At 43.6% G+C, this 72,089-nt stretch overlaps 7 non-coding genes across 7 annotated transcripts; all 7 read right to left on the reverse strand.

Annotated features, from left to right (window-relative positions):
• Positions 1-13,634: 13,634 nt before the first annotated feature.
• Positions 13,635-13,707, reverse strand: trnav-aac (transfer RNA valine (anticodon AAC)). The gene has a single exon. It is a non-coding gene; the product is annotated as a tRNA-Val (tRNA).
• A 907-nt stretch (positions 13,708-14,614) lies between these two features.
• trnav-cac (transfer RNA valine (anticodon CAC)) lies at positions 14,615-14,688 on the reverse strand. Its single transcript has one exon. It is a non-coding gene; the product is annotated as a tRNA-Val (tRNA).
• A 16,546-nt stretch (positions 14,689-31,234) lies between these two features.
• On the reverse strand, positions 31,235-31,307 carry trnav-aac (transfer RNA valine (anticodon AAC)). Its single transcript has one exon. It is a non-coding gene; the product is annotated as a tRNA-Val (tRNA).
• Positions 31,308-37,902: 6,595 nt separating this feature from the next.
• trnav-cac (transfer RNA valine (anticodon CAC)) lies at positions 37,903-37,975 on the reverse strand. Its single transcript has one exon. It is a non-coding gene; the product is annotated as a tRNA-Val (tRNA).
• Positions 37,976-41,323: 3,348 nt separating this feature from the next.
• Positions 41,324-41,396, reverse strand: trnav-aac (transfer RNA valine (anticodon AAC)). Its single transcript has one exon. It is a non-coding gene; the product is annotated as a tRNA-Val (tRNA).
• A 16,169-nt stretch (positions 41,397-57,565) lies between these two features.
• Positions 57,566-57,638, reverse strand: trnav-cac (transfer RNA valine (anticodon CAC)). Its single transcript has one exon. It is a non-coding gene; the product is annotated as a tRNA-Val (tRNA).
• A 13,551-nt stretch (positions 57,639-71,189) lies between these two features.
• On the reverse strand, positions 71,190-71,262 carry trnav-aac (transfer RNA valine (anticodon AAC)). The gene has a single exon. It is a non-coding gene; the product is annotated as a tRNA-Val (tRNA).
• Between the last annotated feature and the right edge of the window lie 827 nt (positions 71,263-72,089).

The following is a 72,089-nucleotide window of genomic DNA, read 5'->3' on the forward strand; positions in this document are numbered from 1 at the left end:
TCAACATCTGTATGACCTTTTACTGAGCATGTTTAATACACCTCTGTTTACTTTTAAAATAGGTCATATTGTTGTTTTATTTACATATGTAACTGAGGTGTGTGCCTACAAGATAAAGAAACAGGTATATTTGTTGATATAGATCAAGTAACCAATCATCTGATTTCTTTTTGTCTGGACCGTAGACAAAATTGTTGTGTATGTTATACTTTTCTCAAATGTCTAAAAAGGGGTATCTGCTCTCCTGAAGTTGAATAAAAAACCTTGTATAAAAACTTTGCGCATAGTGTGGGTCTGTGTGGTTATTTGACAGAATGACTCGGCAAGCTCCCCAAATGCAGGAACTATACTACAACCCAGCCAAGATTGGGGGTTTGGCGGGTAAGAAGGGTTTTCAAAGAGGACTCGCTGAGGCCGGAGTGAAGGTTAATGATGTGGTTGTTTCAGAATGGTTACGGGAACAAGACGCCTATACCTTACATAAACCTCTCAGGATTAACTTTAAAAGAAACCGCGTATATGCAACTGACATAGACTCACAATGGCAAATGGATCTAGTCGATATGTCAAATTTATCAAAACATAACAATGGTCACAAATTTATGTTGATGTGTATCGATGTGTTATCAAAATATGCCTGGGCTCGCATTCTACATAATAAAACAGGTCGGGCGGTGACAAGGGCCTTTGAGGATATATTGTCCCAGGGTCGATGTCCTAAAAAACTGCAGACTGATAAAGGAAAAGAGTTTCTCAACAGAGAATTTCAGAATCTACTGAAGAGACACAAAATACATCATTTCACCACCGGTAATGAGCTTAAGGCATCGGTAGTGGAGAGGTTTAACCGCACCATAAAGACAAAAATGTGGAGATATTTTACAGCGGTCAACACGTTCAAATATTTTGATAAAGTTCAGGATTTTATCGATACTTACAACCAAGGGTATCACACCAGTATTAAAATGAAGCCTATAGATGTGGATCAAAGTAATTCTTTTAAGGTCTATAAAAAATTATACGGACCATTTATTAAGAAGGGAAAATCTACTTATAAGTTCAACATCGGTGATGTGGTTCGCGTTTCAAAGCTAAGGAGTACTTTTGCCAAAGGTTATGAACAAACATTTTCTTACGAATATTTTACAGTTACCGAACAGTTGGCTAGAGACCCCCCCGTGTACCGGTTAAAAGACTATGACGGGGAGGATATAGAAGGAACGTTTTACGAAGCCGAGTTACAAAAAATTATTGTGGGTAAAGACAGTGTATACAGAGTTGAAAAGATATTTGCTGAAAAAACCCAGAACCGGAAAAAATATGTGTTGGTGAAATGGCTTGGATGGCCTGAAAAGTTCAATAGTTGGGTCCCGGAACAACAGGTTTGCGATATTCAATCCTTATAACAACATGCCCGCGGGTGTGTTGGGGGCATTACTTTCGATACTAAAGATCGAATCAGGAGGCTTCTACGTGACTCTACCCAGTAACGCCTCTCTCGATATATACCCTAAAAATGAAATATCCAGTTACACGGTACAATTTGGAAAATCTATAGATCTAAGGGGGTCGTGGGAAGTGGGGTTGGCGGAAATACAGTATCCTTACACTTGGGCTGTTTTACAAGATAAGGATGCCACCTTCGCCATTTTTGATGATGTTAAAAAGAGTCAATGGACATTCACGATACAAGGAGTTTATTATGACAATGTGGATAAAATATTAGATGAGATGTATAAACAGTTCTCAGAAGGCACCCCCAACATCAAGCTATATTACAACCCTATTAAAAACAGAGTGTACAAGGTGTCAAAACCAGGTATTAGCATTCAAACCAGGGGCCAACTGGGGCGTATATTAGGGTTCTATTCTGACACAGAGAGCAGGTTCTCAGAAGTGGTGTGGCGGCTTCTACACTCTTTATGTGTATACGGATATCATAACCCACCAGAGGGTTGGGGATAGTTATGTCCCCCTTTTGAGAAATGTACTTATTAAAGGTAAAAGCAATGACATGGTCACAATTACTTATGACAAACCACACTACGTACCAGTCTCAAAGACCCACTTTGACAACATCACGATCAAAGTAAAATCGGATCAGAATATCAACGTACCCTTCCGCATCGGTAAAGTTAATGTCAAACTACATTTTCGACCCCTGAAACAGTGTGTACATTATTAAAATGGCTACCTCGAGGGGTTATGTAGATCCTAGCGCCTATGTGGATTATTACAAGATGCAAGATGGAACGGCTTGCCCGGTTTTGTAGGAGCCCCCACAATGTATGGCGTCAGTCTAGGAGGACTCTTTCGTGGTCTCTTTAGAATGGCCGTACCCCTGCTTAAGAGAGGCTTTGCTATAGCCAGACCCCACTTGAAATCAGCGGCTAAAAATATTGTTAGTGACGTGTTCACCAATGTTATGAACCGGGCAGCTAGCCATGAGCATCAGGAGGGTTCGGGTCTCATGGTAATGGCGAGGAGGGGGGGTAAAAGAAGAAACAGCATGTGTCCACCAGGGCGACGAAGATCCGTGGCTAACAAAAAACGAGGAATCTCTCATTCTTCAACATATCGTGGAAACACTCGGAGAAGGAAGCAGCACAAGAAAAAACCTGCAAAAAGAAAGTCTCAAAGAAAGAAAAATAGAGCCTCAGGATACATCTTTTAAAAATGTCTTTTGTCCACAGTCTATCGGAAGAATGCGTCAAATCAGAACTGGATCTGTTTACAGTTCCATACACTCAAACGAGTATAGATAAGATCATATATGTAAAGATTCCCCCTCTTTCTGCAATTTCAGACACGGCCTCTCTGGAGTTTTTTAAAGCTGGCAATGGCGAGGATTATATTGATTTGAATAACACATTTATTTTAATGAACTGTAAAGTGACTGATTAGGATGGCGATGCAATCGAGAAGACGGCCAACGCTGGGGTCATCAATTACCCGGTGGCCACCATGTTTTCACAGGTGGATGTGACCCTGGGAGATCGGCTCATTAGTCAAAGCAGCAATACTTACCCCTATAGAGCCATGATGGAGTGTAAACTTAATTATAGTGAGGAGACCCTAAGCAAACAGTTCAGCCCCGGCCTTTTCTTCAAAGACATCCCGGAAGCTATGGACGACAAGGATCCAGAGGGACTCAATAAGGGTTTGCAAAAAAGAACGGCCTCTTCAACAGAAGGGAGGACCTTTGAGCTAATGGGGCATATCCATGCAGACATATTTTTCCAAGAAAAACTCATGCTCAACGGGGTAGACATAAAAATTAAAATGATCCGTAGTAAAAGTGCTTTTTGTCTGATGACCCCTGATACTGAAAAATATAAACTGAGCATATTATCGGCCTCGCTGTTTGTGAAAAAAGTGTCCGTCTCCCCGGCGGTTAAACTAGGACACGCGCAGGCGTTAAGTACCCGATCGAAAGAGTCTATATGAAAGTCCACAGTATCCCCGCAGGGACACGGGTGATGAACCAGGAAAATCTGTTTCTAGGACAGCTCCCAAAACAGGTTATTATAGGTCTCGTGGATAATGATGCATTTACCGGGGTTTACAACAAGAACCCCTTTAACTTTAAACATTATAACGTGGAATTTATAGTATTGTACGTCGATGGTGTGCAGGTTCCATCCAGACCTTTTCAACCTGACTTTGAAAACGGCAATGCGGTTCGTGAATATTACAGTCTAGTACTGGCTAAGGGTCGCCATCTCAAGGATCAAACTCTGCTGATCGATCGCCGGGAATACTGCAGCGGTTACACCCTGTACGGTTTCAACCTGACCCCTGACGAAGAGTGTGGACAACATTTTTCACTGATGAAGACGGGCAATATGCGTTTGGAGATGCGTTTCAAGCAGCCTCTACCACGCACTGTAAATATGGTCGTGTATGCTGTGTTTGACAACATTATTGAGGTGCATCAGAGGAGAAACGTTCTGTATGATTATTATTAAAATGAACACCAGAGAGCTCAACCACATCATGAATGCCCTGGCCGGCTCACGGAAACTGTTTCAAGGAGTCTACGCCTGCGATCAGCTGCCTAAATTTAAGATCAAGAATTTACCTGCAATGTACATAATCAACACACACCCAAAAATATGCCCGGAGAACATTGGCTGGTTATTTATCTAAGGGAGGACCAACGTGGTGAATTTTTTGATTCCTATGGAAACCCCCCAGATTTCAGACCTTTCCCTCGGAAGATCAATAACTTTCTGCTCAACAACTGTCAAGAAAGCATTTACAGCTGTCGTCAAGTACAAAGTCTTCAGACCTTCACTTGTGGTCAACACTGTGTGTTTTTCTTATATCATAGATCTAAAGGAAGGTCATACCCCGATATTATGGCCTTGTACAGTGAGGATTTAGGCCAAAATGATAAAAAAGTGGCAGAGTTTGTCAGGACACTGTGGACCCCCCCTTATAACACAATGACTTACGACCCTAGCCAGCCGTGTATACAGATGGGGTGTTCTTGTGAGGATTTTAATAGATGTCATGCGTGTTAAGGTGAAAAAATAATGAAAACAGCCTTTTAATCATTAGTTTTGTTTTTATTCAACACAATTCTTATACAAAGCAGGGGTTATGTTATAAATAAATGTACAACATTTGAAAATAAAAAAAATAAAATAAAAAATTGTTTGTCGGGTCATTATTTACAGGGGAGACAAATAAAAACATGAGATTAATAAGCTTCCCAACGATGGATAGATCCTGAGGATGGTCGCTCAGCACGGTCAGAGTAATGAGATATCGGAGTCAGATCAGGCTCCACCTCTTTACACAGACGGATTTTTTGTCGCGTTTCCTGGTTAGGAACTGTGGATTGGGGCATGTTCAGACAGGCCATCGCCTGTAGGAAAGCATTCCAGCCTACAGGTCGGCGACTATCGGGTACCTTATTAGTGCTAGTGACACTCTTCAACAAATCAAACATGTGTGAACCTTTGATCAGTTGTCCTTTAAAAACAAATTCACCCTGTTCATTCCAAGCCGTTACCCGCGGTTTCTGAACCATTTTGTGCAGGATATATTCTGCATGTCTTTTGCTTCTGGCCGGCATGTTTCTCAAAACATCCGTTACAACATCTCCCTCTGAACTCTCAACAGGTTCGGTCACCGCAACATCTTTATCAACCGTACCCCCCGCATCAGCCCCAGAACCATTTTCTTGAGAGGCCATGGTTAAAGTTAAAATGTTTTGATCTTTTTCACCCTGTCTAACCAGACGGAGGTAGCGCTGTAACGTGTTGGTATACAACTGGGCTTTGGAATACTGATTTAAATCGGCCCTGGCCTGTATAGCTTTCATTTCAGAGTCCAGGTTGTTTTCGGACGTTTGTCTAATGGGCTCTGGCCCGACAACATTTTCCTCAGTTTCTCAAGCTGCTCCTGAGGGATCAAAAACATTTTCTGAGCATATTCCATTATTAACCCACTCTGGAAGCTAGAAGACTGGTTAGGAAAGGCACGGCTATGCTCAACAGCGGTCCTATAAAACCCCCGGTTTGATTAATCTTCTTTCTTTTTCTTTTAATAGAATACTTCTTATTAGCGATGATCTTGATAACCGCTTTTTGTTTTTTGAGTTTAGAATGTTGAGAAGGGGTTAGGGGTATATTACCGCGTAAGATGTTAAAAGCTATTTCACACAGGGTCTCGATCAAATCCGAGGGGGCCCCTGCCAGCACAGCTTTCCTATGGCGCGGGCTCCCCTCAAATAACATTTGCAAAAGCGGCAGATTTCTTTTAATCCGAACAGACATTCTTATTTATTTCCTTTTCTTTAGCACATACACTGCCGGCCAATCGGGCGGGCACAAACCTGTTCTGAGGCGAAAGTCTTCTGGGGTTTGTGCTTTTAAGTCCGCAATCAAGTACCCGTAGGGTTTTTTGGTGGCATCCTCAAATGCCTCCAAAAAGAACTTGGTCTGGTTAGGGTACATTTGACGAGCCAAGACGGTGACCTGTAGTTTATCTCTGGGGTTTTTAAAAAGAATTATATAATTGGCATTTAAATTAATAGTGCGGCTTTTTTTACCTTGAAAAAATAGATTTTGAACTAAATAAATAATACTTAAATTCCTATGATGAGTGTACTTTGTGAAAGCTTTTTCCACTTCACTGTTGTCACCGGCCTGCTCCATCAGGTCATCAAGGATCACTAGATTAGTTTGACCGGGCGGGAACAAGTCATCGTCACACAACGAGGCGGGGAGACCTTGCACAAATTTCAGATTATTTTTTTTCGAAGCCAAATCATCGTAGAGAGGTTGCCAGCAAGAGTAACACCACACTATGTTGTCAAGAGCTTGGGACACGGTTGCGTCCACATCTTCTATGATGTTCTTTATAAGATAGCTCTTCCCCGAATTGGAGGGACCGGCTATAATACAGGAGAAAGGGTGTTGAAGTCTGTTATCAAAACCACCGCTAATATCCATAAGGCAGAGTGGTATAATCAGTCTTCAAGACTCTTTTATTGTACACCACCCTGAACCGTTTGTTTAGTGATCTATTTTCCAACGTGTACCCCTTTTTATTGCGATAGATCTGATTTCCGGCTGTAATAATCTCACGAGGAGGCGCGTCTTTCTCGGTTACAAAACTTTCTACCAGGGTCGTCAGAGACTTGATGTTAATGAGCTTGTTGTTACAATGTTTCAGAGTGAAACCCTTAACTTTCATACAGGTCTTACCCGCAGCCGTTCTGTATGCGTAAGTCTTAGGACCCCCTGAAACAAACTCCACTATGTGGTCCTGAGGATCTAGTTCGCTCGTTAACTCCCCAAGGTAGTCCCCGAGGGGAGGGACCCAATCCCCTGGCCTGGTGACAAAGATTACAGAGTCAGTATCATGATAGAGCGTGCGTTCCTGCAACTGATCCATTAAGTTGTACAGTTCAAGCCGGGCGTAAGCCGTGGTAAAAACCGCTATGAAAACATTAACGTTCCCCTGTTTGGTGGGGAAATCTTTAGGGGCCCTCCACTGGACCTGTGCCACGTGGTCATTTAAGAATTGAAAGTGTGATACTGCATGTTGTTTGGAAAACATAAATTCTATAAACTGTTCAGGGGTTTTAATCATGGTTGTGTTTAGACGGTAATTTCTTTCCCCAAACTTACCCCACAGACTGTTTAAAATCAGTTTGGACATTTGTCTCTTGGCGGGGTTTACAGTTATGTTCCCCGGCTCTAGACGGATCCCTTCCTTTTCAAAATATTGATGAACGTATCGCTCTTTGGCCGCGGAGTCAACACACCATGAGGGATAGCCCGATGCCTCCTGTTTCCCTTTCAGATGGGTCATAATGTAATCAGCAAAAAGAGTATCAGGTTTTTCAGAAAAATGCCAAACCTCATACACCTTACCGACTCTGTAACCTTTCTCCACCGCCTTGTCAAGCTCAATGCTACACCAGACACCCGTCAGCGCTCTCTCTTCATCACTGTGCAGACAAGAGGTAGTTTGATTTTCAGTTTCCACACACGTTCTACACAGAGGGAACATCAATTTTCCCGAACACCTGTAAGGCAACACGGGTAAGAACAGCTCACGAGGAGGGTACATGGTGACTTTGATCAAACCAAAGAAATGTCCGATTTTGAGAAAGTCACGATAAACAATGGTTGGACGCCCCACCGGGTACATTTTGGTCTTGTTGACATAAGGGTACAGACTGGTGAAATCATAGTAATCTACTCTCTCACCCTCCTTTACCTCATAATGTAAACAGAGGGCGTTGGTACGACCCCCAAATAACGCATCCCGGGGCTCTAGACGTTCAGGAAAGTCCAAGGTTTCCATAAACCATTGTACCCCCGCATCCTGTTGCTTCAGGGTCGTCCACTCGTGTTCCCAAATCACCAGCACGTTCAAACCATAGGTGTTTTTTAAAGTTTCAATTCGTTCCTGGAAATCATAGTACATATCACCGCAGAGTTTTTGTGTTACGGGGTTAAAGGTGTTTGGGTCGAAGCACTGAGGACAGCCATGGTAAATACAACCAGCAAACTCATAAGCGGTACGCCGCCCGGACACGTCGCTAAAACCGTCTAAGTAGTAAGGCCCCATTTTGACTTTCCCTTGATTTAAAGCATGTCTGATGAAGATGTTATCCCGGGCACTCAGGTATTCCAGCCACTGTATGGAGACAGTCGAAAAGTTCTTTTGTCTAGCACGATAGTTGTCAGAAGTGGTGACCGCTATAGTGTTTTTCTGCAAGAAATTGGACCGATACATTTTCATGCAGAGAGACGCTATGGTCACACTTTGCAAAGGGTCGAGACCCGATGTGTTGATAACCTCGGCGCAGAAACGCACACAGGCTTCTTTAAGGATCACCACATCATTTTTACAATAAGCGGCCATCTCTTCTCGGTATTGTACCATTTAAAGAATTCGTCCCTCTCATGAGACATCATAGTATCAACCCCATAATAAGAGGCGGGCGGGTAGGACCCTCGATAATTTTGAGTGTCCTTAGTATTAAAAAAATGGCAGAACCAACCTTTCTTCTGAGCCTCAAAACCCAGAGCCTTAGGCAAAGCGCTCAATTTAATGGGGAGGAAATTTAACGAGTCTATGTAACGTTAGTTGAAAGCTTCGTCGGTGAAACACATGATCTTGCTACCCTGAGCTATTATTTTTGGGGTCACCCCATTTTCCACCAGATACTTCATCAAAATGTAAGAATCATAACCCTTAGCATTGTGGGCAATAAATGTGTAATTGAGGTATTTTGGACCGCGATACCGCGTAATGATTTCCCTGACACAACTCTCACCGCTAGCTGACCACTCACGATCCAACATGTCAATACAGTGTATATAATTAGCAACGTGGACCCCGTTTTCTTGCCGGCATTCAAAAGCAAAAAAGACATACCGGTTGTGCGGCGGCTCCTTTTTAACCGGCTGAATAAAGCACTGGTGTTCGGACCCCGGGGTTAAATCAGCATTACAGATCCTGCATCTCGGCTCCAGACATTTGTGTGGTTTAACCTCATGAAAACGGTACTGGAGGCAACACTGCGGGCAATATTTAGTTTGATCACAATAACTCAGTTTTTTAACCCCCTCAGCAGCGGCCCTCTGTACCTTATGCTCGGAAAAACAGAACGCAGAGAGACAAATCCTTAAGCAATCTTTTCATCGGATGGTAGGGGCCAAACCCTTACAACATTGGGGATTGAATCAGACGTTACAGTAACCGTCACAGCGGTGCTTAAGCTTATCATTGAAGGCCTTATAACAACAATGACAAACATACGAACAACCCAAAAAAGCCGTCAAACTCTTTATTCCAAAGTAATGACTATCACTTAGGAAGAGAAACAGTGTCTGTGTATGGGTTTCAGGATGTGTCTGAAATTTCACAAATACTTCCTTTACCTCACAACGGTACCACACAACAATTTTTAAAGACAACAACTCCTCAAACTTGGTGATGTCTGAAAAGGCAACCATCTGTTGAGAGTTTAAGCCGGCCCTCTGATGAAGCATTAAAGCCTCTTGCAGAGCTTGGGGTTCAGGCATGTCGGGGGTGAGTAATTTTATTAAACTGTAAGCAAAACAGAGCTTATTGTCCCCACTGGAACTCACCACTAATTGCCTGAGCTTGGTCCTAATTATGTCGTTCTTCAAGCATTTCGACAGTCTTCTAAGCACCCCACCCTCAGGGTTACGAACCACATTCATTACCAGAGACAGACTTTCATCAGCTATGATGGCTGCGTTACTTTGCAATAACGCTTCGATTTTAGCCAGACGTCTAAATTATCTCCACTCAGCATTACAGATAGGTTGCTAAACAAATCATCCCCTCTGAGTTCTAACTGTACAACATCTCGAGGTCTGACCCTTTCAGCAACCTGTTCAAGCATTTTCTGCAAGGCCTCGTATATGTTGACAAATATTTCTGCATAATTGTCACAATTTAAAAGTTCTGCAAAATTAAAACGCTGAATCATTTCAAAATTGTTATAGGCCGGTCTATCTATAATCACGGGATCACTGGTACTCTTGGACACATCATCATTTTGAACAAAGCCTTCACCCCCTACATTCTCACAGAGCATGTCCTCCACAGCCTTATCAGTCTCAGAACCCTCCAAATTCCAAACACCCCCACTGCTGACATCTACAAAACCCCCTTTTTGAGGAGGCTCATTTAAAGCCTGTAAAAGTCCTTCAAAGATATCCAACCGGTTAATGTCAAGACCCTCCTCTATAGTGATGGCTGCTTCTGCCGCCATCCTGTGTGCTAATTGTTTCAAATCATTTATAATAGGGGCAGAATTTGGTCGGGGTAGCTCCTCCAAAGCCTCCACCATTTCAAACAAATCGGGGTGAACTAGGGGGTGAACCTCTATAAGCGCTACCGGTGGGAGGTGGTTATTTAGATCATTGACCATCTGTAACAGGTCGGGGTTCACCGGTAATTCTGTTAATTCACATTCTATCGGTGGTAATTGGGGGTTATTTAAATCATTTATCATTTGTAATAGTTCCAGGTTCATTGGGACATCAGAGGAGTTCACAACAGGGCCGGGGATGTTCTCTCGGGAAGGTCTTTTTGGGGCCCTAGCTTGTTCATAATCCTTTAGTTTGTGAGTTCTTTTACCAAGTCAGGACATTTTTTAATTTATTTTTTATTTTTCCAACAACCCACAATAGTAAGGCGTTTTGTGTCTATTAAAACATTAAATACGGTACAATTCGTTAGTAAGGGTATTAATAAGGGTGTTTTGGCTCTCTATCAGCAGGTTTTGCCCCACTAACACAAGTCTTTGATTTTGTAACAAAGTATGTAGCAACTCATGCCGACCTTCAGGAAGAAGCTCCGGGGGCTGGTGGCCTGGCTCAGCTTCAAAGGATGGTCGCTCCGGTAAATCTCGGTCGAAGGAGGCAAGGAGCGAGTGTATACTCATGGACGGAGACCAAGAAGGCCTTTGCGGTGACACCCTGGCCAAGCGCGGGGTACTGTTCCGCGTTTCTGTAGCCAAGAAACGGGTCTGGGGGGACGATGTTGAAACCAGGCCGTCGTTGGGTGGTGTGTCAGCCCTGACTGACGGCGACCCCTGAGGTTGTTGGATGCCTGTATTTGTTCCGCCCGACAATGCGGCGGGCTGAATCTGGGGTGTTGAATTACCCCCAGAAGGCTGTGGCCTGAGTAGATGTTGGGGGGTCTCCAAGACCACCGTGGGGGATCCTCTCGGTGATCTCACCGGGAAAGATGTTTGATCCCACTTAGACGGGGTAATTGTCATCAATAGCTCATTCACAGAATGACTATCCCAAGAGTCTTGGGAAGAATAAAAATATACATTACATTTACATCTTTAAACGGCGACAGAAATCAAACTTAAAACAACATGTCCAGGACATTCAAAACCTTTAGCTTTTTTAGACCTTTGAAAATAGCCTTAGACATTCACTACAACGCCTTATTATTTACAGACAATATATTTATTAGGACTTGATAATAAATGTAAAACAGAGAAGCCGCTGTAAATAAACTGTTTCTTAAATGTTTCTTTAAAAACTGTAATATTGTTAATAAAACACACACACACACAACAACATTTCATTTTTAAACGAACCTTCCAAGTGTAAACGCTTCCTGATCCCGGGACTTCCTGTTTCACAAACGTTTTCACGATCTGTTTAAATATTAAATACAATGAACACCTTCAAGCCTTTTCCTACAACCACTTTAAAACAGAAGTATAATAGCGGGAGATAAGCCAAACAACTTACTAAACCCTTTCGGACGGCTTTACTTCCTAACCAGACGGTACGGCAATCGGTCATTTCTAAACACGTTCCCCAGAAACAAGCCTAGACCTGTCCGGACTTCTAAAGATCTTTCCCAGAACCCCCCGCCCTACAGGAAACGGTCACCCATCGCTTAAATATTAGCCCTCAACGGGCAAACAAAGCCCTTTTAAAAACATTAAAGTTTGAAAGATCTTACTTACCTCCACAGAATAATCGTTTCTTATGTTTTTCGGCTGGTTTAGCTTTTTGCACCGCTGTGAAGGTAAGAGACATGTTTAACCTTTAACCACACCGCTTTATAAAAAGCTTTAACCTCTTACAGGCTGCAGATATATACTCACAGCTATCAGATACCGGGGCTGACGGCCTTTCAGATTCTTGAAAGGTTACGGTTCTCGAAGGTAAAACGAAACAAGCCCTCGATGTGGAAGGCCTTTCGTTGTCTCGAACCACATTTCTTAATACTGTTAGACAGGATAATTTTTTTAAATTAACAAAACTGGACTCAAACATCTTACAGAATCGTTATACAAACAAACAGGGGTTTAGTTCTTACCCGGTCGGCAGACAGCCTGTCTAGGGATAACCACTTCTCTTGGTCGATCCTCGGAGACATTAATCACAGGCCTTTCGATAGTTTCTGTGTAATTAAAGAGACCGGCATTAATATATATTAAAACGTTTTCATAACTCTAATGAGCCGCTTCAAAACCACACACACCCATGCATAAGAACCCATGAGCGCAAACACAAAATTCTTACCGTCGTTGTTCCAGATGATCTCCTCAGCGTTGGAAATGAACTCCTGTTGACTGGCTGAAAAATAATTTTACAGAACTTAAAACAGATGTTATAGCCTTATTTACAATACATGCACACAACACGCTCTGAGTCAATGAAAATAATCTGAAGACTTGCCTAAAAACTCGTTTAAATCGAATCGCTGATGTTGTTTCCGGACATTGTTGATCTTTAGTCTTAAATCGAAAGGTCAGTATGAGTCTGTCGAGCTGAAGACCAGACCTTCATACTTATACTGATGGCCACATGCCGGATCTGCTTGTAAGGCATTGTTCTGGTCTGGCCTTTGTGCCGCCCTGTTACCAATTAACATATCAAAACCAACCAATAAAATGACACTGCATCAAATTTCAAATAGAAACCAAGATGGAGACGATCTCTCTCCTCTCTACTCTAAACTTTTATTAGAACCTTTTGGTCTCTCAAAAAAACATTTTTAAGCATCAAGACCTATAGTCAACAACCACTAAGAATATTTCAGGCCTTTATAAGCACTAAAAAACAACCTGAGCCTAGAAAATAACTATAAAGATCTAAAATAACTAGCGCTTTTACAGTGATTTTTTTTTTTTTTAATAGCGATGCTTTGTTTGGTATTAAACAAGTCACAAACTACTCAGAACAGCGTTTATCCCCGCAAAAGAGATATTTGGGTTTATTTTACAAAGCTTTTAAATTATATAGGTTAAAAGTATTCTGAATGTTTTGATATCACACGCCATACCAACTGTTGTCTTCTACACCTTACGGTAGCAACAAATCTAACTACTGCTTTACTTTAACAATAATAATGACGGCGACCACGATGACAACAAGAACAACAACAACAAGAGCAACAACAACAACATCATCATCATCATCATCATCAGATTTTAATTAAAAGTGGCTACACCAGCGTTTACAATTTCAACCTGTCGACGGACGGACGCTCTGAGTGCATCGATTGCGGGCACTCCAATGAAGAAAAGACACCCACCGCCTCCGGGGAACCACGAGGGCAAGCATGACGAAAAGGGCCAGCCCACAGTAGGCTGTTTCCGCCCGGTTTCGAACCGGGGACCTTTCGCGCGTTAGGCGAACGTGATAACCGCTACACTACGGAAACTGACACCGCTGCCTCTTGCTTCAAATGGTTACCGTTAAAGCCTGCTGGTAAAACGGGCTCAGGTGTTTCAGGTCGGCTAGGCTGTGAGATGGCGTCTGAAGTGCGGCGAAAGGATGCCATTTTCACTGACCTGTTTGGCATTGCTAAAGGGCACATCAGGACACTTCGGAAACTCTTTTAAAGGCAGGACGCCCTGCGCTCTGACAGTGCCTGCACTTAACCCAACAAGGTGATGCTGAATGGCTTGTTCAAACGTCTGGTGGTCTTCCTTCACCACCAGACTATCAGAGCTATTGTGCCTTCTACACCTTACGGTAGCAACAAATCTAACTACTGCTTTACTTTAACATTAATAATGACGGCGACTACGACGACAACAAGAAAAACAAAAGAACAACAACAACAACAAGAACAAGAACAAGAACATCATCATCATCATCATCATATTTTAATTAAAAGTGGCTACACCAGCGTTTACAATTTCAACCTGTCGACGGACGGACGCTCTGAGTGCACCGATTTCGGGACACTTAGGATACTCTATCAAAGGCAGGTCGCCCTGCGCTCTGACAGTGCCTGCACTCAGCCCAACAAGGTGATGCTGAATGGCTTGTTCAAACGGTTGGAGGTCTTCCGTCACCACCAGACTATCAGAGCTATACTGCGCCTTCGACTACATAAGAGTAACAGCAATGTCGCTGATCCTGCTACGGTCGTATTGTAACAGCTACAACATGTATCGATTTTAAAAGTGTGAGTTCCAGCGCCTCGCAAAGCTACCCTTCTGCGATCGTTTGTTCTCAAGGTCAGGATTTCTTGCCACTCTGAGGAAGAGAAAACGACGGCCGGCCTTGGGGCAGAGAGATGGCGACGGGTAACATGGCACTGGCACGCGTGCACCGCGGGTTGTTTCCGCCCGGTTTCGAACCGGGGACCTTTCGCGTGTGAGGCGAACGTGATAGCCACTACACTACAGAAAACGACCCGTCCTGGCGTTTCGAATGGCTCCCATCGAAGCAGGCTGATAAAACGCGCACAGGCGTTTCCCGTGGGCCAGCCTGTGAGATAAAGGTTTCTATTTTCACTGACCTATTTTGCATTGCTAAAGGGCACATCAGGACACTTTGGAAACTCTTTCAAAGGCAGGACGCCCTGCGCTCTGACAGTGCCTGCACTTAGCCCAACAAGGTGATGCTGAATGGCTTGTTCAAACGTCTGGTGGTCTTCCTTCACCACCAGACTATCAGAGCTATTGTGCCTTCTACACCTTACGGTAGCAACAAATCTAACTACTGCTTTACTTTAACAATAATAATGACGGCGACTACGACGACAACAAGAACAACAAGAACAACAACAACAACATCATCATCATCATCATCATCAGATTTTAATTAAAAGTGGCTACACCAGCGTTTACAATTTCAACCTGTCGACGGACGGACGCTCTGAGAGCACCGATTTCGGGCACTCCAATGAAGAAAAGCCACCCACCGCCTGCGGGGAACCACAAGGGCAAGCAGGACGAAAAGGGCCGGCCCAAAGCAGGCTGTTTCCGCCCGGTTTCGAAAAGGGGACCTTTCGCGCGTTAGGCGAATTTGATAACCGCTACACTACGGAAACTGACAACGCCGCCTCTTGCTTCAAACGGTTACCGTTGGAGCCTGCTGGTAAAACGGGCTCAGGCGTTTCAGGTCGGCTAGACTGTGAGATGGCGTCTGAAGTGCCGCGAAAGGATGCCATTTTCACAGACCTGTTTGGCATTGCTAAAGGGCACATCAGGACACTTCGGAAACTCTTTCAAAGGCAGGACGCCCTGCGCTCTGACAGTGCCTGCACTTAACCCAACAAGGTGATGCTGAATGGCTTGTTCAAACGGCTGGTGGTCTTCCGTCACCACCAGACTATGAGAGCTATACTGCGCCTTCAACTACATAAGAGTAGATAGTAGGGTTTTTTGGGCGCGGCCTATTTTGTTATGACGTATGCCCTAAGCTTATTAATATTCCTACGTCATAATTGGGGGGCGTGATTTTAGGTAGAGTTATTTCCTTAATTATTCCTACGTCATATCCGTCAGAAAGTGTGCACCCATAAAACCCTGAACAACAAGGCCACCCATAAATACCCCCACCCCTCTGAAGGCAACGCCCCGAAACTCTCCTCTCTATTTAAGAACTCGCGCTTCTATTAGGCAATACCTCTTTAATTCTCAGCTTCTGAAACATCCCGCTTCTTCATCATGTCCAGCGACATCAACATGAAACCCCGCAAGAAACAATCCCGGGCAAGGGTTCCTGTACTCACCAATTTGAAGATTGAACGCTCCTGGGTGTTGTTCTGGGGGGCTCGACGGGGTTACCGCTTTAAAAGGGATCCCAGCTATGTTGGAGTGGAGCTTCTTGCTTTGGGAGAGAAGGAGGGTACGTTGGAACCTTTTGAGACGGTAATTGAATACTCTTATGAGGACTGGTTGAAGGTGATGGCCTGGAGAGATCTGGGGCTTGTGGATAAGACTCTAGAAGGCTTGCAAGAGGGTCCAAGAGAATGCGAAATGGAGTCTCCGACTCAGGGTTTTGAAAGGTGTGAATGGGAAAGCTTGCAGAACTACGACAGACGACGTGTGGGGTTATGGAGGGGGGTCTGACGGCTCAGGGGCTACTCTCTTCTAAGAGGGCGGTGTGTCGTGACGTAGTGAAGAGATAGGATAAAAGGTGCAACAATTCATTCATGGTTTAAAATTAAAGAGAATGTCTTACCCGAAAGCTGCGGACGTCGACAGGCTCTACAGGCCTCTTCAAACCCGGGATCACCCCTGGTTCTATTCCCCAGATTTTGTATACACTCTGGAACCCTTTGACTGTGGTTACTCTCCAAGACCTCAGACCCCGGTCCCTCAGGACGAAACAACATGCGGTGCGATGGATGTCCAAATGAGTCTCGGGGATCCCCAGCCTCTGGAGCTCATGGAGGGCCTCGATTTTGCCGAACTGTCTACCGTCTGTGCGTCTCAGGAGGGGGTCAGTCCAATGGATGGAGAAACACCCCACAAACCACCAGGCGACCCAATGAGCATCGGACTGTCCCGGGGGCGTGATGAAGACGCAGGATTTTTGCCCGGGGTATGTGACCAAGTAAGCAGAGTGGTTAAAAGCACCCTGGTGTATATTCTGAGTGCTCTCATCGACCGAGCTCTGAAAGAAGTCTGTCGGGGGTGTGAAGTGAATCACCCCAGTCAGTTGAGACACAGTTGTTTGTTTGAACCAGACCGTTACTATTTCCTGTTCTATTTCAACGTGTTTTACAGAAGACTGAACAAACCGTGGCTGAAACCGGCACTAATCAAGGCGCTCTCTTACTCCCACATACATGTCACTGTGGGACAAGTCCAGAAAATCATAGATGAGATTTTGCTGGAGCTGAAAAAGGAGCCGTTTATAATAGAGAAACTTGGGCAGCTGCTCAATGACCTGGATGAGCCGAGTAGAAAAACCGCTGGCAAGCTAAAAGCTTATTTCTTCCGTAAAGAAGTTAAAGCTGGGGGCAGCGACGAAGAATTCGACATCTACGCCACTGATTCAGACTCTGACCTGAACTAAGGGACTTTGAACATGGGGAATGTTCTGGACTGCTTCTGCAACTGGTTCTGTCATCAACACTCTGCAGCTAACCTGAGAGCGCTATTACACCATGTGCTTGACAGAAAAGTAGCCAACGCGAGCCTTTTCTCTACAGATTTAACCATCGATGAGGATCAACTTTCAAACCTGGAAAAGTTAATGGCTGCTGTAACAAAGACCGGGGGGTACGAACACTGGGATGAAGCGCTCAAGGGGGCCAAGAATGATATTAGGCCATTTCATCAACATCTGTATGACCTTTTACTGAGCATGTTTAATACACCTCTGTTTACTTTTAAAATAGGTCATATTGTTGTTTTATTTACATATGTAACTGAGGTGTGTGCCTACAAGATAAAGAAACAGGTATATTTGTTGATATAGATCAAGTAACCAATCATCTGATTTCTTTTTGTCTGGACCGTAGAAAAAATTGTTGTGTATGTTATACTTTTCTCAAATGTCTAAAAAGGGGTATCTGCTCTCCTGAAGTTGAATAAAAAACCTTGTATAAAAACTTTGCGCATAGTGTGGGTCTGTGTGGTTATTTGACAGAATGACTCGGCAAGCTCCCCAAATGCAGGAACTATACTACAACCCAGCCAAGATTGGGGGTTTGGCAGGTAAGAAGGGTTTTCAAAGAGGACTCGCTGAGGCCGGAGTGAAGGTTAATGATGTGGTTGTTTCAGAATGGTTACGGGAACAAGACGCCTATACCTTACATAAACCTCTCAGGATTAACTTTAAAAGAAACCGCGTATATGCAACTGACATAGATTCACAATGGCAAATGGATCTAGTCGATATGTCAAATTTATCAAAACATAACAATGGTCACAAATTGATGTTGATGTGTATCGATGTGTTATCAAAATATGCCTGGGCTCGCATTCTACATAATAAAACAGGTCGGGCGGTGACAAGGGCCTTTGAGGATATATTGTCCCAGGGTCGATGTCCTAAAAAACTGCAGACTGATAAAGGAAAAGAGTTTCTCAACAGAGAATTTCAGAATCTACTGAAGAGACACAAAATACATCATTTCACCACCGGTAATGAGCTTAGGGCATCGGTATTGGAGAGGTTTAACCGCACCATAAAGACCAAAATGTGGAGATATTTTACAGCGGTCAACACGTTCAAGTATTTTGATAAAGTTCAGGATTTTATCGATGCTTACAACCAAGGGTATCACACCAGTATTAAAATGAAGCCTTTAGATGTTGATCAAAGTAATTCTTTTAAGGTCTATAAAAAATTATACGGACCATTTATTAAGAAGGGAAAAACTACTTATTAGTTCAACATCGGTGATGTGGTTCGCGTTTCAAAGCTAAGGAGTACTTTTGCCAAAGGTTATGAAGAAACATTTTCTGACGAATATTTTACAATTACCGAACAGTTGGCTAGAGACCCCCCCGTGTACCGGTTAAAAGACTATGACAGGGAGGATATAGAAGGAACGTTTTACGAAGCCAAGTTACAAAAAATTATTGTGGGTAAAGACAGTGTATACAGAGTTGAAAAGATATTAGCTGAAAAAACCCAGAACCGGAAAAAATATGTGTTGATGAAATGGCTTGGATGGCCTGAAAAGTTCAATAGTTGGGTCCCGGAACAACAGGTTTGCGATATTCAATCCTTATAACAACATGCCCGCGGGTGTGTTGGGGGCATTACTTTCGATTCTCAAGATGGAATCAGGAGGCTTCTACGTGACTCTACCCAGTAATGCCTCTCTCGATATATATCCTAAAAATGAAATATCCAGTTACACGGTACAATTTGGAAAATCTATAGATCTAAGGGGGTCGTGGGAAGTGGGGTTGGCGGAAATACAGTATCCTTACACTTGGGCTGTTTTACAAGATACGGATGCCACCTTCGCCATTTTTGATGATGTTAAAAAGAGTCAATGGACATTCACGATACAAGGAGGTTATTATGACAATGTGGATAAAATATTAGATGAGATGCATAAACAGTTCTCAGAAGGCACCCCCAACATCAAGCTATATTACAACCCTATTAAAAACAGAGTGTACAAGGTGTCAAAACCAGGTATTAGCATTCAAACCAGCGGCCAACTGGGGCGTATATTTGGGTTCTATTCTGACACAGAGAGCAGGTTCTCAGAAGTGGTGGGGCGGCTTTTACACTCTTTATGTGTATACGGATATCATAACCCACCAGAGGGTCGGGGATAGTTATGTCCCCCTTTTGAGAAATGTACTTATTAAAGGTAAAAGCAATGACATGGTCACAATTACTTATGACAAACCACACTACGTACCAGTCTCAAAGACCCACTTTGACAACATCACGATCGAAGTATAATCGGATCAGAATATCAACGTACCCTTCCGCTTCGGTAAAGTTAATGTCAAACTACATTTTCGACCCCTGAAACAGTGTGTACATTATTAAAATGGCTACCTCGAGGGGTTATGTAGATCCTAGCGCCTATGTGGATTATTACAAGATGCAAGATGGAACGGCTTGCCCGGTATTGTAGGAGCCCCCACAATGTATGGCGCCGGTCGAGGAGGACTCTTTCGTGGTCTCTTTAGAATGGCCATACCCCTGCTTAAGAGAGGCTTTGCTATAGCCAGACCCCACTTGAAATCAGCGGCTAAAAATATTGTTAGTGACGTGTTCACCAATGTTATGAACCGGGCAGCTAGCCATGAGCATCAGGAGGGTTCGGGTCTCATGGTAATGGCGAGGAGGGGGGGTAAAAGAAGAAACAGCATGTGTCCACCAGGGGGCGACAAAGATCCGTGGCTAACAAAAAACGAAGAATCTCTCATTCTCCAACATATCGTGGAAACACTCGGAGAAGGAAGCAGCACAAGAAAAAACCTGCATAAAGAAAGTATCAAAGAAAGAAAAATAGAGCCTCAGGATACATCTTTTAAACATGTCTTTTGTCCACAGTCTATCGGAAGAATGCGTCAAATCAGAACTGGATCTGTTTACAGTTCCATACACTCAAACGAGTATAGATAAGAGCATATATGTAGAGATTCCCCCTCTTTCTGCAATTTCAGACACGGCCCCTCTGGAGTTTTTTATAGCTGGCAATGGCGAGGATTATATTGATTTGAATAACACATTTATTTTAATGAACTGTAAAGTGACTGATGAGGATGGCGATGCAATCGAGAAGACGACCAACGCTGGGGTCATCAATTACCCGGTGGCCACCATGTTTTCACAGGTGGATGTGACCCTGGGAGATCGGCTCATTAGTCAAAGCAGCAATACTTACCCCTATAGAGCCATGATGGAGTGTATACTTAATTATAGTGAGGAGACCCTAAGCAAACAGTTCAGCCCCGGCCTTTTCTTCAAAGACATTCCGGAAGCTATGGACGACAAGGATCCAGAGGGACTCAATAAGGGTTTGCAAAAAAGAACGGCCTTTTCAACAGAAGGGAGGACCTTTGAGCTAATGGGGCATATCCATGCAGACATATTTTTCCAAGAAAAACTCATGCTCAACGGGGTAGACATTAAAATTAAAATGATCCGTAGTAAAAGTGCTTTTTGTCTGATGACCCCTGATACTGAAAAATATAAACTGACCATATTATCGGCCTCGCTGTTTGTGAAAAAAGTGTCCGTCTCCCCGGCGGTTAAACTAGGACACGCGCAGGCGTTAATGACGGCAAACGCCAAGTACCCGATTGAAAGAGTCTATATGAAAGTCCACAGTATCCCCGCAGGGACACGGGTGATGAACCAGGAAAATCTGTTTCTAGGACAGCTCCCAAAACAGGTTATTATAGGTCTCGAAGATAATGATGCATTTACCGGGGTTTACAACAAGAACCCCTTTAACTTTAAACATTATAACGCGGAATTTATAGCGTTGTACGTCGATGGTGTGCAGGTTCCATCCAGACCTTTTCAACCTGACTTTGAAATCGGCAATGCGGTTCGTGAATATTACAGTCTAGTACTGGCTACGGGTCGCCATCTCAAGGATCAAACTCTGCTGATCGATCGCCGGGAATACTGCAGCGGTTACACCCTGTACGGTTTCAACCTGACCCCTGACGAAGAGTGTGGACAACATTTTTCACTGATGAAGACGGGCAATATGCGTTTGGAGATGCGTTTCAAGCAGCCTCTACCACGCACTGTAAATATGGTCGTGTATGCAGTGTTTGACAACATTATTGAGGTGAATCAGAGGAGAAACGTTATGTATGATTATTATTAAAATGAACACCAGAGAGCTCAACCACATCATGAATGCCCTGGCCGGCTCACGGAAACTGTTTCAAGGAGTCTACGCCTGCGATCAGCTGCCTAAATTTAAGATCAAGAATTTACCTGCAATGTACATAATCAACACACACCCTAAAAATATGCCCGGAGAACATTGGCTGGCTATTTATCTAAGGGAGGACCACCGTGGTGAATTTTTTGATTCCTATGCAAACCCCCCGGATTTCAGACCTTTCCCTCGGAAGATCAATAACTTTCTGCTCAACAACTGTCAAGAAACCATTTACAGCGGTCGTCAAGTACAAAGTCTTCAGACCTTCACTTGTGGTCAACACTGTGTGTTTTTCTTATATCATAGATCTAAAGGAAGGTCATACCCCGATATTATGGCCTTGTACAGTGAGGATTTAGGCCAAAATGATAAAAAAGTGGCAGAGTTTGTCAGGACACTGTGGACCCCCCCTTATAACACAATGACTTACGACCCTAGCCAGCCGTGTATACAGATGGGGTGTTCTTGTGAGGATTTTAAAAGATGTCATGCGTGTTAAGGTGAAAAAATAATGAAAACAGCCTTTGAATCATTAGTTTTGTTTTTATTCAACACAATTCTTATACAAAGCAGGGGTTATGGTATAAATAAATGTACAACATTTGAAAAATAAAAAATAAAAATAAAAAAATGTTTGTCGAGACATTATTTACAGGGGAGACAAATAAAAACATGAGATTAATAAGCTTCCCAACGATGGATAGATCCTGAGGATGGTCGCTCAGCACGGTCAGAGTAATGAGATATCGGAGTCAGATCAGGCTCCACCTCTTTACACAGACGGATTTTTTGTCGCGTTTCCTGGTTAGGAACTGTTGATTGGGGCATGTTCAGACAGGCCATCGCCTGTAGGAAAGCATTCCAGCCTACAGGTCGGCGACTATCGGGTACCTTATTAGTGCTAGTGACACTCTTCAACAAATCAAACATGTGTGAACCTTTGATCAGTTGTCCTTTAAAAACAAATTCACCCTGTTCATTCCAAGCCGTTACCCGCGGTTTCTGAACCATTTTGTGCAGGATATATTCTGCATGTCTTTTGCTTCTGGCCGGCATGTTTCTCAAAACATCCGTTACAACATCTCCCTCTGAACTCTCAACAGGTTCGGTCACCGCAACATCTTTATCAACCGTACCCCCCGCATCAGCCCCAGAACCATTTTCTTGAGAGGCCATGGTTAAAGTTAAAATGTTTTGATCTTTTTCACCCTGTCTAACCAGACGGAGGTAGCGCTGTAACGTGTTGGTATACAACTGGGCTTTGGAATACTGATTTAAATCGGCCCTGGCCTGTATAGCTTTCATTTCAGAGTCCAGGTTGTTTTCGGCCATTTGTCTAATGGGCTCTGGCCCGACAACATTTTTTCTCAGTTTCTCAAGCTGCTCCTGAGGGATCAAAAACATTTTCTGAGCATATTCCATTATTAACCCACTCTGGAAGCTAGAAGACTGGTTAGGAAAGGCACGGCTATGCTCAACAGCGGTCCTATAAAACCCCCGGTTTGATTAATCTTCTTTCTTTTTCTTTTAATAGAATACTTCTTATTAGCGATGATCTTGATAACCGCTTTTTGTTTTTTGAGTTTAGAATGTTGAGAAGGGGTTAGGGGTATATTACCGCGTAAGATGTTAAAAGCTATTTCACACAGGGTCTCGATCAAATCCGAGGGGGCCCCTGCCAGCACAGCTTTCCTATGGCGCGGGCTCCTCTCAAATAACATTTGCAAAAGCGGCAGATTTCTTTTAATCCGAACAGACATTCTTATTTATTTCCTTTTCTTTAGCACATACACTGCCGGCCAATCGGGCGGGCACAAACCTGTTCTGAGGCGAAAGTCTTCTGGGGTTTGTGCTTTTAAGTCCGCAATCAAGTACCCGTAGGGTTTTTTGGTGGCATCCTCAAATGCCTCCAAAGAGAACTTGGTCTGGTTAGGGTACATTTGACGAGCCAAGACGGTGACCTGTAGTTTATCTCTGGGGTTTTTAAAAATAATTATATCATTGGCATATAAATTAATAGTGCGGCTTTTTTTACCTTGAAAAAATAGATTTTGAACTAAATAAATAATACTTAAATTCCTATGATGAGTGTACTTTGTGAAAGCTTTTTCCACTTCACTGTTGTCACCGGCCTGCTCCATCAGGTCATCAAGGATCACTAGGTTAGTTTGACCGGGCTGGAACAAGTCATCACCACACAACGAGGCGGGGAGACCTTGCACAAATTTCAGATTATTTTTTTTCGAAGCCAAATCATCGTAGAGAGGTTGCCAGCAAGAGTAACACCACACTATGTTGTCAAGAGCTTGGGACACGGTTGCGTCCACATCTTCTATGATGTTCTTTATAAGATAGCTCTGCCCCGAATTGGAGGGACCGGCTATAATACAGGAGAAAGGGTGTTGAAGTCTGTTATCAAAACCACCGCTAATATCCATAAGGCAGAGTGGTATAATCAGTCTTCAACACTCTTTTATTGTACACCACTCTGAACCGTTTGTTTAGTGATCTATTTTCCAACGTGTACCCCTTTTTATTGCGATAGATCTGATTTCCGGCTGTAATAATCTCACGAGGAGGCGCGTCTTTCTCGTTACATAACTTTCTACCAGGGTCGTCAGAGACTTGATGTTAATGAGCTTGTTGTTACAATGGTTCAGAGTGAAACCCTTAACTTTCATACAGGTCTTACCCGCAGCCGTTCTGTATGCGTAAGTCTTAGGACCCCCTGAAACAAACTCCACTATGTGGTCCTGAGGATCTAGTTCGCTCGTTAACTCCCCAAGGTAGTCCCCGAGGGGAGGGACCCAATCCCCTGGCCTGGTGACAAAGATTACAGAGTCAGTATCATGATAGAGCGTGCGTTCCTGCAACTGATCCATTAAGTTGTACAGTTCAAGCCGGGCGTAAGCCGTGGTAAAAACCGCTATGAAAACATTAACGTTCCCCTGTTTGGTGGGGAAATCTTTAGGGGCCCTCCACTGGACCTGTGCCACGTGGTCATTTAAGAATTGAAAGTGTGATACTGCATGTTGTTTGGAAAACATAAATTCTATGAACAGTTCAGGGGTTTTAATCAAGGTTGTGTTTAGACGGTAATTTCTTTCCCCAAACTTACCCCACAGACTGTTTAAAATCAGTTTGGACATTTGTCTCTTGGCGGGGTTTACAGTTATGTTCCCCGGCTCTAGACGGATCCCTTCCTTTTCAAAATATTGCTGAACGTATCGCTCTTTGGCCGCGGAGTCAACACACCATGAGGGATAGCCCGATGCCTCCTGTTTCCCTTTCAGATGGATCATAATGTAATCAGCAAAAAGAGTATCAGTTTTTTCAGAAAAATGCCAAACCTCATACACCTTACCGACTCTGTAACCTTTCTCCACCGCCTTGTCAAGCTCAATGCTACACCAGACACCCGTCAGCGCTCTCTCTTCATCACTGTGCAGACAAGAGGTAGTTTGATTTTCAGTTTCCACACACGTTCTACACAGAGGGAACATCAATTTTCCCGAACACCTGTAAGGCAACACGGGTAAGAACAGCTCGCGAGGAGGGTACATGGTGACTTTGATCAAACTAAAGTAATGTCCGATTTCGAGAAAGTCACGATAAACAATGGTTGGACGCCCCACCGGGTACATTTTGGTCTTGTTGACATAAGGGTACAGACTGGTGAAATCATAGTAATCTACTCTCTCACCCTCCTTTACCTCATAATGTAAACAGAGGGCATTGGTACAACCCCCAAATAACGCATCCCGGGGCTCTAGACATTCAGGAAAGTCCAAGGTTTCCATAAACCGTTGTACCCCCGCATCCTGTTGCTTCAGGGTCGTCCACTCGTGTTCCCAAATCACCAGCACTTTCAAACCATAGGTGTTTTTTAAAGTTTCAATTCGTTCCTGGAAATCATAGTACATATCACCGCAGAGTTTTAGTGTTACGGGGTTAAAGGTGTTTGGGTCAAAGCACTGAGGACAGCCATGGTAAATACAACCGGCAAACTCATAAGCGGTACGCCGCCCGGACACGTCGCTAAAACCGTCTAAGTAGTAAGGCCCCATTTTTACTTCCCCTTGATTTAAAGCATGTCTGATGAAGATGTTATCCCGGCACTCAGGTATTCCACCCACTGTATGGAGACAGTCGAAAAGTTCTTTTGTCTAGCACGATAGTTGTCAGAAGTGGTGACCGCTATAGTGTTTTTCTGCAAGAAATTGGACCGATACATTTTCATGCAGAGAGACGCTATGGTCACACTTTGCAAAGGGTTGAGACCCGATGTGTTGATAACCTCGGCGCAGAAACGCACACAGGCTTCTTTAAGGATCACCACATCATTTTTACAATAAGCGGCCATCTCTTCTCGGAAATCAAAAACACCTCACTTAACCGTATTGTACCATTTAAAGAATTCCTCCCTCTCATGAGACATCATAGTATCAGCCCCATAATAAGAGGCGGGCGGGTAGGACCCTTGATAATTTTGAGTGTCCTTAGTATTAAAAAAATGGCAGAACCAACCTTTCTTCTGAGCCTCAAAACCCAGAGCCTTAGGCAAAGCGCTCAATTTCATGGGGAGGAAATTTAACAAGTCTATGTAACGTTAGTTGAAAGCTTCGTCGGTGAAACACATGATCTTGCTACCCTGAGCTATTATTCTTGGGGTCACCCCATTTTCCACCAGATACTTCATCAAAATGTAAGAATCATAACCCTTAGCATTGTGGGCAATAAATGTGTAATTGAGGTATTTTGGACCTCGATACCGCGTAAAGAAATCCCTGACACAACTCTCACCGCTAGCTGACCACTCACGATCCAACATGTCAATACAGTGTATATAATTAGCAACGTGGACCCCGTTTTCTTGCCGGCATTCAAAATCAAAAAAGACATACCAGTTGTGCGGCGGCTCCTTTTTAACCGGCTGAATAAAGCACTGGTGTTCGGACCCCGGGGTTAAATCAGCATTACAGATCCTGCATCTCGGCTCCAGACATTTGTGTGGTTTAACCTCATGAAAACGGTACTGGAGGCAACACTGCGGGCAACATTTAGTTTGATCACAATAACTCCATTTTTTAACCCCTCTCAGCAGCGGCCCTCTGTACCTTATGCTCGGAAAAACAGAACGCTGAGAGACAAATCCTTAAGCAATCTTTACATCGGATGGTAGGGGCCAAACCCTTACGACATTGCGGATTGAAACAGACGTTACAGTAACCGTCACAGCGGTGCTTAAGCTTATCATTGAAGGCCTTATAACACCAATGACAAACATACGAACAACCCAAAAAAGCCGTCAAACTCTTTATTCCAAAGTAATGACTATCACTTAGGAAGAGAAACAGTGTCTGTGTATGGGTTTCAGGATGTGTCTGAAATTTCACAAATACTTCCTTTACCTCACAACGGTACCACACAACAATTTTTAAAGACAACAACTCCTCAAACTTGGTGATGTCTGAAAAGGCAACCATCTGTTGAGAGTTTAAGCCGGCCCTCTGATGAAGCATTAAAGCCTCTTGCAGAGCTTGGGGTTCAGGCATGTCGGGGGTGAGTAGTTTTATTAAACTGTAAGCAAAACAGAGCTTATTGTCCCCACTGGAACTCACCACTAATTGCCTGAGCTTGGTCCTAATTATGTCGTTCTTCAAGCATTTCGACAGTCATCTAAGCGCCCCACCCTCAGGGTTACGAACCACATTCATTACCAGAGACAGACTTTCATCAGCTAAGATGGCTGCGTTACTTTGCAATAACGCTTCGATTTTAGCCAGACGTCTAAATTATCTCCACTCAGCATTACAGATAGGTTGCTAAACAAATCATCCCCTCTGAGTTCTAACTGTACAACATCTCGAGGTCTGACCCTTTCAGCAACCTGTTCAAGCATTTTCTGCAAGGCCTCGTGTATGTTGACAAATATTTCTGCATAATTGTCACAATTTAAAAGTTCTGCAAAATTAAAACGCTGAATCATTTCAAAATTGTTATAGGCCGGTCTATCTATAATCACGGGATCACTGGTACTCTTGGACACATCATCATTTTGAACAAAGCCTTCACCCCCTACATTCTCACAGAGCATGTCCTCCACAGCCTTATCAGTCTCAGAACCCTCCACATTCCGAACACCCCCACTGCTGACATCTACAAAACCCCCTTTTTGAGGAGGCTCATTTAAAGCCTGTAAAAGTCCTTCAAAGATATCCAACCGGTTAATGTCAAGACCCTCCTCTATAGTGATGGCTGCTTCTGCCGCCATCCTGTGTTCTAATTGTCTCAAATCATTTATAATAGGGGCAGAATTTGGTCGGGGTAGCTCCTCCAAAGCCTCCACCATTTCAAACAAATCGGGGTGAACTAGGGGGTGAACCTCTATAAGCGCTACCGGTGGGAGGTGGTTATTTAGATCATTGACCATCTGTAACAGGTCGGGGTTCACCGGTAAGTCTGTTAATTCACATTCTATCGGTGGTAATTGGGGGTTATTTAAATCATTTATCATTTGTAATAGTTCCAAGTTCATTGGGACATCAGAGGAGTTCACAACAGGGCCGGGGATGTTCTCTCGGGAAGGTCTTTTTGGGGCCCTAGCTTGTTCATAATCCTTTAGTTTGTGAGTTCTTTTACCAAGTCAGGACATTTTTTAATTTATTTTTTATTTTTCCAACAACCCACAATAGTAAGGCGTTTTGTGTCTATTAAAACATTAAATACGGTACAATTCGTTAGTAAGGGTATTAATAAGGGTGTTTTGGCTCTCTATCACCAGGTTTTGCCCCACTAACACAAGTCTTTGATTTTGTAACAAAGTATGTAGCAACTCATGCCGACCTTCAGGAAGTAGCTCCGGGGGCTGGTGGCCTGGCTCAGCTTCAAAGGATGGTCGCTCCGGTAAATCTCGGTCGAAGGAGGCAGGGAGCGAGCGTATACTCATGGACGGAGACCAAGAAGGCCTTTGCGGTGACACCCTGGCCAAGCGCGGGGTACTGTTCCGCGTTTCTGTAGCCAAGAAACGGGTCTGGGGGGACGATGTTGAAACCAGGCCGTCGTTGGGTGGTGTGTCAGCCCTGACTGACGGCGACCCCTGAGGTTGTTGGATGCCTGTATTTGTTCCGCCCGACAATGCGGCGGGCTGAATCTGGGGTGTTGAATTACCCCCAGAAGGCTGTGGCCTGAGTAGATGTTGGGGGGTCTCCAAGACCACCGTGGGGGATCCTATCGGTGATCTCACCGGGGAAGATGTTTGATCCCACTTAGACGGGGTAATTGTCCTCAATAGCTCATCCACAGAATGACTATCCCAAGAGTCTTGGGAAGAATAAAAATATACATTACATTTACATCTTTAAACGGTGACAGAAATCAAACTTAAAACAACATGTCCAGGACATTCAAAACCTTTAGCTTTTTTAAACCTTTGAAAATAGCCTTAGACATTCACTACAACGCCTTATTATTTACAGACAATATATTTATTAGGACTTGATAATAAATGTAAAACAGAGAAGCCGCTGTAAATAAACTGTTTCTTAAATGTTTCTTTAAAAACTGTAATATTGTTAATAAAACACACACACACACAACAACATTTCATTTTTAAACGAACCTTCCAAGTGTAAACGCTTCCTGATCCCGGGACTTCCTGTTTCACAAATGTTTTCACGATCTGTTTAAATATTAAATACAATGAACACCTTCAAGCCTTTTCCTACAACCACTTTAAAACAGAAGTATAATAGCGGGAGATAAGCCAAACAACTTACTAAACCCTTTCGGACGTCTTTACTTCCTAACCAGACGGTACGGCAATCGGTCATTTCTAAACACGTTCCCCAGAAACAAGCATAGACCTGTCCGGACTTCTAAAGATCTTTCCCAGAACCCCCCGCCCTACAGGAAACGGTCACCCATCGCTTAAATATTAGCCATCAACGGGCAAACAAAGCCCTTTTAAAAACATTAAAGTTTGAAAGATCTTACTTACCTCCACAGAATAATCGTTTCTTATGTTTTTCGGCTGGTTTAGCTTTTTGCACCGCTGTGAAGGTAAGAGACATGTTTAACCTTTAACCACACCGCTTTATAAAAAGCTTTAACCTCTTACAGGCTGCAGACATATACTCACAGCTATCAGATACCGGGGCTAACGGCCTTTCAGATTCTTGAAAGGTTACGGTTCTCGAAGGTAAAACGAAACAAGCCCTCGATGTGGAAGGCCTTTCGTTGTCTCGAACCACGTTTCTTAATACTGTTAGACAGGATAATTTTTTAAAATTAACAAAACTGGACTCAAACATCTTACAGAAACGTTATACAAACAAACAGGGGTTTAGTTCTTACCCGGTCGGCAGACAGCCTGTCTAGGGACAACCACTTCTCTTGGTCGATCCTCGGAGACATTAATCACAGGCCTTTCGATAGTTTCTGTGTAATTAAAGAGACCGGCATTAATATATATTAAAACGTTTTCATAACTCTAATGAGCCGCTTCAAAACCACACACACCCATGCATAAGAACCCATGAGCGCAAACACAAAAATCTTACCGTCGTTGTTCCAGATGATCTCCTCAGCGTTGGGAATTAACTCTTGTTGACTGGTTGAAAAATAATTTTACAGAACTTAAAACAGATGTTATAGCCTTATTTACAATACATGCACACAACACGCTCTGAGTCAATGAAAATAATCTGAAGACTTGCCTAAAAACTCGTTTAAATCGAATCGCTGATGTTGTTTCCGGACATTGTTGATCTTTAGTCTTAAATCGAAAGGTCAGTATGAGTCTGTCGAGCTGAAGACCAGACCTTCATACTTATACTGATGGCCACATGCCGGATCTGTTTGTAAGGCATTGTTCTGGTCTGGCCTTTGTGCCACCCTGTTACCAATTAACATATCAAAACCAACCAATAAAATGACACTGCATCAAATTTCAAATAGAAACCAAGATGGAGACGATCTCTCTCCTCTCTACTCTAAACTTTTATTAGAACCTTTTGGTCTCTCAAAAAAACATTTTTAAGCATCAAGACCTATAGTCAACAACCACTAAGAATATTTCAGGCCTTTATAAGCGCTAAAAAACAACCTGAGCCTAGAAAATAACTATAAAGATCAAAAATAACTAGCGCTTTTACAGTGATTTTTTTTTTTTTTTTTATAGCGATGCTTTGTTTGGTATTAAACAAGTCACAAACTACTCAGAACAGCGTTTATCCCCGCAAAAGAGATATTTGGGTTTATTTTACAAAGCTTATAAATTATATAGGTTAAAAGTATTCTGAATGTTTTGATATCACACGCCATACCAACTGTTGTCTTCTACACCTTACGGTAGCAACAAATCTAACTACTGCTTTACTTTAACAATAATAATGACGGCGACCACGATGACAACAAGAACAACAACAACAACATCATCATCATCATCATCATCAGATTTTAATTAAAAGTGGCTACACCAGCGTTTACAATTTCAACCTGTCGACGGACGGACGCTCTGAGTGCATCGATTGCGGGCACTCCAATGAAGAAAAGACACCCACCGCCTCCGGGGAACCACGAGGGCAAGCATGACGAAAAGGGCCAGCCCACAGTAGGCTGTTTCCGCCCGGTTTCGAACCGGGGACCTTTCGCGCGTTAGGCGAACGTGATAACCACTACACTACGGAAACTGACACCGCTGCCTCTTGCTTCAAATGGTTACCGTTAAAGCCTGCTGGTAAAACGGGCTCAGGTGTTTCAGGTCGGCTAGGCTGTGAGAAGTGCGGCGAAAGGATGCCATTTTCACAGACCTGTTTGGCATTGCTAAAGGGCACATCAGGACACTTCGGAAACTCTTTCAAAGGCAGGACGCCCTGCGCTCTGACAGTGCCTGCACTTAACCCAACAAGGTGATGCTGAATGGCTTGTTCAAACGGCTGGTGGTCTTCCGTCACCACCAGACTATGAGAGCTATACTGCGCCTTCAACTACATAAGAGTAGATAGTAGGGTTTTTTGGGCGCGGCCTATTTTGTTATGACGTATGCCCTAAGCTTATTAATATTCCTACGTCATAATTGGGGGGCGTGATTTTAGGTAGAGTTATTTCCTTAATTATTCCTACGTCATATCCGTCAGAAAGTGTGCACCCATAAAACCCTGAACAACAAGGCCACCCATAAATACCCCCACCCCTCTGAAGGCAACGCCCCGAAACTCTCCTCTCTATTTAAGAACCCGCGCTTCTTTTAGGCAATACCTCTTTAATTCTCAGCATCTGAAACATCCCGCTTCTTCAACATGTCCAGCGACATCAACATGAAACCCCGCAAGAAACAATCCCGGGCAAGGGTTCCTGTACTCACCAATTTGAAGATTGAACGCTCCTGGGTGTTGTTCTGGGGGGCTCGACGGGGTTACCGCTTTAAAAGGGATCCCAGCTATGTTGGAGTGGAGCTTTTTGCTTTGGGAGAGAAGGAGGGTACGTTGGAACCTTTTGAGACGGTAATTGAATACTCTTATGAGGACTGGTTGAAGGTGATGGCCTGGAGAGATCTGGGGCTTGTGGATAAGACTCTAGAAGGCTTGCAAGAGGGTCCAAGAGAATGCGAAATGGAGTCTCCGACTCAGGGTTTTGAAAGGTGTGAATGGGAAAGCTTGCAGAACTACGACAGACGACGTGTGGGGTTTTGGAGGGGGGTCTGACGGCTCAGGGGCTACTCTCTTCTAAGAGGGCGGTGTGTCGTGACGTAGTGAAGAGATAGGATAAAAGGTGCAACAATTCATTCATGGTTTAAAATTAAAGAGAATGTCTTACCCGAAAGCTGCGGACGTCGACAGGCTCTACAGGCCTCTTCAAACCCGGGATCACCCCTGGTTCTATTCCCCATATTTTGTATACACTCTGGAACCCTTTGACTGTGGTTACTCTCCAAGACCTCAGACCCCGGTCCCTCAGGACGAAACAACATGCGGTGCGATGGATGTCCAAATGAGTCTCGGGGATCCCCAGCCTCTGGAGCTCATGGAGGGCCTCGATTTTGCCGAACTGTCTACCGTCTGTGCGTCTCAGGAGGGGGTCAGTCCAATGGATGGAGAAACACCCCACAAACCACCAGGCGACCCAATGAGCATCGGACTGTCCCGGGGGCGTGATGAAGACGCAGGATTTATGCCCGGGGTATGTGACCAAGTAAGCAGAGTGGTTAAAAGCACCCTGGTGTATATTCTGAGTGCTCTCATCGACCGAGCTCTGAAAGAAGTCTGTCGGGGGTGTGAAGTGAATCACCCCAGTCAGTTGAGACACAGTTGTTTGTTTGAACCAGACCGTTACTATTTCCTGTTCTATTTCAATGTGTTTTACAGAAGACTGAACAAACCGTGGCTGAAACCGGCACTAATCAAGGCGCTCTCTTACTCCCACATACATGTCACTGTGGGACAAGTCCAGAAAATCATAGATGAGATTTTGCTGGAGCTGAAAAAGGAGCCGTTTATAATAGAGAAACTTGGGCAGCTGCTCAATGACCTGGATGAGCCGAGTAGAAAAACCGCTGGCAAGCTAAAAGCTTATTTCTTCTGTAAAGAAGTTAAAGCTGGGGGCAGCGACGAAGAATTCGACATCTACGCCACTGATTCAGACTCTGACCTGAACTAAGGGACTTTGAACATGGGGAATGTTCTGGACTGCTTCTGCAACTGGTTCTGTCATCAACACTCTGCAGCTAACCTGAGAGCGCTATTACACCATGTGCTTGACAGAAAAGTAGCCAACGCGAGCCTTTTCTCTACAGATTTAACCATCGATGAGGATCAACTTTCAAACCTGGAAAAGTGAATGGCTGCTGTAACAAAGACCGGGGGGTACGAACACTGGGATGAAGGGCTCAAGGGGGCCAAGAATGATATTAGGCCATTTCATCAACATCTGTATGACCTTTTACTGAGCATGTTTAATACACCTCTGTTTAATTTTAAAATAGGTCATAATGTTGTTTTATTTACATATGTAACTGAGGTGTGTGCCTACAAGATAAAGAAACAGGTATATTTGTTGATATAGATCAAGTAACCAATCATCTGATTTCATTTTGTCTGGACCGTAGAAAAAATTGTTGTGTATGTTATACTTTTCTCAAATGTCTTAAAAGGGGTATCTGCTCTCCTGAAGTTGAATAAAAAACCTTGTATAAAAACTTTGCGCATAGTGTGGGTCTGTGTGGTTATTTGACAGAATGACTCGGCAAGCTCCCCAAATGCAGGAACTATACTACAACCCAGCCAAGATTGGGGGTTTGGCGGGTAAGAAGGGTTTTTAAAGAGGACTCGCTGAGGCCGGAGTGAAGGTTAATGATGTGGTTGTTTCAGAATGGTTACGGGAACAAGACGCCTATACCTAACATAAACCTCTCAGGATTAACTTTAAAAGAAACCGCGTATATGCAACTGACATAGACTCACAATGGCAAATGGATCTAGTCGATATGTCAAATTTATCAAAACATAACAATGGTCACAAATTGATGTTGATGTGTATCGATGTGTTATCAAAATATGCCTGGGCTCGCATTCTACATAATAAAACAGGTCGGGCGGTGACAAGGGCCTTTGAGGATATATTGTCCCAGGGTCGATGTCCTAAAAAACTGCAGACTGATAAAGGAAAAGAGTTTCTCAACAGAGAATTTCAGAATCTACTGAAGAGACACAAAATACATCATTTCACCACCGGTAATGAGCTTAGGGCATCGGTAGTGGAGAGGTTTAACCGCACCATAAAGACCAAAATGTGGAGATATTTTACAGCGGTCAACACGTTCAAGTATTTTGATAAAGTTCAGGATTTTATCGATGCTTACAACCAAGGGTATCACACCAGTATTAAAATGAAGCCTAAAGATGTTGATCAAAGTAATTCTTTTAAGGTCTATAAAAAATTATACGGACCATTTATTAAGAAGGGAAAAACTACTTATAAGTTCAACATCGGTGATGTGGTTCGCGTTTCAAAGCTAAGGAGTACTTTTGCCAAAGGTTATGAAGAAACATTTTCTGACGAATATTGTACAGTTACCGAACAGTTGGCTAGAGACCCACCCGTGTACCGGTTAAAAGACTATGACGGGGAGGATATAGAAGGAACGTTTTACGAAGCCGAGTTACAAAAAATTATTGTGGGTAAAGACAGTGTATACAGAGTTGAAAAGATATTAGCTGAAAAAACCCAGAACCGGAAAAAATATGTGTTGATGAAATGGCTTGGATGGCCTGAAAAGTTCAATAGTTGGGTCCCGGAACAACAGGTTTGCGATATTCAATCCTTATAACAACTTGCCCGCGGGTGTGTTGTGGGCATTACTTTCGATACTCAAGATGGAATCAGGAGGCTTCTACGTGACTCTACCCAGTAACGCCTCTCTCGATATATACCCTAAAAATGAAATATCCAGTTACACGGTACAATTTGGAAAATCTATAGATCTAAGGGGGTCGTGGGAAGTGGGGTTGGCGGAAATACAGTATCCTTACACTTGGGCTGTTTTACAAGATAAGGATGCCACCTTCGCCATTTTTGATGATGTTAAAAAGAGTCAATGGACATTCACGATACAAGGAGGTTATTATGACAATGTGGATAAAATATTAGATGAGATGCATAAACAGTTCTCAGAAGGCACCCCCAACATCAAGCTATATTACAACCCTATTAAAAACAGAGTGTACAAGGTGTCAAAACCAGGTATTAGCATTCAAACCAGCGGCCAACTGGGGCGTATATTTGGGATCTATTCTGACACAGAGAGCAGGTTCTCAGAAGTGGTGGGGCGGCTTTTACACTCTTTATGTGTATACGGATATCATAACCCACCAGAGGGTCGGGGATAGTTATGTCCCCCTTTTGAGAAATGTACTTATTAAAGGTAAAAGCAATGACATGGTCACAATTACTTATGACAAGCCACACTACGTACCAGTCTCAAAGACCCAATTTGACAACATCACGATCGAAGTAAAATCGGATCAGAATATCAACGTACCCTTCCGCTTCAGTAAAGTTATTGTCAAACTACATTTTCGACCCCTGAAACAGTTTGTACATTATTAAAATGGCTACCTCGAGGGGTTATGTAGATCCTAGCGCCTATGTGGATTATTACAAGATGCAAGCCGGGAACGGCTTGCCCGGTTTTGTAGGAGCCCCCACAATGTATGGCGCCGGTCTAGGAGGACTCTTTCATGGTCTCTTTAGAATGGCCGTACCCCTGCTTAAGAGAGGCTTTGCTATAGCCAGACCCCACTTGAAATCAGCGGCTAAAAATATTGTTAGTGACGTGTTCACCAATGTTATGAACCGGGCAGCTAGCCATGAGCATCAGGAGGGTTCGGGTCTCATGGTAATGGCGAGGAGGGGGGGTAAAAGAAGAAACAGCATGTGTCCACCAGGGCGAAGAAGATCCGTGGCTAACAAAAAACGAAGAATCTCTCATTCTCCAACATATCGTGGAAACACTCGGAGAAGGAAGCAGCACAAGAAAAAACCTGCAAAAAGAAAGTCTCAAAGAAAGAAAAATAGAGCCTCAGGATACATCTTTTAAACATGTCTTTTGTCAACAGTCTATCGGAAGAATGCGTCAAATCAGAACTGGATCTGTTTACAGTTCCATACACTCAAACGAGTATAGATAAGATCATATATGTAGAGATTCCCCCTCTTTCTGCAATTTCAGACACGGCCCCTCTGGAGTTTTTTATAGCTGGCAATGGCGAGGATTATATTGATTTGAATAACACATTTATTTTAATGAACTGTAAAGTGACTGATTAGGATGGCGATGCAATCGAGAAGACGGCCAACGCTGGGGTCATCAATTAATCAATTACCCGGTGGCCACCATGTTTTCACAGGTGGATGTGACCCTGGGAGATCGGCTCATTAGTCAAAGCAGCAATACTTACCCCTATAGAGTCATGATGGAGTGTATCCTTAATTATAGTGAGGAGACCCTAAGCAAACAGTTCAGCCCCGGCCTTCTCTTCAAAGACATCCCGGAAGCTATGGACGACAAGGATCCAGAGGGACTCAATAAGGGTTTGCAAAAAAGATCGGCCTCTTCAACAGAAGGGAGGACCTTTGAGCTAATGGGGCATATCCATGCAGACATATTTTTCCAAGAAAAACTCATGCTCAACGGGGTAGACATTAAAATTAAAATGATCCGTAGTAAAAGTGCTTTTTGTCTGATGACCCCTGATACGGAAAAATATAAACTGACCATATTATCGGCCTCGCTGTTTGTGAAATAAGTGTCCGTCTCCCCGGCGGTTAAACTAGGACACGCGCTGGCGTTAGTGACGGCAAACGCCAAGTACCCGATCGAAAGAGTCTATATGAAAGTCCACAGTATCCCCGCAGGGACACGGGTGATGAACCAGGAAAATCTGTTTCTAGGACAGCTCCCAAAACAGGTTATTATAGGTCTCGTGGATAATGATGCATTTACCGGGGTTTACAACAAGAACACCTTTAACTTTAAACATTATAACGCGGAATTTATAGCATTGTACGTCGATGGTGTGCAGGTTCCATCCAGACCTTTTCAACCTGACTTTGAAAACGGCAATGCGGTTCGTGAATATTACAGTCTAGTACTGGCTACGGGTCGCCATCTCAAGGATCAAACTCTGCTGATCGATTGCCGGGAATACTGCAGCGGTTACACCCTGTATGGTTTCAACCTGACCCCTGACGAAGAGTGTGGACAACATATTTCACTGATGAAGACGGGCAATATGCGTTTGGAGATGCGTTTCAAGCAGCCTCTACCACACACTGTAAATATGGTCGTGTATGCTGTGTTTGACAACATTATTGAGGTGAATCAGAGGAGAAACGTTCCGTATGATTATTATTAAAATGAACACCAGAGAGCTCAACCACATCATGAATGCCCTGGCCGGCTCACGGAAACTGTTTCAAGGAGTCTACGCCTGCGATCAGCTGCCTAAATTTAAGATCAAGAATTTACCTGCAATGTACATAATCAACACACACCCTAAAAATATGCCCGGAGAACATTGGCTGGCTATTTATCTAAGGGAGGACCACCGTGGTGAATTTTTTGATTCCTATGCAAACCCCCCGGATTTCAGACCTTTCCCTCGGAAGATCAATAACTTTCTGCTCAACAACTGTCAAGAAACCATTTACAGCGGTCGTCAAGTACAAAGTCTTCAGACCTTCACTTGTGGTCAGCACTGTGTGCACTAGCACGCATGCACCGCGGGTTGTTTCCGCCCGGTTTCGAACCAGGGACCTTTCGCGTGTGAGGCGAACGTGATAGCCACTACACTACGGAAACCGACCTGCCCTGGTGTTTCGAATGGCTCCCATCGAAGCCGGCTGGTAAAACGCGCACAGGCGTTTCCCGTGGGCCAGCCTGTGAGATAAAGGTTTCTACACTCACCTAAAGGATTATTAGGAACACCTGTTCAATAACCAACCAATCATATGGCAGTTGCTTCAATGCATTTAGGGGTGTGGTCCTGGTCAAGACAATCTCCTGAACTCCAAACTGAAAGTCTGAATGGGAAAGAAAGGTGATTTAAGCAATTTTGAGCGTGGCATGGTTGTTGGTGCCAGACGGGCTGGTCTGAGTATTTCACAATCTGCTCAGTTACTGGGATTTTCACGCACAACCATTTCTAGGGTTTACAAAGAATGGTGTGAAAAGGGAAAAACATCCAGTATGCGGCAGTCCTGTGGGCGAAAATGCCTTGTTGATGCTAGAGGTCAGAGGAGAATGGGCCGACTGATTCAAGCTGATAGAAGAGCAACTTTGACTGAAATAACCACTCGTTACAACCGAGGTATGCAGCAAAGCATTTGTGAAGCCACAACACGTACAACCTTGAGGCGGATGGGCTACAACAGCAGAAGACCCCACCGGGTACCACTCATCTCCACTACAAATAGGAAAAAGAGGCTACAATTTGCACAAACTCACCAAAATTGGACAGTTGTTGCCTGGTCTGATGAGTCTCGATTTCTGTTGAGACATTCAGATGGTAGAGTCAGAATTTGATGTAAACAGAATGAGAACATGGATCCATCATGCCTTGTTACCACTGTGCAGGCTGGTGGTGGTGGTGTAATGGTGTGGGGGATGTTTTCTTGGCACACTTTAGGCTCCTTAGTGCCAATTGGGCATCGTTTAAATGCCACGGCCTACCTGAGCATTGTTTCTGACCATGTCCATCCCTTTATGACCACCATGTACCCATCCTCTGATGGCTACTTCCAGCAGGATAATGCACCATGTCACAAAGGTTGAATCATTTCAAATTGGTTTCTTGAACATGACAATGAGTTCACTGTACTAAACTGGCCCCCACAGTCACCAGATCTCAACCCAATAGAGCATCTTTGGGATGTGGTGGAACGGGAGCTTCGTGCCCTGGATGTGCATCCCACAAATCTCCATCAACTGCAAGATGCTATCCTATCAATATGGGCCAACATTTCTAAAGAATGCTTTCAGCACCTTGTTGAATCAATGCCACGTAGAATTAAGTCAGTTCTGAAGGCGAAAGGGTGTCAAACATAGTATTAGTATGGTGTTCCTAATAATCCTTTAGGTGAGTGTATTTTCACTGACCTATTTTGCATTGCTCAAGGACACATCAGGACACTTTGGAAACTCTTTCAAAGGAAGAACGCCCTGAGCTATGACAAGACTTACACTTACCCCAACAAGGTGATGCTCAATGGCTTGTTCAAACAGCTGCTGCTCGTCTTGTGCCACCATCAGACAATCACAGAGCTATTGTGCCTTCTACACCTTACGGTAGCTTTACTTTAACAATAATAATGACGGCGACCACGACGACAAAAAGAAAAACAAGAACAACAACAACAACAACAAGAACAATAACATCATCATCAGATTTTAATTAAAAGTGGCTACACCAGCGTTTACAATTTCAACCTGTCGACGGACGGACGCTCTGAGTCCAACAATTTCGGGAACTCCAATGAAGAAAAGCCACCTACCGCCTCTGGGGAACCACGAGGGCAAGCAGGACGAAAAGGGCCGGCCCACAGCAGGCTCTTTCCGCCCGGTTTCAAACCGGGGACCTTTCGTGCGTTAGGCGAACGTGATAGCCACTACACTACGGAAACCAACCCGTCCTGGTGTTTCGAATAACTCCTATCGAAGCCGGCTGGTAAAACGCACACAGGCGTTTCCCGTGGGCCAGCCTGTGAGATAAAGGTTTCTATTTTCACTGACCTATTTTGCATTGCTCAAGGGCACATCAGGACACTTTGGAAACTCTTTCAAAGGAAGAACGCCCTGAGCAATGACAAGACTTACACTTACCCCAACAAGGTGATGCTCAATGGCTTGTTCAAACAGCTGCTGCTCGTCTTGTGCCACCATCAGACAATCACAGAGCTATTGTGCCTTCTGCACCTTACGGTAGCAACAAATCTAACTACTGCTTTACTTTAACATTAATAATGACGGCGACTACGACGACAACAAGAACAACAACAACAACAACAACATCAACAAGAACAACAACAACATCATCATCATCATCATCAGATTTTAATTAAAAGTGGCTACACCAGCGTTTACAATTTCAACCTGTCGACGGACGGACGCTCTGAGTGCACCGATTTCGGGATACTTCGGAAACTCTTTCAAAGGCAGGACGCCCTGCGATCAGACAGTGCCTGCACTTAGCCCAACAAGGTGATGCTGAATGGCTTGTTCAAACGGCTGGTGGTCTTCCGTCACCACCAGACTATCAGAGCTATTTTGCGCCTTCAACTACATAAGAGTAACAGCAATGTCACCGATCCTGCTACGGTCGTATTGCAACAGCAACGACATGTATCGATTTTAAAAGTGTCAGTTCCAGCGCCTCGCAAAGCTACCCTTCTGCGATCATTTGTTCTCAAGGTCAGGATTTCTTGCCACTCCGAGGAAGAGAAAACGACGGCCGGCCATGGGGCAGAGAGATGAGGACGGGTAACACGGCACTGGCACGCGTGCACCGCGGGTTGTTTCCGCCCAGTTTCGAACCAGGGACTTCTCGCGTGTGAGGCGAACATGATAGCCACTACACTACAGAAACCAACCTGTCCTGGGGTTTCGATTGGCTCCCATCGAAGCAGGCTGGTAAAACGCGCACAGGCGTTTCCCGTGGGCCTGCCTGTGAGATAAAGGTTTCTATTTTCACTGACCTATATTGCATTGCTCAAGGGCACATCAGGACACTTTGGAAACTCTTTTAAAGGAAGAATGCCCTGAGCTATGACAAGACTTACACTTACCCCAACAAGGTGATGCTCAATGGCTTGTTCAAACAGCTGCTGCTCGTCTTGTGCCACCATCAGACAATCACAGAGCTATTGTGCCTTCTACACCTTACGGTAGCAACAAATCTAACTACTGCTTTACTTTAACAATAATAATGACGGCGACCACGATGACAACAAGAACAACAACAACAACATCATCATCATCATCATCATCAGATTTTAATTAAAAGTGGCTACACCAGCGTTTACAATTTCAACCTGTCGACGGACGGACGCTCTGAGAGCACCGATTTCGGGCACTCCAATGAAGAAAAGCTACCCACCGCCTCCGGGGAACCACGAGGGCAAACAGGACGAAAAGGGCCGGCCCACAGCAGGCTGTTTCCGCCCGGTTTCGAACCGGGGACCTTTCGCGTGTTAGGCGAACGTGATAACCGCTACACTACGGAAACTGACACCGCCACGTCTTGCTTCAAACGGTTACCGTTGAAGCCTGCTGGTAAAACGGGCTCAGGCATTTCAGGTCGGCTAGACTGTGAGATGGCGTCTGAAGTGCCGCGAAAGGATGCCATTTTCACAGACCTGTTTGGCATTGCTAAAGGGCACATCAGGACACTTCGGAAACTCTTTCAAAGGCAGGACGCCCTGCGCTCTGACAGTGCCTGCACTTAGCCCAACAAGGTGATGCTGAATGGCTTGTTCAAACGGCTGGTGGTCTTCCGTCACCACCAGACTATCAGAGCTATACTGCGCCTTCAACTACATAAGAGTAGATAGTAGGGTTTTTTGGGCGCGGCCTATTTTGTTATGACGTATGCCCTAAGCTTATTAATATTCCTACGTCATAATTGGGGGGCGTGATTTTAGGTAGAGTTATTTCCTTAATTATTCCTACGTCATATCCGTCAGAAAGTGTACACCCATAAAACCCTGAACATCAAGGCCACCCATAAATACCCCCACCCCTCTGAAGGCAACGCCCCGAAACTCTCCTCTCTATTTAAGAACCCGCGCTGCTTTTAGGCAATACCTCTTTAATTCTCAGCATCAGAAACATCCCGCTTCTTCAACATGTCCAGCGACATCAACATGAAACCCCGCAAGAAACAATCCCGGGCAAGGGTTCCTGTACTCACCAATTTGAAGATTGAACGCTCCTGGGTGTTGTTCTGGGGGGCTCGACGGGGTTACCGCTTTAAAAGGGATCCCAGCTATGTTGGAGTGGAGCTTTTTGCTTTGGGAGAGAAGGAGGGTACGTTGGAACCTTTTGAGACGGTAATTGAATACTCTTATGAGGACTGGTTGAAGGTGATGGCCTGGAGAGATCTGGGGCTTGTGGATAAGACTCTAGAAGGCTTGCAAGAGGGTCCAAGAGAATGCGAAATGGAGTCTCCGACTCAGGGTTTTGAAAGGTGTGAATGGGAAAGCTTGCAGAACTACGGTAGAGTGGTGAAGAGTCTATCTCTAACTACAGATCGTAAGGTTTTGTTTAGCAGTACCCTGATTACAAACCCTATTGAAGGGGGTGTGGAGGATCCAGAAAAACAGGTTACTGAAATTATGTTTGACGCCGTGGACTGGCCGTTCTTGAAAGAGGTCATAAACTGTATAAATGATGGTTTTGACATCTTGACCAAATGTTCGCAACTGGATTTGGTTAGAAGGAGAATATGCTGGATTATGGATTATATATCCCCCTTGAATGACGACGACGATGATAAAACAGACGACGTGTGGGGTTTTGGAGGGGGGTCTGACGGCTCAGGGGCTACTCTCTTCTAAGAGGGCGGTGTGTCGTGACGTAGTGAAGAGATAGGATAAAAGGCGCAACAATTCAATCATGGTTTAAAATTAAAGAGAATGTCTTACCTGAAAGCTGCGGACGTCGACAGGCTCTACAGGCCTCTTCAAACCCGGGATCACCCCTGGTTCTATTCCCCAGATTTTGTATACACTCTGGAACCCTTTGACTGCGGTTACTCTCCAAGACCTCAGACCCTGGACTGCTTCTGCAACTGGTTCTGTCATCAACACTCTGCAGCTAACCTGAGAGCGCTATTACACCATGTGCTTGACAGAAAAGTAGCCAACGCAAGCCTTTTCTCTACAGATTTAACCATCGATGAGGATCAACTTTCAAACCTGGAAAAGTTAATGGCTGCTGTAACAAAGACCGGGGGGTACGAACACTGGGATGAAGCGCTCAAGGGGGCCAAGAATGATATTAGGCCATTTCATCAACATCTGTATGACCTTTTACTGAGCATGTTTAATACACCTCTGTTTACTTTTAAAATAGGTCATATTGTTGTTTTATTTACATATGTAACTGAGGTGTGTGCCTACAAGATAAAGAAACAGGTATATTTGTTGATATAGATCAAGTAACCAATCATCTGATTTCTTTTTGTCTGGACCGTAGAAAAAATTGTTGTGTATGTTATACTTTTCTCAAATGTCTAAAAAGGGGTATCTGCTCTCCTGAAGTTGAATAAAAAACCTTGTATAAAAACTTTGCGCATAGTGTGGGTCTGTGTGGTTATTTGACAGAATGACTCGGCAAGCTCCCCAAATGCAGGAACTATACTACAACCCAGCCAAGATTGGGGGTTTGGCGGGTAAGAAGGGTTTTCAAAGAGGACTCGCTGAGGCCGGAGTGAAGGTTAATGATGTGGTTGTTTCAGAATGGTTACGGGAACAAGACGCCTATACCTTACATAAACCTCTCAGGATTAACTTTAAAAGAAACCGCGTATATGCAACTGACATAGACTCACAATGGCAAATGGATCTAGTCGATATGTCAAATTTATCAAAACATAACAATGGTCACAAATTGATGTTGATGTGTATCGATGTGTTATCAAAATATGCCTGGGCTCGCATTCTACATAATAAAACAGGTCGGGCGGTGACAAGGGCCTTTGAGGATATATTGTCCCAGGGTCGATGTCCTAAAAAACTGCAGACTGATAAAGGAAAAGAGTTTCTCAACAGAGAATTTCAGAATCTACTGAAGAGACACAAAATACATCATTTCACCACCGGTAATGAGCTTAAGGCATCGGTAGTGGAGAGGTTTAACCGCACCATAAAGACCAAAATGTGGAGATATTTTACAGCGGTCAACACGTTCAAGTATTTTGATAAAGTTCAGGATTTTATCGATACTTACAACCAAGGGTATCACACCAGTATTAAAATGAAGCCTATAGATGTGGATCAAAGTAATTCTTTTAAGGTCTATAAAAAATTATACGGACCATTTATTAAGAAGGGAAAAACTACTTATAAGTTCAACATCTGTGATGTGGTTCGCGTTTCAAAGCTAAGGAGTACTTTTACAGTTTCCAAACAGTTGGCTAGAGACCCCCCCGTGTACCGGTTAAAAGACTATGACGGGGAGAATATAGAAGGAACGTTTTACGAAGCCGAGTTACAAAAAATTATTGTGGGTAAAGACAGTGTATACAGAGTTGAAAAGATATTAGCTGAAAAAACCCAGAACCGGAAAAAATATGTGTTGATGAAATGGCTTGGATGGCCTGAAAAGTTCAATAGTTGGGTCCCGGAACAACAGGTTTGCGATATTCAATCCTTATAACAACATGCCCGCGGGTGTGTTGGGGGCATTACTTTCGATACTCAAGATCGAATCAGGAGGCTTCTACGTGACTCTACCCAGTAACGCCTCTCTCGATATATACCCTAAAAATGAAATATTTGGAATTTGGAAAATCTATAGATCTAAGGGGGTCGTGGGAAGTGGGGTTGGCGGAAATACAGTATCCTTACACTTGGGCTGTTTTACAAGATAAGGATGCCACTTTCGCCATTTTTGATGATGTAAAAAAGAGTCAATGGACATTCACGATACAAGGAGGTTATTATGACAATGTGGATAAAATATTAGATGAGATGCATAAACAGTTCTCAGAAGGCACCCCCAACATCAAGCTATATTACAACCCTATTAAAAACAGAGTGTACAAGGTGTCAAAACCAGGTATTAGCATTCAAACCAGCGGCCAACTGGGGCGTATATTAGGGTTCTATTCGGACACAGAGAGCAGGTTCTCAGAAGTGGTGTGGCGGCTTTTACACTCTTTATGTGTATACGGATATCATAACCCACCAGAGGGTCTGGGATAGTTATGTCCCCCTTTTGAGAAATGTACTTATTAAAGGTAAAAGCAATGACATGGTCACAATTACTTATGACAAACCACACTACGTACCAGTCTCAATGACCCACTGTGACAACATCACGATCGAAGTAAAATCGGATCAGAATATCAACGTACACTTCCGCTTCGGTAAAGTTAATGTCAAACTACATTTTCGACCCCTGAAACAGTGTGTACATTATTAAAATGGCTACCTCGAGGGGTTATGTAGATCCTAGCGCCTATGTGGATTATTACAAGATGCAAGATGGAACGGCTTGCCCGGTTTTGTAGGAGCCCCCACAATGTATGGCGCCGGTCTAGGAGGACTCTTTCGTGGTCTCTTTAGAATGGCCGTACCCCTGCTTAAGAGAGGCTTTGCTATAGCCAGACCCCACTTGAAATCAGCGGCTAAAAATATTGTTAGTGACGTGTTCACCAATGTTATGAACCGGGCAGCTAGCCATGAGCATCAGGAGGGTTCGGGTCTCATGGTAATGGCGAGGAGGGGGGGTAAAAGAAGAAACAGCATGTGTCCACCAGGGCGACGAAGATCCGTGGCTAACAAAAAACGAAGAATCTCTCATTCTCCAACATATCGTGGAAACACTCGGAGAAGGAAGCAGCACAAGAAAAAACCTGCAAAAAGAAAGTCTCAAAGAAAGAAAAATAGAGCCTCAGGATACATCTTTTAAACATGTCTTTTGTCAACAGTCTATCGGAAGAATGCGTCAAATCAGAACTGGATCTGTTTACAGTTCCATACACTCAAACGAGTATAGATAAGATCATATATGTAGAGATTCCCCCTCTTTCTGCAATTTCAGACACGGCCCCTCTGGAGTTTTTTATAGCTGGCAATGGCGAGGATTATATTGATTTGAATAACACATTTATTTTAATGAACTGTAAAGTGACTGATTAGGATGGCGATGCAATCGAGAATACGGCCATCGCTGGGGTCATCAATTACCCGGTGGCCACCATGTTTTCACAGGTGGATGTGACCCTGGGAGATCGGCTCATTAGTCAAAGCAGCAATACTTACCCCTATAGAGCCATGATGGAGTGTAAACTTAATTATAGTGAGGAGACCCTAAGCAAACAGTTCAGCCCCGGCCTTTTCTTCAAAGACATCTCGGAAGCTATGGACGACAAGGATCCAGAGGGACTCAATAAGGGTTTGCAAAAAAGAACGGCCTCTTCAACAGAAGGGAGGACCTTTGAGCTAATGGGGCATATCCATGCAGACATATTTTTCCAAGAAAAACTCATGCTCAACGGGGTAGACATTAAAATTAAAATGATCCGTAGTAAAAATGCTTTTTGTCTGATGACCCCTGATACGGAAAAATATAAACTGACCATATTATCGGCCTCGCTGTTTGTGAAAAAAGTGTCCGTCTCCCCGGCGGTTAAACTAGGACACGCGCAGGCGTTAATGACGGCAAACGCCGAGTACCCGATCGAAAGAGTCTATATGAAAGTCCACAGTATCCCCGCAGGGACACGGGTGATGAACCAGGAAAATCTGTTTCTAGGACAGCTCCCAAAACAGGTTATTATAGGTCTCGTGGATAATGATGCATTTACCGGGGTTTACAACAAGAACCCCTTTAACTTTAAACATAACGCGGAATTTATAGCGTTGTACGTCGATGGTGTGCAGGTTCCATCCAGACCTTTTCAACCTGACTTTGAAAACGGCAATGCGGTTCGTGAATATGACAGTCTAGTACTGGCTACGGGTCGCCATCTCAAGGATCAAACTCTGCTGATCGATCGCCGGGAATACTGCAGCGGTTACACCCTGTACGGTTTCAACCTGACCCCTGACGAAGAGTGTGGACAACATTTTTCACTGATGAAGACGGGCAATATGCGTTTGGAGATGCGTTTCAAGCAGCCTCTACCACGCACTGTAAATATGGTCGTGTATGCTGTGTTTGACAACATTATTGAGGTGAATCGGAGGAGAAACGTTCTGTATGATTATTATTAAAATGAACACCAGAGAGCTCAACCACAACATGAATGCCCTTGCCGGCTCACGGAAACTGTTTCAAGGAGTCTACGCCTGCGATCAGCTGCCTAAATTTAAGATCAAGAATTTACCTGCAATGTACATAATCAACACACACCCTAAAAATATGCCCGGAGAACATTGGCTGGCTATTTATCTAAGGGAGGACCACCGTGGAGAATTTTTTGATTCCTATGCAAACCCCCCGGATTTCAGACCTTTCCCTCGGAAGATCAATAACTTTCTGCTCAACAACTGTCAAGAAACCATTTACAGCGGTCGTCAAGTACAAAGTCTGCAGACCTTCACTTGTGGTCAACACTGTGTGTTTTTCTTATATCATAGATCTAAAGGAAGGTCATACCCCGATATTATGGCCTTGTACAGTGAGGATTTAGGCCAAAATGATAAAAAAGTGGCAGAGTTTGTCAGGACACTGTGGACCCCCCCTTATAACACAATGACTTACGACCCTAGCCAGCCATGTATACAGATGGGGTGTTCTTGTGAGGATTTTAAAAGATGTCATGCGTGTTAAGGTGAAAAAATAATGAAAACAGCCTTTGAATCATTAGTTTTGTTTTTATTCAACACAATTCTTATACAAAGCAGGGTTTATGGTATAAATAAATGAACAACATTTGAAAAAAAAAAAAATTGTTTGTCGGGTCATTATTTACAGGGGAGACAAATAAAAACATGAGATTAATAAGCTTCCCAACGATGGATAGATCCTGAGGATGGTCGCTCAGCACGGTCAGAGTAATGAGATATCGGAGTCAGATCAGGCTCCACCTCTTTACACAGACGGATTTTTTGTCGCGTTTCCTGGTTAGGAACTGTTGATTGGGGCATGTTCAGACAGGCCATCGCCTGTAGGAAAGCATTCCAGCCTACAGGTCGGCGACTATCGGGTACCTTATTAGTGTTAGTGACACTCTTCAACAAATCAAACATGTGTGAACCTTTGATCAGTTGTCCTTTAAAAACAAATTCACCCTGTTCATTCCAAGCCGTTACCCGCGGTTTCTGAACCATTTTGTGCAGGATATATTCTGCATGTCTTTTGCTTCTGGCCGGCATGTTTCTCAAAACATCCGTTACAACATCTCCCTCTGAACTCTCAACAGGTTCGGTCACCGCAACATCTTTATCAACCGTACCCCCCGCATCAGCCCCAGAACCATTTTCTTGAGAGGCCATGGTTAAAGTTAAAATGTTTTGATCTTTTTCACCCTGTCTAACCAGACGGAGGTAGCGCTGTAACGTGTTGGTATACAACTGAGCTTTGGAATACTGATTTAAATCGGCCCTGGCCTGTATAGCTTTCATTTCAGAGTCCAGGTTGTTTTCGGCCGTTTGTCTAATGGGCTCTGGCCCGACAACATTTTTTCTCAGTTTCTCAAGCTGCTCCTGAGGGATCAAAAACATTTTCTGAGCATATTCCATTATTAACCCACTCTGGAAGCTAGAAGACTGGTTAGGAAAGGCACGGCTATGCTCAACAGCGGTCCTATAAAACCCCCGGTTTGATTAATCTTCTTTCTTTTTCTTTTAATAGAATACTTCTTATTAGCGATGATCTTGATAACCGCTTTTTGTTTTTTGAGTTTAGAATGTTGAGAAGTGGTTAGGGGTATATTACCGCGTAAGATGTTAAAAGCTATTTCACACAGGGTCTCGATCAAATCCGAGGGGGCCCCTGCCAGCACAGCTTTCCTATGGCGCGGGCTCCCCTCAAATAACATTTGCAAAAGTGGCAGATTTCTTTTAATCCGAACAGACATTCTTATGTATTTCCTTTACTTTAGCACATACACTGCCGGCCAATCGGGCGGGCACAAACCTGTTCTGAGGCGAAAGTCTTCTGGGGTTTGTGCTTTTAAGTCCGCAATCAAGTCCCCATAGGGTTTTTTGGTGGCATCCTCAAATGCCTCCAAAAAGAACTTGGTCTGGTTAGGGTACATTTGACGAGCCAAGACGGTGACCTGTAGTTTATCTCTGGGGTTTTTAAAAATAATTATATAATTGGCATATAAATTAATAGTGCGGCTTTTTTTACCTTGAAAAAATAGATTTTGAACTAAATAAATAATACTTAAATTCCTATGATGAGTGTACTTTGTGAAAGCTTTTTCCACTTCACTGTTGTCACCGGCCTGCTCCATCAGGTCATCAAGGATCACTAGATTAGTTTGACCGGGCGGGAACAAGTCATCGTCACACAACGAGGCGGGGAGACCTTGCACAAATTTCAGATTATTTTTTTTCGAAGCCAAATCATCGTAGAGAGGTTGCCAGCAAGAGTAACACCACACTATGTTGTCAAGAGCTTGGGACACGGTTGTGTCCACATCTTCTATGATGTTCTTTATAAGATAGCTCTTCCCCGAATTGGAGGGACAGGCTATAATACAGGAGAAAGGGTGTTGAAGTCTGTTATCAAAACCACCGCTAATATCCATAAGGCAGAGTGGTATAATCAGTCTTCAACACTCTTTTATTGTACACCACCCTGAACCGTTTGTTTAGTGATCTATCTTCCAACGTGTACCCCTTTTTATTTCGATAGATCTGATTTCCGGCTGTAATAATCTCACGAGGAGGCGCGTCTTTCTTGTTACAAAACTTTCTACCAGGGTCGTCAGAGACTTGATGTTAATGAGCTTGTTGTTACAATGGTTCAGAGTGAAACCCTTAACTTTCATACAGGTCTTACCCGCAGCCGTTCTGTAGGCAAAAGTCTTAGGACCCCCTGAAACAAACTCCTGAGGATCTAGTTCGCTCGTTAACTCCCCAAGGTAGTCCCCGAGGGGAGGGACCCAATCCCCTGGCCTGGTGACAAAGATTACAGAGTCAGTATCATGATAGAGCGTGCGTTCCTGCAACTGATCCATTAAGTTGTACAGTTCAAGCCGGGCGTAAGCCGTGGTAAAAACCGCTATGAAAACATTAACGTTCCCCTGTTTGGTGGGGAAATCTTTAGGGGCCCTCCACTGGACCTGTGCCACGTGGTCATTTAAGAATTGAAAGTGTGATACTGCATGTTGTTTGGAAAACATAAATTCTATAAACTGTTCAGGGGTTTTAATCAAGGTTGTGTTTAGACGGTAATTTCTTTCCCCAAACTTACCCCACAGACTGTTTAAAATCAGTTTGGACATTTGTCTCTTGGCGGGGTTTACAGTTATGTTCCCCGGCTCTAGACGGATCCCTTCCTTTTCAAAATATTGCTGAATGTATCGCTCTTTGGCCGCGGAGTCAACACACCATGAGGGATAGCCCGATGCCTCCTGTTTCCCTTTCAGATGGGTCATAATGTAATCAGCAAAAAGAGTATCAGATTTTTCAGAAAAATGCCAAACCTCAAACACCTTACCGACTCTGTAACCTTTCTCCACCGCCTTGTCAAGCTCAATGCTACACCAGACACCCGTCATCTTCATCACTGTGCAGACAAGAGGTAGTTTGATTTTCAGTTTCCACACACGTTCTACACAGAGGGAACATCAATTTTCCCGAACACCTGTAAGGCAACACGGGTAAGAACAGCTCGCGAGGAGGGTACATGGTGACTTTGATCAATCCAAAGTAATGTCCGATTTCGAGAAAGTCACGATAAACAATGGTTGGACGCCCCACCGGGTACATTTTGGTCTTGTTGACATAAGGGTACAGACTGGTGAAATCATAGTAATCTACTCTCTCACCCTCCTTTACCTCATAATGTAAACAGAGGGCATTGGTACGACCCCCAAATAACGCATCCCGGGGCTCTAGACATTCAGGAAAGTCCAAGGTTTCCATAAACCTTTGTACCCCCGCATCCTGTTGCTTCAGGGTCGTCCACTCGTGTTCCCAAATCACCAGCACGTTCAAACCATAGGTGTTTTTTAAAGTTTCAATTCGTTCCTGGAAATCATAGTAGATATCACCGCAGAGTTTTTGTGTTTCGGGGTTAAAGGTGTTTGGGTCGAAGCACTGAGGACAGCCATGGTAAATACAACCAGCAAACTCATAAGCGGTACGCCGCCCGAACACGTCGCTAAAACCGTCTAAGTAGTAAGGCCCCATTTTGACTTCCCCTTGATTTAAAGCATGTCTGATGAATATGTTATCCCGGGCACTCAGGTATTCCAGCCACTGTATGGAGACAGTCGAAAAGTTCTTTTGTCTAGCACGATAGTTGTCAGAAGTGGTGACCGCTATAGTGTTTTTCTGCAAGAAATTGGACCGATACATTTTCATGCAGAGAGACACTATGGTCACACTTTGCAAAGGGTCGAGACCCGATGTGTTGATAACCTCGGCGCAGAAACGCACACAGGCTTCTTTAAGGATCACCACATCATTTTAACAATAAGCGGCCATCTCTTCACGGAAATCAAAAACACCTCACTTAACCGTATTGTACCATTTAAAGAATTCCTCCCTCTCATGAGACATCATAGTATCAACCCCATAATAAGAGGCGGGCGGGTAGGACCCTCGATAATTTTGAGTGTCCTTAGTATTAAAAAAATGGCAGAACCAACCTTTCTTCTGAGCCTCAAAACCCAGAGCCTTAGGCAAAGCGCTCAATTTCATGGGGAGGAAATTTAACGAGTCTATGTAACGTTAGTTGAAAGCTTCGTCGGTGAAACACATGATCTTGCTACCCTGAGCTACTTTTTTTGGGGTCACCCCATTTTCCACCAGATACTTCATCAAAATGTAAGAATCATAACCCTTAGCATTGTGGGCAATAAATGTGTAATTGAGGTATTTTGGACCGCGATACCGCGTAAAGAAATCCCTGACACAACTCTCACCGCTAGCTGACCACTCACGATCCAACATGTCAATACAGTGTATATAATTAGCAACGTGGACCCCGTTTTCTTGCCGGCATTCAAAAGCAAAAAAGACATACCGGTTGTGCGGCGGCTCCTTTTTAACCGGCTGAATAAAGCACTGGTGTTCGGACCCCGGGGTTAAATCAGCATTACAGATCCTGCATCTCGGCTCCAGACATTTGTGTGGTTTAACCTCATGAAAACGGTACTGGAGGCAACACTGCGGGCAATATTTAGTTTGATCACAATAACTCAGTTTTTTAACCCCCTCAGCAGCGGCCCTCTGTACCTTATGCTCGGAAAAACAGAACGCTGAGAGACAAATCCTTAAGCAATCTTTACATCGGATGGTAGGGGCCAAACCCTTATGACATTGCGGATTGAAACAGACGTTACAGTAACCGTCACAGCGGTGCTTAAGCTTATCATTGAAGGCCTTATAACACCAATGACAAACATACGAACAACCCAAAAAAGCCGTCAAACTCTTTATTCCAAATTAATGTCTATCACCTAGGAAGAGAAACAGTGTCTGTGTATGGGTTTCAGGATGTGTCTGAAATTTAACAAATACTTCCTTTACCTCACAACGGTACCACACAACAATTTTTAAAGACAACAACTCCTCAAACTTGGTAATGTCTGAAAAGGCAACCATCTGTTGAGAGTTTAAGCCGGCCCTCTGATGAAGCATTAAAGCCTCTTGCAGAGCTTGGGGTTCAGGCATGTCGGGGGTGAGTAGTTTTATTAAACTGTAAGCAAAACAGAGCTTATTGTCCCCACTGGAACTCACCACTAATTGCCTGAGCTTGGTCCTAATTATGTCGTTCTTCAAGCATTTCGACAGTCTTCTAAGCGCCCCACCCTCAGGGTTACGAACCACATTCATTACCAGAGACAGACTTTCATCAGCTAAGATGGCTGCGTTACTTTGCAATAACGCTTCGATTTTAGCCAGACATCTAAATTATCTCCACTCAGCATTGCAGATAGGTTGCTAAACAAAGCATCCCCTCTGAGTTCTAACTGTACAACATCTCGAGGTCTGAACCTGTTCAAGCATTTTCTGCAAGGCCTCGTGTATGTTGACAAATATTTCTGCATAATTGTCACAATTTAAAAGTTCTGCAAAAGTAAAACGCTGAATCATTTCAAAATTGTTATAGGCCGGTCTATCTATAATCACGGGATCACTGGTACTCTTGGACACATCATCATTTTGAACAAAGCCTTCACCCCCTACATTCTCACAGAGCATGTCCTCCACAGCCTTATCAGTCTCAGAACCCTCCACATTCCGAACACCCCCACTGCTGACATCTACAAAACCCCCTTTTTGAGGAGGCTCATTTAAAGCCTGTAAAAGTCCTTCAAAGATATCCAACCGGTTAATGTCAAGACCCTCCTCTATAGTGATGGCTGCTTCTGCCGCCATCCTGTGTTCTAATTGTCTCAAATCATTTATAATAGGGGCAGAATTTGGTCGGGGTAGCTCCTCCAAAGCCTCCACCATTTCAAACAAATCGGGGTGAACTAGGGGGTGAACCTCTATAAGCGCTACCGGTGGGAGGTGGTTATTTAGATCATTGACCATCTGTAACAGGTCGGGGTTCACCGGTAAGTCTGTTAATTCACATTCTATCGGTGGTAATTGGGGGTTATTTAAATAATTTATCATTTGTAATAGTTCCAGGTTCATTGGGACATCAGAGGAGTTCACAACAGGGCCGGGGATGTTCTCTCGGGAAGGTCTTTTTAGGGCCCTAGCTTGTTCATAATCCTTTAGTTTGTGAGTTCTTTTACCAAGTCAGGACATTTTTTAATTTATTTTTTATTTTTCCAACAACCCACAATAGTAAGGCGTTTTGTGTCTATTAAAACATTAAATACGGTACAATTCGTTAGTAAGGGTATTAATAAGGGTGTTTTGGCTCTCTATCACCAGGCATTGCCCCAGTAACACAAGTCTTTGATTTTGTAACAAAGTATGTAGCAACTCATGCCGACCTTCAGGAAGTAGCTCCGGGGGCTGGTGGCCTGGCTCAGCTTCAAAGGATGGTCGCTCCGGTAAATCTCGGTCGAAGGAGGCAGGGAGCGAGCGTATACTCATGGACGGAGAACAAGAAGGCCTTTGCGGTGACACCCTGGCCAAGCGCGGGGTACTGTTCCGCGTTTCTGTAGCCAAGAAACGGGTCTGGGGGGACGATGTTGAAACCAGGCCGTCGTTGGGTGGTGTGTCAGCCCTGACTGACGGCGACCCCTGAGGTTGTTGGATGCCTGTATTTGTTCCGCCCGACAATGCGGCGGGCTAAATCTGGGGTGTTGAATTACCCCCAGAAGGCTGTGGCCTGAGTAGATGTTGGGGGGTCTCCAAGACCACCGTGGGGGATCCTCTCGGTGATCTCACCGGGGAAGATGTTTGATCCCACTTAGACGGGGTAATTGTCCTCAATAGCTCATCCACAGAATGACTATCCCAAGAGTCTTGGGAAGAATAAAAATATACATTACATTTACATCTTTAAACGGCGACAGAAATCAAACTTAAAACAACATGTCCAGGACATTCAAAACCTTTAGCTTTTTTAGACCTTTGAAAATAGCCTTAGACATTCACTACAACGCCTTATTATTTACAGACAATATATTTATTAGGACTTGATAATAAATGTAAAACAGAGAAGCAGCTGTAAATAAACTGTTTCTTAAATGTTTCTTTAAAAACTGTAATATTGTTAATAAAACACACACACACACAACAACATTTCATTTTTAAACGAACCTTCCAAGTGTAAACGCTTCCTGATCCCGGGACTTCCTGTTTCACAAACGTTTTCACGATCTGTTTAAATATTAAATACAATGAACACCTTCAAGCCTTTTCCTACAACCACTTTAAAACAGAAGTATAATAGCGGGAGATAAGCCAAACAACTTACTAAACCCTTTCAGACGGCTTTACTTCCTAACCAGACGGTACGGCAATCGGTCATTTCTAAACACGTTCCCCAGAAACAAGCCTAGACCTGTCCGGACTTCTAAAGATCTTTCCCAGAACCCCCCGCCCTACAGGAAACGGTCACCCATCGCTTAAATATTAGCCCTCAACGGGCAAACAAAGCCCTTTTAAAAACATTAAAGTTTGAAAGATCTTACTTACCTCCACAGAATAATCGTTTCTTATGTTTTTCGGCTGGTTTAGCTTTTTGCACCGCTGTGAAGGTAAGAGACATGTTTAACCTTTAACCACACCGCTTTATAAAAAGCTTTAACCTCTTACAGGCTGCAGATATATACTCACAGCTATCAGATACCGGGGCTGACGGCCTTTCAGATTCTTGAAAGGTTACGGTTCTCGAAGGTAAAACGAAACAAGCCCTCGATGTGGAAGGCCTTTCGTTGTCTCGAACCACGTTTCTTAATACTGTTAGACAGGATAATTTTTTTAAATTAACAAAACTGGACTCAAACATCTTACAGAAACGTTATACAAACAAACAGGGGTTTAGTTCTTACCCGGTCGGCAGACAGCCTGTCTAGGGACAACCACTTCTCTTGGTCGATCCTCGGAGACATTAATCACAGGCCTTTCGATAGTTTCTGTGTAATTAAAGAGACCGGCATTAATATATATTAAAACGTTTTCATAACTCTAATGAGCCGCTTCAAAACCACACACACCCATGCATAAGAACCCATGAGCGCAAACACAAAAATCTTACCGTCGTTGTTCCAGATGATCTCCTCAGCGTTGGGAATTAACTCCTGTTGACTGGCTGAAAAATAATTTTACAGAACTTAAAACAGATGTTATAGCCTTATTTACAATACATGCACACAACACGCTCTGAGTCAATGAAAATAATCTGAAGACTTGCCTAAAAACTCGTTTAAATCGAATCGCTGATGTTGTTTCCGGACATTGTTGATCTTTAGTCTTAAATCGAAAGGTCAGTATGAGTCTGTCGAGCTGAAGACCAGACCTTCATACTTATAATGATGGCCACATGCCGGATCTGCTTGTAAGGCATTGTTCTGGTCTGGCCTTTGTGCCACCCTGTTACCAATTAACATATCAAAACCAACCAATAAAATGACACTGCATCAAATTTCAAATAGAAACCAAGATGGAGACGATCTCTCTCCTCTCTACTCTAAACTTTTATTAGAACCTTTTGGTCTCTCAAAAAAACATTTTTAAGCATCAAGACCTATAGTCAACAACCACTAAGAATATTTCAGGCCTTTATAAGCGCTAAAAAACAACCTGAGCCTAGAAAATAACTATAAAGATCAAAAAAAACTAGCGCTTTTACAGTGATTTTTTTTTTTTTTTTTATAGCGATGCTTTGTTTGGTATTAAACAAGTCACAAACTACTCAGAACAGCGTTTATCCCCGCAAAAGAGATATTTGGGTTTATTTTACAAAGCTTATAAATTATATAGGTTAAAAGTATTCTGAATGTTTTGATACCACACGCCATACCTATTGTTGTATGAGCACACCCCCGCCCCCCATGGTGTGAGTGATTTAGCCTTGAGTGTTGTGATCTATTTAGCATTGAGTGATCAGTTGTTTTCATTTTTTAAACGATTCCTTATCATCAGGGATTGAGACTACTAAAATACCTTAAAAGCATATCCTTATCTTAAGTCTAACTCTTATGAGCTTTAAGACCCTAGAATGTATTTAAGTAAAACGACTGAACACATTATGTGAGAGATAAAATATAACCACAGCTTTTTTTTTTTTTTTTTTACAAAAACAATTAACCTATACACACAAACACCCACACACACACCCTCTTTTTTAATTTAATTTTTAATTAAATTTGAGGAGAGAGACAGAGCCAGATACAGTGTGGATAACATAAGTACCCTATGCAAAACAGGCATTGTTAGGACCTGGGATCATAACAGACAACAGAACTTGTTGAATTTTATAAAATGATTGGGCGAGAGAGAGAGAAAGACAGACAGAGACAGTGTGAATATGATAAACGCACAATTCAAAACTGGCATTGTTAAGACCTGGGACCATTACAGACAACAGAACTTGTTGATCTTATAACGGTTTAGATTTACTAAACCATTAAATGTATATTTAAAAAAGACCCCCAACCACTACAGGAAGAGCCGACCCATTCACACTCTACAGTTGACCAACAAGAACAACAAGAACAACAGGTTATGGGCGGCCTTGTTGTTCAGGGTTTTATGGGTGTACACTTTCTGACGGATATGACGTAGGAATAATTAAGGAAATAACTCTACCTAAAATCACGCCCCCCAATTATGACGTAGGAATATTAATAAGCTTAGGGCATACGTCATAACAAAATAGGCCGCGCCCAAAAAACCCAACTATCTACTCATAAGAGTAACAGCAATGTCGCCGATCCTGCTACGGTCGTATTGTAACAGCAACAACATGTATCGATTTTAAAAGTGTGAGTTCCAGCGCCTCGCAAAGCTACCCTTCTGTGATCGTTTGTTCTCTAGGTCAGGCTTTCTTGACACTCCGAGGAAGAGAAAACGATGGCCGGCCGCGTTACAGGGACAGGTAACACGGCACTAGCACACGTGCACCGCGGGTTGTTTCCGCCCGGTTTCGAACCAGGGACCTTTCGCGTGTGAGGCGAACGTGATAGCCACTACACTACGGAAACCAACCTGTCCTGGCGTTTCGAATGGCTCCCATCGAAGCAGGCTGGTAAAACGCGCACAGGCGTTTCCCTTGGGCCAGCCTGTGAGATAAAGGTTTCTAATTTCACTGACCTATTTTGCAATGCTCAAGGGCACATCAGGACACTTTGGAAACTCTTTCAAAGGCAGGACGCCCTGCGCTCTGACAGTGCCTGCACTTAGCCCAACAAGGTGATGCTGAATGGCTTGTTCAAACGGCTGGTGGTCTTCCTTCACCAGCAGACTATCAGAGCTATACTGCGCCTTCAACTACATAAGAGTAACAGCAATGTCGCCGATCCTGCTACGGTCGTATTGTAACAGCAACAACATGTATCGATTTTAAAAGTGTCAGTTCCAGCGCCTCGCAAAGCTACCCTTCTTCGATCATTAGTTCTCAAGGTCAGGATTTCTTGCCACTCCGAGGAAGAGAAAACGACGGCCGGCCTTGGGGCAGAGAGATGAGGACGGGTAACACGGCACTGGCATACGTGCACCGCGGGTTGTTTCCACCCAGTTTCGAACCGGGGACCTGTCGCGTGTGAGGCGAACGTGATAGCCACTACACTACGGAAACCGACCCGTCCTGGCGTTTCGAATGGCTCCCATCGATGCAGGCTGGTAAAACGCGCACAGGCGTTTCCCTTGGGCCAGCCTGTGAGATAAAGGTTTCTATTTTCACTGACCTATTTTGCATTGCTCAAGGGCAAGAGGATCCAGAAAAACAGGTTACTGAAATGATGTTTGACGCCGTGGACTGGCCGTTCTTGAAAGAGGTCATAAACTGTATAAATGATGGTTTTGACATCTTGACCAAATGTTCGCAACTGGATTTGGTTAGAAGGAGAATATGCTGGATTATGGATTATATATCCCCCTTGAATGACGACGACGATGATAAAACAGACGACGTGTGGGGTTTTGGAGGGGGGTCTGACGGCTCAGGGGCTACTCTCTTCTAAGAGGGCGGTGTGTCATGACGTAGTGAAGAGATAGGATAAAAGGCGCAACAATTCATTCATGGTTTAAAATTAAAGAGAATGTCTTACCCGAAAGCTGCGGACGTCGACAGGCTCTACAGGCCTCTTCAAACCCGGGATCACCCCTGGTTCTATTCCCCAGATTTTGTATACACTCTGGAACCCTTTGACTGCGGTTACTCTCCAAGACCTCAGACCCCGGTCCCTCAGGACGAAACAACATGCGGTGCGATGGATGTCCAAATGAGTCTCGGGGATCCCCAGCCTCTGGAGCTCATGGAGGGCCTCGATTTTGCCGAACTGTCTACCGTCTGTGCGTCTCAGGAGGGGGTCAGTCCAATGGATGTAGAAACACCCCACAAACCACCAGGCGAACCAATGAGCATCGGACAGTCCCGGGGGCGTGATGAAGACGAAGGATTTATGCCCGGGGTATGTGACCAAGTAAGCAGAGTGGTTAAAAGCACCCTGGTGTATATTCTGAGTGCTCTCATCGACCGAGCTCTGAAAGAAGTCTGTCGGGGGTGTGAAGTGAATCACCCCAGTCAGTTGAGACACAGTTGTTTGTTTGAACCAGACCGTTACTATTTCCTGTTCTATTTCAACGTGTTTTACAGAAGACTGAACAAACCGTGGCTGAAACCGGCACTAATCAAGGCGCTGTCTTACTCCCACATACATGTCACTGCGGGACAAGTCCAGAAAATCATAGATGAGATTTTGCTGGAGCTGAAAAAGGAGCCGTTTATAATAGAGAAACTTGGGCAGCTGCTCAATGACCTGGATGAGCCGAGTAGAAAAACCGCTGGCAAGCTAAAAGCTTATTTCTTCCGTAAAGAAGTTAAAGCTGGGGACAGCGACGAAGAATTCGACATCTACGCCACTGATTCAGACTCTGACCTGAACTAAGGGACTTTGAACATGGGGAATGTTCTGGACTGCTTCTGCAACTGGTTCTGTCATCAACACTCTGCAGCTAACCTGAGAGCGCTATTACACCATGTGCTTGACAGAAAAGTAGCCAACGCGAGCCTTTTCTCTACAGATTTAACCATCGATGAGGATCAACTTTCAAACCTGGAAAAGTTAATGGCTGCTGTAACAAAGATCGGGGGGTACGAACACTGGGATGAAGCGCTCAAGGGGGCCAAGAATGATATTAGGCCATTTCATCAACATCTGTATGACCTTTTACTGAGCATGTTTAATACACCTCTGTTTAATTTTAAAATAGGTCATATTGTTGTTTATTTACATATGTAACTGAGGTGTGTGCCTACAAGATAAAGAAACAGGTATATTTGTTGATATAGATCAAGTAACCAATCATCTGATTTCTTTTTGTCTGGACCGTAGAAAAAATTGTTGTGTATGTTATACTTTTCTCAAATGTCTAAAAAGGGGTATCTGCTCTCCTGAAGTTGAATAAAAAACCTTGTAAAAAACTTTGCGCATAGTGTGGGTCTGTGTGGTTATTTGACAGAATGACTCGGCAAGCTCCCCAAATGCAGGAACTATACTACAACCCAGCCAAGATTGGGGGTTTGGCGGGTAAGAAGGGTTTTCAAAGAGGACTCGCTGAGGCCGGAGTGAAGGTTAATGATGTGGTTGTTTCAGAATGGTTACGGGAACAAGACGCCTATACCTTACATAAACCTCTCAGGATTAACTTTAAAAGAAACCGCGTATATGCAACTGACATAGACTCACAATGGCAAATGGATCTAGTCGATATGTCAAATTTATCAAAACATAACAATGGTCACAAATTGATGTTGATGTGTATCGATGTTTAATCAAAATATGCCTGGGCTCGAATTCTACATAATAAAACAGGTTGAGCGGTGACGAGGGTCTTTGAGGATATATTGTCCCAGGGTCGATGTCCTAAAAAACTGCAGACTGATTAAGGAAAAGAGTTTCTCAACAGAGAATTTCAGAATCTACTGAAGAGACACAAAATACATCATTTCACCACCGGAAATGAGCTTAAAGCATCGGTAGTGGAGAGGTTTAACCGCACCATAAAGACCAAAATGTGGAGATATTTTACAGCGGTCAACACGTTCAAGTATTTTGATAAAGTTCAGGATTTTATTGATGCTTACAACCAAGGGTATCACACCAGTATTAAAATGAAGTCTATAGATGTTGATCAAAGTAATTCTTTTCAGGTCTATACAAAATTATACGGACCATTTATTAAGAAGGGAAAAACTACTTATAAGTTCAACATCGGTGATGTGGTTCGCGTTTCAAAGCTAAGGAGTACTTTTGCCAAAGGTTATGAACAAACATTTTCTGACGAATATTTTACAGTTACCGAACAGTTGGCTAGAGCCCCCCCCGTGTACCGGTTAAAAGACTATGACGGGGAGGATATAGAAGGAACGTTTTACGAAGCCGAGTTACAAAAAATGATTGTGGGTAAAGACAGTGTATACAGAGTTGAAAAGATATTAGCTGAAAAAACCCAGAACCGGAAAAAATATGTGTTGGTGAAATGGCTTGGATGGCCTGAAAAGTTCAATAGTTGGGTCCCGGAACAACAGGTTTGCGATATTCAATCCTTATAACAACATGCCCGCGGGTGTGTTGGGGGCATTACTCTCGATACTCAAGATGGAATCATGAGGCTTCTACGTGACTCTACCCAGTAACGCCTCTCTCGATATATACCCTAAAAATGAAACATCCAGTTACACGGTACAATTTGGAAAATCTATAGATCTAAGAGGGTCGTGGGAAGTGGGGTTGGCGGAAATACAGTATCCTTACACTTGGGCTGTTTTACAAGATAAGGATGCCACCTTCGCCATTTTTGATGATGTTAAAAAGAGTCAATGGACATTCACGATACAAGGAGGTTATTATGACAATGTGGATAAAATATTAGATGAGATGCATAAACAGTTCTCAGAAGGCACCCCCAACATCAAGCTATATTACAACCCTATTAAAAACAGAGTGTACAAGGTGTCAAAACCAGGTATTAGCATTCAAACCAGCGGCCAACTGGGGCGTATATTAGGGTTCTATTCTGACACAGAGAGCAGGTTCTCAGAAGTGGTGGGGCGGCTTTTACACTCTTTATGTGTATACGGATATCATAACCCACCAGAGGGTCGGGGATAGTTATGTCCCCCTTTTGAGAAATGTACTTATTAAAGGTAAAAGCAATGACATGGTCACAATTACTTATGACAAGCCACACTACGTACCAGTCTCAAAGACCCACTTTGACAACATCACGATCGAAGTCAAATCGGATCAGAATATCAACGTACCCTTCCGCTTCGGTAAAGTTAAGTTGTCAAACTACATTTTCGACCCCTGAAACAGTGTGTACATTATTAAAATGGCTACCTCGAGGGGTTATGTAGATCCTAGCGCCAATGTGGATTATTACAAGATGCAAGATGGAACGGCTTGCCCGGTTTTGTAGGAGCCCCCACAATGTATGGCGCCGGTCTAGGAGGACTCTTTCGTGGTCTCTTTAGAATGGCCGTACCCCTGCTTAAGAGAGGCTTTGCTATAGCCAGACCCCACTTGAAATCAGCGGCTAAAAATATTGTTAGTGACGTGTTCACCAATGTTATGAACCGGGCAGCTAGCCATGAGCATCAGGAGGGTTCGGGTCTCATGGTAATGGCGAGGAGGGGGGGTAAAAGAAGAAACAGCATGTGTCCACCAGGGCGACGATGATCCGTGGCTAACAGAAAACGAAGAATCTCTCATTCTCCAACATATCGTGGAAACACTCGGAGAAGGAAGCAGCACAAGAAAAAACCTGCAAAAAGAAAGTCTCAAAGAAAGAAAAATAGAGCCTCAGGATATATCTTTTAAACATGTCTTTTGTCCACAGTCTATTGGAAGAATGCGTCAAATCAGAACTGGATCTGTTTACAGTTCCATACACTCAAACGAGTATAGATAAGAGCATATATGTAGAGATTCCCCCTCTTTCTGCAATTTCAGACATGGCCCCTCTGGAGTTTTTTATAGCTGGCAATGGCGAGGATTATAATGATTTGAATAACACATTTATTTTAATGAACTGTAAAGTGACTAATGAGGATGGCGATGCAATCGAGAAGACGGCCAACGCTGGGGTCATCAATTACCCGGTGGCCACCATGTTTTCACAGGTGGATGTGACCCTGGGAGATCGGCTCATTAGTCAAAGCAGCAATACTTACCCCTATAGAGCCATGATGGAGTGTATCCTTAATTATAGTGAGGAGACCCTAAGCAAACAGTTCAGCCCCGGCCTTTTCTTCAAAGACAACCCGGAAGCTATGGACGACAAGGATCCAGAGGGACTCAATAAGGGTTTGCAAAAAAGAACGGCCTCTTCAACAGAAGGGAGGACCTTTGAGCTAATGGGGCATATCAATGCAGACATATTTTTCCAAGAAAAACTCATGCTCAACGGGGTAGACATTAAAATTAAAATGATCCGTAGTAAAAGTGCTTTTTATCTGATGACCCCTGATACTGAAAAATATAAACTGACCATATTATCGGCCTCGCTGTTTGTGAAAAAAGTGTCCGTCTCCCCGGCGGTTAAACTAGGACACGCGCAGGCGTTAAGTACCCGATCGAAAGAGTCTATATGAAAGTCCACAGTATCCCTGCAGGGACACGGGTGATGAACCAGGAAAATCTGTTTCTAGGACAGCTCCCAAAACAGGTTATTATTGGTCTCGTGGATAATGATGCATTTACCGGGGTTTACAACAAGAACCTTTTTAACTTTAAACATTATAACGCGGAATTTATAGCGTTGTACGTCGATGGTGTGCAGGTTCCATCCAGACCTTTTCAACCTGACTTTGAAAACGGCAATGCGGTTCGTGAATATTACAGTGTAGTACTGGCTACGGGTCGCCATCTCAAGGATCAAACTCTGCTGATCGATCGCCGGGAATACTGCAGCGGTTACACCCTGTACGGTTTCAACCTGACCCCTGACGAAGAGTGTGGACAACATTTTTCACTGATGAAGACGGGCAATATGCGTTTGGAGATGCGTTTCAAGCAGCCTCTACCACGCACTGTAAATATGGTCGTGTATGCTGTGTTTGACAACATTATTGAGGTGAATCGGAGGAGAAACGTTCGGTATGATTATTATTAAAATGAACACCAGAGAGCTCAACCACATCATGAATGCCCTGGCCGGCTCACGGAAACTGTTTCAAGGAGTCTACGCCTGCGATCAGCTACCTAAATTTAAGATCAAGAATTTACCTGCAATGTACATAATCAACACACACCCTAAAAATATGCCCGGAGAACATTGGCTGGCTATTTATCTAAGGGAGGACCACCGTGGTGAATTTTTTGATTCCTATGGAAACCCCCCGGATTTCAGACCTTTCCCTCGGAAGATCAATAACTTTCTGCTCAACAACTGTCAAGAAACCATTTACAGCGGTCGTCAAGTACAAAGTCTTCAGACCTTCACTTGTGGTCAGCACTGTGTGTTTTTCTTATATCATAGATCTAAAGGAAGGTCATACCCCGATATTATGGCCTTGTACAGTGAGGATTTAGGCCAAAATGATAAAAAAGTGGCAGAGTTTGTCAGTACACTGTGGACCCCCCTTATAACACAATGACTTACGACCCTAGCCAGTCATGTATACAGATGGGGTGTTCTTGTGAGGATTTTAAAAGATGTCATGCGTGTTAAGGTGAAAAAATAAAGAAAACAGCCTTTGAATCATTAGTTTTGTTTTTATTCAAAACAATTCTTATACAAAGCAGGGGTTATGTTATAAATAAATGTACAACATTTGAAAATAAAAAAAATAAAATAAAAAATTGTTTGTCGGGTCATTATTTACAGGGGAGACAAATAAAAACATGAGATTAATAAGCTTCCCAACGATGGATAGATCCTGAGGATGGTCGCTAAGCACGGTCAGAGTAATGAGATATCGGAGTCAGATCAGGCTACACCTCTTTACACAGATGGATTTTTTGTCGCGTTTCCTGGTTAGGAACTGTGGATTGGGGCATGTTCAGACAGGCCATCGCCTGTAGGAAAGCATTCCAGCCTACAGGTCGGCGACTCTCGGGTACCTTATTAGTGCTATTGACACTCTTCAACAAATCAAACATGTGTGAACCTTTGATCAGTTGTCCTTTAAAAACAAATTCACCCTGTTCATTCCAAGCCGTTACCCGCGGTTTCTGAACCATTTTGCGCAGGATATATTCTGCATGTCTCCTGCTTCTGGCCGGCATGTTTCTCAAAACATCCGTTACAACATCTCCCTCTGAACTCTCAACAGGTTCGGTCACCGCAACATCTTTATCAACCGTACCCCCCGCATCAGCCCCAGAACCATTTTCTTGAGAGGCCATGGTTAAAGTTAAAATGTTTTGATCTTTTTCACCCTGTCTAACCAGACGGAGGTAACGCTGTAACGTGTTGGTATACAACTGGGCTTTGGAATACTGATTTAAATCGGCCCTGGCCTGTATAGCTTTCATTTCAGAGTCCAGGTTGTTTTCGGCCGTTTGTCTAATGGGCTCTTGCCCGACAACATTTTTTCTCAGTTTCTCAAGCTGCTCCTGAGGGATCAAAAACATTTTCTGAGCATATTCCATTATTAACCCACTCTGGAAGCTAGAAGACTGGTTAGGAAAGGCACGGCTATGCTCAACAGCGGTCCTATAAAACCCCTGGTTTGATTAATCTTCTTTCTTTTTCTTTTAATAGAATACTTCTTATTAGCGATGATCTTGATAACCGCTTTTTGTTTTTTGAGTTTAGAATGTTAAGAAGGGGTTAGGGGTATATTACCGTGTAAGATGTTAAAAGCTATTTCACACATGGTCTCGATCAAATCCGAGGGGGCCCCTGCCAGCACAGCTTTCCTATGGCGCAGGCTCCCCTCAAATAACATTTGCAAAAGTGGCAGATTTCTTTTAATCCGAACAGACATTCTTATTTATTTCCTTTTCTGTAGCACATACACTGCCGGCCAATCGGGCGGGCACAAACCTGTTCTGAGGCGAAAGTCTTCTGGGGTTTGTGCTTTTAAGTCCGCAATCAAGTACCCGTAGGGTTTTTTGGTGGCATCCTCAAATGCCTCCAAAAAGAACTTGGTCTGGTTAGGGTACATTTGACGAGCCAAGACGGTGACCTGTAGTTTATCTCTGGGGTTTTTAAAAAGAATTATATAATTGGCATTTAAATTAATAGTGCGGCTTTTTTTACCTTGAAAAAATAGATTTTGAACTAAATAAAGAATACTTAAATTCCTATGATGAGTGTACTTTGTGAAAGCTTTTTCCACTTCACTGTTGTCACCGGCCTGCTCCATCAGGTCATCAAGGATCACTAGGTTAGTTTGACCGGGCGGGAACAAGTCATCGTCTTACAACGAGGCGGGGAGACCTTGCACAAATTTCAGATTATTTTTTTTCGAAGCCAAATCATCGTAGAGAGGTTGCCAGCAAGAGTAACACCACACTATGTTGTCAAGAGCTTGGGACACGGTTGCGTCCACATCTTCTATGATGTTCCTTATAAGATAGCTCTTCCCCGAATTGGAGGGACCAGCTATAATACAGGAGAAAGGGTGTTGAAGTCTGTTATCAAAACCACCGCTAATATCCATAAGGCAGAGTGGTATAATCAGTCTTCAACACTCCTTTATTGTACACCACCCTGAACCGTTTGTTTAGTGATCTATTTTCCAACGTGTACTCCTTTTTATTGCGATAGATCTGATTTCCGGCTGTAATAATCTCACGAGGAGGCGCGTCTTTCTCGGTTACAAAACTTTCTACCAGGGTCGTCAGAGACTTGATGTTAATGAGCTTGTTGTTACAATGGTTCAGAGTGAAACCCTTAACTTTCATACAGGTCTTACCCGCAGCCGTTCTGTATGCGTCTTAGGACCCCCTGAAACAAACTCCACTATGTGGTCCTGAGGATCTAGTTCGCTCGTTAACTCCCCAAGGTAGTCCCCGAGGGGAGGGACCCAATCCCCTGGCCTGGTGACAAAGATTACAGAGTCAGAATCATGATAGAGTGTGCGTTCCTGCAACTGATCCATTAAGTTGTACAGTTCAAGCCGGGCGTAAGCCGTGGTAAAAACCGCTATGAAAACATTAACGTTCCCCTGTTTGGTGGGGAAATCTTTAGGGGCCCTCCACTGGACCTGTGCCACGTGGTCATTTAAGAATTGAAAGTGTGATACTGCATGTTGTTTGGAAAACATAAATTCTATAAACTGTTCAGGGGTTTTAATCAAGGTTGTGTTTAGACGGTAATTTCTTTCCCCAAACTTACCCCACAGACTGTTTAAAATCAGTTTGGACATTTGTCTCTTGGCGGGGTTTACAGTTATGTTCCTGCAACTTGGTGATGTCTGAAAAGGCAACCCTCTGTTGAGAGTTTAAGCCAGCCCTCTGATGAAGCGTTAAAGCCTCTTGCAGAGCTTGGGGTTCAGGCATGTCGGGGGTGAGTAGTTTTATTAAACTGTAAGCAAAACAGAGCTTATTGTCCCCACTGGAACTCACCACTAATTGCCTGAGCTTGGTCCTAATTATGTCGTTCTTCAAGCATTTCGACAGTCTTCTAAGCGCCCCACCCTCAGGGTTACGAACCACATTCATTACCAGAGACAGACTTTCATCAGCTAAGATGGCTGCGTTACTTTGCAATAACGCTTCGATTTTAGCCAGACATCTAAATTATCTCCACTCAGCATTACAGATAGGTTGCTAAACAAATCATCCCCTCTGAGTTCTAACTGTACAACATCTCGAGGTCTGACCCTTTCAGCAACCTGTTCAAGCATTTTCTGCAAGGCCTCGTGTATGTTGACAAATATTTCTGCATAATTGTCACAATTTAAAAGTTCTGCAAAATTAAAACACTGAATCATTTCAAAATTGTTATAGGCCGGTCTATCTATAATCACGGGATCACTGGTACTCTTGGACACATCATCATTTTGAACAAAGCCTTCACCCCCTACATTCTCACAGAGCATGTCCTCCACAGCCTTATCAGTCTCAGAACCCTCCACATTCCGAACACCCCCACTGCTGACATCTACAAAACCCCCTTTTTGAGGAGGCTCATTTAAAGCCTGTAAAAGTCCTTCAAAGATATCCAACCGGTTAATGTCAAGACCCTCCTTTATAGTGATGGCTGCTTCTGCCGCCATCCTGTGTTCTAATTGTTTCAAATCATTTATAATAGGGGCAGAATTTGGTCGGGGTAGCTCCTCCAAAGACTCCACCATTTCAAACAAATCGGGGTGAACTAGGGGGTGAACCTCTATAAGCGCTACCGGTGGGAGGTGGTTATTTAGATCATTGACCATCTGTAACAGGTCGGGGTTCACAGGTAAGTCTGTTAATTCACATTCTATCGGTGGTAATTGGGGGTTATTTAAATCATTTATCATTTGTAATAGTTCCAGGTTCATTGGGACATCAGAGGAGTTCACAACAGGGCCGGGGATGTTCTCTCGGGAAGGTCTTTTTGGGGCCCTAGCTTGTTCATAATCCTTTAGTTTGTGAGTTCTTTTACCAAGTCAGGACATTTTTTAATTTATTTTTTATTTTTCCAACAACCCACAATAGTAAGGCGTTTTGTGTCTATTAAAACATTAAATACGGTACAATTCGTTAGTAAGGGTATTAATAAGGGTGTTTTGGCTCTCTATCACCAGGTTTTGCCCCAGTAACACAAGTCTTTGATTTTGTAACAAAGTATGTAGCAACTCATGCCGACCTTCAGGAAGTAGCTCCGGGGGCTGGTGGCCTGGCTCAGCTTCAAAGGATGGTCGCTCCGGTAAATCTCGGTCGAAGGAGGCAGGGAGTGAGTGTATACTCATGGACAGAGACCAAGAAGGCCTTTGCGGTGACACCCTGGCCAAGCGCGGGGTTACTGTTTCGCGTTTCGGTAGCCAAGAAACGGGTCTGGGGGGACGATGTTGAAACTAGGCCGTCGTTGGGTGGTGTGTCAGCCCTGACTGACGGCGACCCCTGAGGTTGTTGGATGCCTGTATTTGTTCCGCCCGACAATGCGGCGGGCTGAATCTGGGGTGTTGAATTACCCCCAGAAGGCTGTGGCCTGAGTAGATGTTGGGGGGTCTCCAAGACCATCGTGGGGGATCCTCTCGGTGATCTCACCGGGAAAGATGTTTGATCCCACTTAGACGGGGTAATTGTCCTCAATAGCTCATTCACAGAATGACTATCCCAAGAGTCTTGGGAAGAATAAAAATATACATTACATTTACATCTTTAAACGGCGACAGAAATCAAACTTAAAACAACATGTCCAGGACATTCAAAACCTTTAGCTTTTTTAGACCTTTGAAAATAGCCTTAGACATTCACTACAACGCCTTATTATTTACAGACAATATATTTATTAGGACTTGATAATAAATTTAAAACAGAGAAGCCGCTGTAAATAAACTGTTTCTTAAATGTTTCTTTAAAAACTGTAATATTGTTAATAAAACACACACACACACAACAACATTTCATTTTTAAACGAACCTTCCAAGTGTAAACGCTTCCTGATCCCGGGACTTCCTGTTTCACAAACGTTTTCACGATCTGTTTAAATATTAAATACAATGAACACCTTCAAGCCTTTTCCTACAACCACTTTAAAACAGAAGTATAATAGCGGGAGATAAGCCAAACAACTTACTAAACCCTTTCGGACGGCTTTACTTCCTAACCAGACGGTACGGCAATCGGTCATTTCTAAACACGTTCCCCAGAAACAAGCCTAGACCTGTCCGGACTTCTAAAGATCTTTCCCAGAACCCCCCGCCCTACAGGAAACGGTCACCCATCGCTTAAATATTAGCCCTCAACGGGCAAACAAAGCCCTTTTAAAAACATTAAAGTTTGAAAGATCTTACTTACCTCCACAGAATAATCGTTTCTTATGTTTTTCGGCTGGTTTAGCTTTTTGCACCGCTGTGAAGGTAAGAGACATGTTTAACCTTTAACCACACCGCTTTATAAAAAGCTTTAACCTCTTACAGGCTGCAGATATTTACTCACAGCTATCAGATACCGGGGCTGACGGCCTTTCAGATTCTTGAAAGGTTACGGTTCTCGAAGGTAAAACGAAACAAGCCCTCGATGTGGAAGGCCTTTCGTTGTCTCAAACCACGTTTCTTAATACTGTTAGACAGGATAATTTTTTAAAATTAACAAAACTGGACTCAAACATCTTACAGAAACGTTATACAAACAAACAGGGGTTTAGTTCTTACCCGGTCGGCAGACAGCCTGTCTAGGGACAACCACTTCTCTTGGTCGATCCTTGGAGACATTAATCACAGGCCTTTCGATAGTTTCTGTGTAATTAAAGAGACCGGCATTAATATATATTAAAACGTTTTCATAACTCTAATGAGCCGCTTCAAACCACACACACCCATGCATAAGAACCCATGAGCGCAAACACAAAAATCTTACCGTCGTTGTTCCAGATGATCTCCTCAGCGTTGGGAATTAACTCCTGTTGACTGGCTGAAAAATTATTTTACAGAACTTAAAACAGATGTTATAGCCTTATTTACAATACATGCACACAACACGCTCTGAGTCAATGAAAAGAATCTGAAGACTTGCCTAAAAACTCGTTTAAATCGAATCGCTGATGTTGTTTCCGGACATTGTTGATCTTTAGTCTTAAATCGAAAGGTCAGTATGAGTCTGTCGAGCTGAAGACCAGACCTTCATACTTATACTGATGGCCACATGCCGGATCTGTTTGTAAGGCATTGTTCTGGTCTGGCCTTTGTGCCGCCCTGTTACCAATTAACATATCAAAACCAACCAATAAAATGACACTGCATCAAATTTCAAATAGAAACCAAGATGGAGACGATCTCTCTCCTCTCTACTCTAAACTTTTATTAGAACCTTTTGGTCTCTCAAAAAAACATTTTTAAACATCAAGACCTATAGTCAACAACCACTAAGAATATTTCAGGCCTTTATAAGCACTAAAAAACAACCTGAGCCTAGAAAATAACTATAAAGATCAAAAATAACTAGCGCTTTTACAGTGATTTTTTTTTTTTTTTATAGCGATGCTATGTTTGGTATTAAACAAGTCACAAACTACTCAGAACAGCGTTTATCCCCGCAAAAGATATATTTGGGTTTATTTTACAAAGCTTATAAATTATATAGGTTAAAAGTATTCTGAATGTTTTGATATCACACGCCATACCAACTGTTGTCTTCTACACCTTACGGTAGCAACAAATCTAACTACTGCTTTACTTTAACAATAATAATGACGGCGACCACGATGACAACAAGAACAACAACAACAAGAACAACAACAACAACATCATCATCATCATCATCATCAGATTTTAATTAAAAGTGGCTACACCAGCGTTTACAATTTCAACCTGTCGACGGACGGACGCTCTGAGTGCATCGATTGCGGGCACTCCAATGAAGAAAAGACACCCACCGCCTCCGGGGAACCACGAGGGCAAGAATGACGAAAAGGGCCAGCCCAAAGTAGGCTGTTTCCGCCCGGTTTCGAACCGGGGACCTTTCGCGCGTTAGGCGAACGTGATAACCGCTACACTACGGAAACTGACACCGCTGCCTCTTGCTTCAAATGGTTACCGTTAAAGCCTGCTGGTAAAACGGGCTCAGGTGTTTCAGGTCGGCTAGGCTGTGAGATGGCGTCTGAAGTGCGGCGAAAGGATGCCATTTTCACTGACCTGTTTGGCATTGCTAAAGGGCACATCAGGACACTTCGGAAACTCTTTTAAAGGCAGGACGCCCTGCGCTCTGACAGTGCCTGCACTTAACCCAACAAGGTGATGCTGAATGGCTTGTTCAAACGTCTGGTGGTCTTCCTTCACCACCAGACTATCAGAGCTATTGTGCCTTCTACACCTTACGGTAGCAACAAATCTAACTACTGCTTTACTTTAACATTAATAATGACGGCGACTACGACGACAACAAGAATAACAACAACAACATCATCATCATCAGATTTTAATTAAAAGTGGCTACACCAGCGTTTACAATTTCAACCTGTCGATGGACGAACGCTCTGAGTGCACCGATTTCGGGACACTTCGGAAACTCTTTCAAAGGCAGGACGACCTGCGCTCTGACAGTGCCTGCGTTTAGCCCTACAAGGTGATGCTGAATGGCTTGTTCAAACGGCTGGTGGTCTTCCGTCACCACCAGACTATCAGAGCTATACTGCGCCTTCAACTACATAAGAGTAACAGCAATGTCGCCGATCCTGCTACGGTCGTATTGTAACGCAACAACATGTATCGATTTTAAAAGTGTCAGTTCCAGTGCCTCGCAAAGCTACCCTTCTGCGATCGTTTGTTCTCAAGGTCAGGATTTCTTGCCACTCCGAGGAAGAGAAAACGACGGCCGGCCTTGGGGCAGAGA

Source organism: Amia ocellicauda, chromosome 11, assembly GCF_036373705.1.
Source record: "Amia ocellicauda isolate fAmiCal2 chromosome 11, fAmiCal2.hap1, whole genome shotgun sequence".
NCBI classification, from domain to species: Eukaryota; Metazoa; Chordata; class Actinopteri; order Amiiformes; family Amiidae; genus Amia; species Amia ocellicauda.